This window comes from Geotrypetes seraphini, chromosome 11 (genome assembly GCF_902459505.1).
Source record: "Geotrypetes seraphini chromosome 11, aGeoSer1.1, whole genome shotgun sequence".
Taxonomy (NCBI): domain Eukaryota; kingdom Metazoa; phylum Chordata; class Amphibia; order Gymnophiona; family Dermophiidae; genus Geotrypetes; species Geotrypetes seraphini.
In genome coordinates, this window is record NC_047094.1 from 101,217,146 (window position 1) to 101,289,234 (window position 72,089).

The 72,089-nt window shown below is 43.8% G+C and overlaps 1 long non-coding RNA gene across 2 annotated transcripts; it reads right to left on the bottom strand.

Annotated features, from left to right (window-relative positions):
- Positions 1 to 24,783: 24,783 nt before the first annotated feature.
- On the bottom strand, positions 24,784 to 54,890 carry LOC117345850. Of its 2 annotated transcripts, XR_004536520.1 has the most exons (4): positions 54,829 to 54,888; positions 44,965 to 45,078; positions 38,180 to 38,389; positions 24,784 to 25,077 (listed from the first exon to the last, which is right to left on the bottom strand). It is a non-coding gene; the product is annotated as an uncharacterized LOC117345850 (long non-coding RNA). The 2 variants fall into 2 exon arrangements; XR_004536521.1 differs by lacking the exon at positions 44,965 to 45,078 and having other exon boundaries at positions 54,829 to 54,890.
- Between the last annotated feature and the right edge of the window lie 17,199 nt (positions 54,891 to 72,089).

A 72,089-nucleotide genomic window follows, 5' to 3' on the forward strand; every position in this document is an offset into this window, starting at 1 on the left:
CTCATGGCAGAGTTTCCCCTCATTTGAAAAAGATTCACTTCCTGTCCATTAATGCCACAGAGATATCTAAATGTCTCTATCATAATCGCAAAGATTTCCTTGTTGGATTTTGCACCTGATTTGAAGCAAGCAGAACTGTCATAAAAGTGCTTATTTCATTTGGGGCTTGACTCAAAGTATTGGCGATGTTAATACCCTTAATCTACTATTTTATTCTTTGGATTTCAAGAGGGCAAAATATTTTTGGCTCTACTTCTGTGAGATTGGAATTGAGATGTCCAAGTCGGGATTTACTCAGTTCTAGCAGTATTTTACATAGAGTGTTTTGTAAAATGCATGTAAAGAGTATGGGCCTGATTATTGAAAATGCGGTTGTAGATGTCCTACTGCCATCTGGCAGCCAATCGGGACATGCGTCAAAAAAACCCCAAAACCTCTCAGACAGGATGCCCACATTGTAGGCCTATGGAGACGTATAGGACTCTTAAGCATACCTAAGGTGGGGCATGGGCATGGCTTTGCTTGGAAGTGGCCTTGGGCGGGCTTAAGCATTACTATGCACCTATGTAGAGGTGAGACAGACGCCTTAAAAGTAAGCCTGCAAAATGCTGGCCTACATTTTGAGCCATCCTCACAAATACTAAATAGTGTCCAAAAATCAAAATCAACAAATCAAAAAAACCTATCCCAGTGATGTAACAAAAGCAGAGTACTTCCGCTATGGGATGTCAGATTGACCATATAAAGTGGTATAATTCATAGGTCTGTCAAGTCTTCACTCATCCCTATATTTTTTCTTATTTTTCATATTTAAATACGAGTAGAATAAGTTATGTATTTAAAATAATATAGCTCTTTTTGAATGTATATATCTGCTGTATATATGAATGCTTTTCTTCAGCGTTCAAAAAACAATCCCTTCTGCCAACGCGTTTCGCCACTCTTTATCAAGGCTGGGGACACTAGAGAAGAACACACAAAATATCTCAAATTAGAGTTTGTGATATTACTATTGTAAACAGCAATGTTAAAAAGCAACATACTTGCATCACATGATTACTGTTTAAAGTGCCAATCGGCATCCAAAAGATGGCCGCGGCGTCCTTGCACTCACTGAAATATCCCCCACCCCTGACGTCATATCCGGAGAATTTTTAATTAAGATCAACCTGAGCTAACCAATCAGATGTTTCATTAAGCTCCTCCGGAGCCATGGAGTTCAGCATGAACATACATCGAAGTTCTTTTAAATTGAGATTTCTTTCAACATTACCTCCCTCCCACCCTACTGTAATTACATCTAGTACTCTCCATTTAAGGTCATCCATTTTGGGCATCTGACCATGACTGTAGATGTGATTCTCTTTTGGACGCCAACGTGTGATTGACACGCAATCGGCGGCTGCCAATGTCGGCATCCACAAGAGAATCAGGCCTCTTTGTGTATTTATCTGAAGATGCAGGTGAAATAGCTATTTTATAAATATACTTGTGTATAGGTGGTTCTGCCATCACATGTAACTAGGGTTACCAGAAGTCCGGATTTCCCCGGACATGTCCTCCTTTTGAAGACAAGATGGCTTTTCAAAATCCGGCACTTTGGATTTTGAAGAGCTTCACTACCTAATCGTGTCGGGGAGGGTCAACCGCGCATGCGCCAACGTAATGCAGTGACATAAGAACATAAGAACATAAGCAGTGCCTCTGCTGGGTCAGACCAGAGGTCCATCGTGCCCAGCAGTCCGCTCTCGCGGCGGCCCAACAGGTCCAGTACCTGTGCAGTAATCCTCTATCTATACCCCTCTATCCCCTTTTCCAGTAGGTAATTGTCTAATCCTTTCTTAAACCCCATTACTGTACTCTGCCCTATCACGTCCTCTGGAAGCGCATTCCAGGTGTCCACCACACGTTGGGTAAAGAAGAACTTCCTAGCATTCGTTTTGAATCTGTCCCCTTCTATCTTTTCCGAGTGCCCTCTTGTTCTTTTATTTTTTGAAAGTTTGAAGAATCTGTCTCTCTCTATCAAAAAATAAAAGAACAAGAGGGCACTCGGAAAAGATAGAAGGGGACAGATTCAAAACGAATGCTAGGAAGTTCTTGTGCATGTGCGTGTGATGTCATTGCGTTGTATCCGCACATGTGCGAATGCTGTCTGGGGTAGGGCTGGGGGACGGGACAGAGGTGGAAGTGGGTGTACCTGGGGGGAAGTGGCCATGGGTTCGGATTTTCCCGAAGGAAAATCTGGTAACCCTACATGTAACACTACCATTTTACAAACCTAGATAAGTAGGTGCTGTCAATTAAGTAGTGAGACCATAATTTTAATGTGGTCTGATGGAAAGCCCCAGCTGAAATGAGCACTTTTTTTAAAGGTTTGTGCATATTCAGTGTCATAGTAAGGGGGTGGCACAGGAGAGGTCCACCCCTGGCGCCGGCACCCGTCCTCCTCTCTGCTCCCCCACTCTTCCCAACCCCCCAGCTATGTGAGCACCCCTAATCTTCCCCCGTACCTCTTTAATTTTCCCTGCGCGAGCAGCATCTTCAACTTTGCTACCTGCGTTGGTTCCGGTTCTCCCTCTGATGTCACTTCCGGGTCTAGCGCCTAGAAAATGACGTCGAAGAGAGAGCCGGCGCCAACATGGGCATTAAGTTTGTGATGCTACTCAAGCCAAGAAAATTAGAGGTATAGGGGAAGGGAAGGGGCGTGTGCTTATGGCAGGGGGGTCGGGAAGGGGGGCAGAGAAGAGGGCGGGGAGGGACGCACACCACCCTGGGCACTACTCACCCACGCTATACCACTGTACTTATCTTTGAGCTGCTATAAAGCTCAGTGGGTATATTCTCTTTGTAATGATGTGCAGATTTTTGTCCCAATCAAGGCATAGCTCAACCAAGTCCCTTTGACACCTCTGCATGGTATGGATCTCCACATTCAAGTAGTGGCTTTCAGAAAGCACTGTTTACAATGTATATGCAATCTACAAATGTAAATGGCATAATTTGCATGTGGAGATGCTTCAAACCTTCATATGTTATGAAATGAAGCCACTAAGGGACTCTTTTCCAATAGAGAAAAATGTCCCCCAAATGGCATAAACCGGCACATGGATATTTTAATCGCCAAAATGTCCAAGTGCCAATTTTTGAAACGACTTTTTTTTTTTTTTTTAGACGTCTTGCAGGGCATTCAACCTCCAGGACCATCTAAATGTTAAGGGTGTGTGTAAGAGGCGTGTTTTGGGGCAGGATTTGGGTGGGCTTAGTACTTGGGCATCTTGCAGGGACAGTGAGACCTTTTTCAAGACGTCCAGGGCATCATTTAGTTGTTCAGAGTTAGACCTGTTTTAAAAGTGAATAAGGGCCAAAAAGGTACCCAAATTGATCAGATGACCACTGGAGAGAAAGTATGCCCCCCCACAATACTTCCCCAGTAGTCACGGACCCCACCCCCACCCACCCCAAAGATGTAAATGTCTCTAGAACAGCAGCACCTGGTATGGGAAAGTCTAGTGGAACAGCACACAGGTGTCTTAAGTAGCCTGATGGGTGGGCTAGTGAACCATAGAGAGGTGGACACAGGCCAATAAGTCACTCTAACCACTAGTGTGAGCCCACCAAAACCCTTCTATACTGCCATATAGGTGTCACCTGTAGCCATAAGGGTTATTAGGGTGGTAGACAGTTGGGGGAATTTAGGAGGGATCATCATACACTAAAAGGGGATTATGGTGAAATATTCACCTGACACCTAAGTGAAGTTCACAGCAGTGCCTCACTGCCCTGGTGGGATGTCTGTGTGGCTAGTTCATTAAGATGCTGGCCTCTTCCACCTCCAAATGGGTTTGATTTGGACATTTTGAATATGGATATTTTTATATTCAAAAATGGCCAAAAATGTTAGATGTCCTTAGGGGCCCAGATGTCTAGATCATTTAAAAATAAAAAATGGACGTCTAGCGGTTTCAAAAATGGATATTTCCCTGCCCTAACTTTTGATAGTGAGTGCACATAGCCCGTGTCGGGCAGAGCAAATCAAGGCAGTAGAAGGCCGCAAAGCAGCGTGTTTAGAGTGCTGCGGCCACTGCTGGAATCAGGACGGTTGTCATGACCGCGGGAAGGGAAGAGGGGCGGCGGCAAGGGAATAAGGGAGCCAGCCAGACCGCGGGAAGGGAGGGTCGGATGGGAGGCTGAATGGGGGTTCAGGTGTGCCGGGGAGGGGGGGAAGACGATGAAGACGAACTATCTTACGGGGGGGAACACTAAGCGCGCATGCACACTCCTGCGGCCACAGACATACGAATCATGGAAGCACGCAGATAAGAGTGCGCATGCGCGGCTAGGGTTTTATTATATAGGATATAGATGCTCTTGTGATCTGATTTACGTCGGACATACTTCTTGTCTGATGCGTATCGGATTAAATGAATACAAACCTAGATTTAAAACTCAAAATATTCAGGCTCCCATAGTACAACACTACATAGAGCATAACCATACTATAAATCGGTTACGATGACAAATTATTGATACCATATATGAAGGGAGGAAGGGTGGAAACTTAGAAGAGTTATAAATTTCAAAGAGCAACGGTGGATCTACTGGTTGCATGCTGAATTAGAGTGGGCTTCGTTGATCTAGGGTGCCTGTTTGAGTAGAGACTCTGAATAGATAGCGATATTGCTACAGTAATTTAATGGGGAATCCTGATGCTGCAGCCAGCTAACTCTGGAGGATGATATAGGAGTCTACTGAGCAGTAGCATCGGGGTTTAAAATGGGTGAATTAAGATGCCACTTCCACCTTGATTGAGGAAGTGGTCAAGAAAGATGGTGGTGTAAAGGTTAGTTGAATGGATGATAATAAATTTTGATATTTTGCACCTTGATATCTTGAAATGTATAAAGAGTAGAACTAATTTGATATCTGTTTGAATATAGGAGAATAGCTTTGCAAAGCAGGAGGGAAAATATGTTGGTTTTCTCCCCAGCTTTTAAGACCACAAAACTAAGTGCTATTTCTATATAAATCAAGTTAAAACCTTTTTCATGAATAAGTATTGAATACAACCAGTGAGGAGATGACACATAAAGCTTAGGGCTATGAGTTTAATGAGCCTGGAGTTGTGTCTCTGATGTTCTAAAGAGGTTATGGTTTAAATGCATATTAATGACATATAAACCTTGGGGATTTGATTAATGTTAGTTCTGATAAACCCATGATGTTATAATTCATGCTGTCTTATTTTGGTTCTGTTTATTAACAAGGCCTTCATCTCTCCTAGCATCCAGCAGAGCTTGGGATAGGTAAATGGGATCACTCAGAGAGAGAGATAATGGTTACTGTGGATGGGCCGACTAGATGGGCCATTTGGCCTTTATCTGCCATCATGTTTCTATATTTCTAAACCCACCCCTTCCATTTCTTCATGAAGAAAAGTAGTCTGCAAGGCAACCCTCTCTTCCTCATCTCTAAACTCAAATCCTCAGGTCATCTGCATCCTGCTGTCTAATCTCTCCCCTTCGAGCGAGCAAAGCCCAGGGTATCTCCACCTTCCTCCTATCCAACAGAGAGCCCCATTGAGGACATCCTCAGTCTTCCCTCAACCCTCCCCCTCCCTTTATAAAAATAGTGACTTACCTTACACAGTTCTGGCTCCCTTACCACAAGAAGAGTCTAGCTTGCCTGTCCAGGCCATCCTAATCTTCCTTAGCTCAATCCTTGCAAAAGCTCCTAACAACTTCTTCCCCTATGCAGCCCATCTCTCTGGAACTGGTGTTCACCATTCTGGAGGTTCCCTTGTATTGCTAGCAGGAGGAATTGTGGTACTCTCCTGCTGACATGATTATCCAACTGTGAACGAAGCCACCCAATTAACCAGGGCCCCAAGTGTATATTTGAAAATGAAATGGTAAATATACCCTGTTCCCTCCTTCCAAGCTAAACATACTCTAGAAATGCTTCTTATTACCCAAGCTAAAGATACATATGTTATGAGCAGCTGCAAATACTTTTTTATTAACACCGAGGTGGTGGTGGTGGTGGTGGGGAGGGGGGTGGGTGCTTGTGAGAGTGGAGGCGCAACCTAAGTAACAGTTACAGAAGGGGGTTAAGACCCAGGGGGGCCCAGTTGAAATCCCACTGTAGCTCCTTGAGATCTTAATAAAGTCACCTAACCCTCCAGGGCAAGACAAACTAATATACCTTAACATAGATTGCTTTGATAGCTTGCAGGCAGTATACTAGAAATAATAATAATTTAAAAAAATTAAATGTTTAGTATGCACATTGTTGATTGAAGAAAAACACCAAATGACCCATCCATTGTGCTCAGTAACCTTTTAGTTAACCACCAAGATCCCTTTGAAATGTAGGCTCCTCGTGCCTGCTCATCAAACCAGCTCACATAAATATATTGGTCTTATGAGTGATAAAAGGCGAGCTGCCGCCATCTATTTTTCCTTCTATAAACTAATGACTTTATCTTTTTATTTCCCCTGAATAAATCTCCTTTTGAAGATGAAAGATCAAAGATCTAGAAGCAGCTTAGTGCTGTGTTTTTCTGTCATGTGACAGGCACACCATATAGGCAGAGTACAATTCCACTTTTCTTATCTCAATCCTTCCACGGCTGTCTCTTGACCTGAACACGCCTCTGCTTAGGGATGAAAGAACCATCACTTCTCTCTATAGTATAAAACTGATTTTGTGAAATAAATAGCAGTAATCATTTGAACTCATAAAGTAACTACCTACTTGGATAGAGGGAGGGAGCCTAGGGAAACAGGTGAGGGGTAAGAGAAATGAGAGACTTCTCTTAGAGAAGAGACGGAGAGGGAATGGGAGGTACACAGGGAAATTGGATGAAAGAAGGGGGAGAGGAGGGAGATAAGGGCTGGCACTGAATAGCCAGGTCTAATTCAACCACTGATGACCAGTATTTAAAAAAAACCCAAATGCTGACTGCCACCAGCTAAATATTGACCACTTAAATAAATACAATTCAAATTGAAATGAACTCAAAAGTCTATTTATGCAGTCTTGACTTTTATTCATGTAAAGTGTATTTATTTTAGACAAATAACCACACCCCTGAGGCAGGCCTCCACCTGGAGGCTGAAACACAGACCCATCAACTGGATCCTTCCACAATAAGGATGAAGTATTCTATCCCACTCCCCACTTGCTCTCTTTTCATAAACTTTCTAGTGACAAATTACAGCAACACTGGATGTAGTTGTCAATAATAGTTCCAACCAACTCTTCTTTTACTTAGCTCATAAAGCTGACACCCTTCTTTCTTGGATCCAAAGGTTGGCCACACCATGCTGCCCTCCGGACATACAATTGTAATCCAATTTGTGGTAGAAGAGCGATCAAATTCACCCTCTCTCAACAAGAGCCTTGTTTCACCAAAAGTCCGCTACCTCAGGAGAAAAGGGTTCTCTATTTTCACAGAAATTCCACTGCTGCAAAAAGAAAAGGGTTTCTCAAACTATGACCCAATAAAGGTCACATAACCATATTTCTGGGTATGACATAACAGCTTAATCGTTATTTTTTGGATACATAGTAACTGATTGGGGGGGAGAAGTTATCAGCCTGGGCTACTGTTATTTTACTGCAAGTCATGCTATTTTAGCATAGGTCCTATTGCAATGAGACTTACCCCCCTCTTTTACAAAGGAACACTAAGCTTTTTAGCACGTGCTAATCGCTAATGCGTACATTTTATCCTATGGATACATTAGCGGTTAGCGCACGCGTTGATTTAGCGTGCACTAAAACTCTTAGCGTGCCTTTGTAAAAGAGGGCCCTAGTTACTGCATAATAAACCTGATTAACATAAGAACATAAGCAATGCCTCCGCTGGGTCAGACCTGAGGTCCATCGCGCCCAGCAGCCCGCTCACGTGGCGGCCCAACAGGTCTAGGACCTGTGTAGTAATCCTCTATCTATATCCTTCTATCCCCTTCTCCAGCAGGAAATTGTCCAATCCTTTCTTAAACCCCAGTACTGTAGCCCACATTAATAACTTTCCTCCTTATTTAAGGAAAATAAGAGAAATGTCTCTAGAAATCGAAATCACTTCTTTATGCAATAAAAGTGAGTTTTTAGTATAGCGCAATCAAGCCATTGTGACACAATTGATGAGGTTGGCTCTTAGGCATTGGTGGAATGAGGCATAATGACATCACAATATCAGCTCTGCTTACCAGAGACTGAAACTCTTACTTATTTTATTCACAATTTGATATACTGCAACAACTGACTAGAAGAACTAAGTGGTTCACAGACTAATAAAATAAAATCAATACTCAGAAAGGAACTCCATTTCCGTTATAGGAAAGAGCAAGTTTACAAGAATATTCAGTCAGTCCGAACTCGCAGGAGGATGGGGAACCCCAATAAAAAGTTCAGTGGTAAAACTAAACTGAAAGAGCTAGGTTATTAGAAGGAATTTAAATTTCTGGAGGGATCCATCAGCACATAATGTGAGGGGCATTCTATTCCAGAGTTGGGGAACTACAAAATGTTGGCTTGCTGGGGAATGCACAATTTTAAGTCAGTAGCATGGAATGTTGTTACTACTATTTTTTTGCCAGGTGCTAATGATCTGGGTTGACTACCATGAGGATGGGCTACTGGGGTCGGTAGCATGGAATGTTGCTACTTTGGGGGGGGGGGGGGGGAGTTGCCAGGTACTGGTGATCTGGATTGGGCACCAGGAGGATGGGCTACTGGGCTGGATGGACCATTGATCTGACTCAGTGAGGCCATTCTTATGTTCTTATGAGCATGGTCCAGAGAGGACCATGCGATGATCAGTTAGAGATCTGAGAGTATGGAATAATCAAGCATAAAAGATATTTTGGAGAGCTGTTACAGAAAGTCTTGAATGCTAGGAACAGAGTTTTGAATTCAATACGGTATATAATCAGGAGCCAGTGGTATTGTTTTAATAATACAAGTCGCACGATCGGTAATACAGGAGTGTAAGTGGACAGCAGTATTTTGTAATGTCTGAAGTTTCATAGTGGTAGACTGTCACACCTAGGAGTTCTATATTGCAGTAGTCAATATGTGTATCAGAGACTGAAAGGAAGATGTGGCCAACAAAGGGCAGGTCACTTAATCCTCCACTGTTCCACATGGACAGATAGGGAAAATGGTTAAGTACCTGATTTGTAACCTGTTCTGAGCTCCTTGAGGAGGATGGGTTAAAAATAAACAAAAAATTGTAAACCGGTTTTGCAGAGAGCAGCAATGTGAGCCGCAAATGACAATTTGGAATCAAGTATGACACCAAAGTACCGAAAAGTAGATACATAGATGATTGTGGCTCCTAATATACGTAGGTCACTTTATAAATAATGCACAGGTTGGGAACATTGGGGAATGGATGATGCAATTGCAGTAAACCTTGTTTCACTTCACTTCAGTGCTTGAAGTAGTAGGATGTGTGCTTAGGAGCTCTGTAGCATACATGGTGTGGCTTTGACAAGTGTGGGAAATGGAGGCTGCAGGTGTCTCGGGTACTGTCTGTGGACGATCAGATTGAAACTCTACGTGGCAAAATCCTGACAGAAATCCACAGTGCATTACGTGAAGTTTGTGGTGAGTTGACAGTGAACCGTAGTGCAGTTTCTCGGTGGGCAACTCGTTTTCGGAGTGGTTGTGTGAGCATGTAGGGTCATGAAATGGTTAACTGTTGTTTAAAATATTGCTTTGGCCTACATAGCTGAAAACAGTATACAATCTATTGACCTCATCTGCCTAAAATGTATGTCCCTACCTTACCACATTGTAAGCTAAATATATAAGAGTTTGAGCCATGATGTACCCTGCCGTTCTGTACATTTAATTGTAAGAGTTAGATAAGTGTCCTGCTAGTGACCTGCTAGTGTGAGCTTAGAACCAATGAGTGTTAAGAAAAGTAACACGTGAAAAGCTTTTTCTAGAATTCAGTTGTATAGCTCAAAAAATAAATAAATATCTCTGTAACTTCCTGGTTTCGGCACTTCTGAGCCAGCTTGGAGCTCAGGGGTCCAGCATGCATTCTGTAATAAATCTCTTGTACTTTCTTCACGCCTCTGACTTTGTGTGTCCAAGTGACCTTTCAAGCATAGATGATGATGATGATGATGCAAGACCAGGAAGGCCAAAATCAACAACCGATGAATGATGTGTGAAACTCATGGCTGATGCTCTTGAACAAGATCGTCGTGCGACAGGCAAGGAACTTTCTGAAACCACAGGAATTCTACTGACATCAGTATAGCAAATTCTGACAAATGATTTAAAAAGGAGAAAAATGTCTGTGCGATGGTCCTCCACTTCTTGACGGCTGAACAGCAGCAGAGACCCTGGACAATGCAACCGTGCTGAAACAAAGATTCGACGTTGAAGGTCCAGTCTTGATCGCATTGTTGCTACTGATGAAATGTGGGTCAGAGACTTTGAGCCGGAGCTGAAATCACAGTCCAATGAGTGGAGAGCTCCATCTTCTCCACAACCAAAAAAATTTTGATGAGCTCAATCAAATATCAAAACAAATGATTTTTGCTTATGATCATGAAGGCATCATCATCACAGACAAAGTTCCATGTGGAAGAAGTATCACAGCAGTGTATTATCGTGATTTTTTTTTTTTTTTGCAAAAAATGTGCAGAAAAATGCACAAAACCTGACCTCAGATGCTCTTGGCTGGACCACTCATTCTTCACGACAACGTTCACCCGCACATAGGAAATGTCGTCATCATTGAAAAACTACATGAATACAGCTGGGAGGTGTTACCTCATGCTCCCTACAGTCCAGACATGAGTCCACCAGACTTTGACATTTTTTCCAAAGTTGAAACAGTCTATGCATTGACATCATTTTGCATCTCTGGAAGAGCTTTCTTCTGCCGTTACCCGAGCCATTCGGCAACTGAACAAAATAGGTATCTTGGATAGAATAATGAAGTGTCCCAGACATTGGGACTCGGTCGCTGCAAAGCAGGGAGACTATATTGAAGGACTGTAAAGAAATACTTTGAAAAAAAAAATAAAACATGTAAATTAAAAAAAATAGTGTGTATCATTTATGAAATGACCCTCGTAGAAAGAGGAATATCAGGAGAGGAAAGATGTCCAGTGAGCCAGCAGGTGACAATTTTATCAGGGTTGAGTACCAGGTGTTGAGCAGATAACCACTGAGCAGCTGAATCTAGGCAGGTCTGCAAATAGGAAATATCTGGGGATAAACTGTCAGTATGATGAAGAATGAGGATATTGTCTGCATATATATGAAATGACATATTATAGTTCTGGAGAATGATGGTAAGGGGGCTAAGGGAAATATTAAAGAGTAATGGCGAAAGGATTGAGCCCTGGGGAACCCCACAGAAAAAAAAGATTTAGCTTTCGAAGTGGAATGATTAAAACAAACCCGATAAGTATGGTATGAATGTAAAGATCTAAATGCCAATACCATATGTGACAGGCCTAGATCCTGCAAACAGGCAATAAGCATCTTGTGGTTGATTAAATTGAACATCACTGACAAATCAGATGAGATAGTTAGGGTTATTTGATGTCTATAGAGAAAAGAGTAGGTTTCACTGAGGCGGAGAGTTTCTGTGCTATGTGCAGACCGAAATCCTGACTGTCTAGGATCCAAAATAAATTTATTCTCCACAGATTAAGTTGAACTATGTGTGTGTGTGTGGTGGTGGTGGTGGGGGGGGGGGGGGGGGGGGTGAGATGGAGGGGAGTTATCAACATGGGCTACTATTAACACTAACATTTGCTATTTTACCACAGGTTCCATCTTATACAATGAGACCTAGTTACTAAGGTGACAGGTCAAAAGCGCGTAAGACAATCGCTCTTACGCTAGGTTGTCTTCGCGCTCACTTGTCTTCACGCTCATTTGTCTTGCGCTCAGTTGTCTCACACTCAGTTGTCCGCGCCACTTTGTCTGCGCGCAATTGTCTTGTGCGCAATTGTCTATGAACCAGTTACTAATAATTGGGATTAACAGTAAAATAACATGACTTAACAGCAGTCTACAGTATGTTAACTTCCCTTCTTAGTGAGAGTACAGACTGACAGTTGAATAGAGTGGTGTTGTAGTCTAGGTAATTCAATTGCAAATAATAGTATATGAATATATCTGCACTCCAGATGGGATGGCAAAACTGATATTTTTGATATTTTGAATAACATCCATACCTGATGTAAATTTTTGACCTTTACAGCTGCTCCTCTAAGTTTTTCTTTACTTTTTTTTAACCATTCTTCTCAAGTTATCATAGTCTTCGACACCTCTTCAGGACTGCTTTCAACTCCTTACTGCTCTCACCTTGGGTTCTGCAATCCTCAACCGTTAGACTGTAAGCTCTTCCGAGCAGGGACCGTCTATCAAATGCCAAAACGTACAGCACTGTGTACACCTTTCAGCGCTTTAGAAGTGATAAAAGTAGTAGTAGAAGTAGAAAATTATTTATTAATTATACTCAAAATGTTAATACTGCATTGAAACAAAGGCAACAGCCCACGGTGAAGTCTCAAGTGGCTGCCTGTTCTTTGAGGAAGACCGTGTACCCTGAAAAGAAGCAGCTGTAGCTTGTCTCCAAACCTTCTGAATTCACATATAACTCATGCATAAACAGCCAGGTTGCAACCCCCCTACACCACCCCTCCGGCAGGAGTTTCTAGAGGTTCTGTTTTGGTAAAGGCAGGAAGTTATACAGAGTTGGTGTTAAACACAGAGGAAACAAGGGCAGAAATTTAGCAGAGGGCTGCAAAGTCCACCAGCAGGCTGAGTCTTCAACTTCAGGTAAACTTAGGACCTCCTATAACCTGGCAGCTGTTTTGTTTGGACTAGAGTTGTGCGAGGACAGAAATCCCACCCGTCCCCGCCAGTATCCTCTCCATCCCCACCCGTCCCCGCCAGGATCCTCTCCATCCCCACCCATCCCTGCAAGGAATTACCTCCATCCCCGCCTGTCCCCATAAAAAGCAGCAATCACTTCTGACAGGATCATCAGTTCCACAATTTCTTTTGTGTTTGCGCTGCTGTTTTCCTTGTGGAATCTCTTTGGTGGAACCCTTTTTTTGTTTTTTGTTCAGGTAATTAACTTATAAACCCCCTCTTTTACTAAGGCTGACGTGTCCATTATATTATATGGATGAACCCTGCTTACAAAGCCTTCCATCCCCTTGGGCCAGAGGGGGGTCCCTGTGGGAGTCCCGTGGGCCAGAGGGGGGTCCCCGTGGGCTAGGGGGGGATTCCCGTGATCCCCGTTCCTGTGCAGACCTCTTGTTTGGACCCCCTCCCCAATGGCAACCCTGAAAATATAGATTGTTGGCATAGAAGTACTTACTTTATTCAAACTCTTGAATAAGAGTAGCTAAAGGAGAAAGGAACAGATTGGAAAAATTGTGCGCTAGGATATAAAGAAAGGATGTGAAAAGGTAGAATTCCTTTCATGACAGAAACTGCAATCCAACAGAAATGACTTGGACCATTTAAGGCAAGACCCATAAGTCCCAGGTCATGAAGACAAGGCAATAAATCAAAATTTTCAAGCAAGTCCAGTGAAGCACTTGTGTTCAAAGAGGGTGTAAGATTCACAAGAGTTGTATTCAATGGAGGCACTGGGGACCCAACTGTTAAATGAATACTTCTGTTCAGTCTTCACCTGCGAGGCGCCGGGAATTGGCCCTCAACCACAGACAAGGATTCAATCAGTAGACCCGTTTAGTAATTTCAAATTTACACCCAGCAGCGTCTACTGCAAGCTGTCAAAAATCAAGGTCAACAAGGCAATGGGGCCTGACAACCTACACCCTAGGGTACTCAGGGAGTTGGGTGATGTCTTGGCGGAACCGCTATCCGCGCTCTTCAATCTCTCCCTTAGTACAGGTAACGTCCCAATGGACTGGAAGATGGCTAACGTCATTCGACTACACAAGAAAGGCTCCAGGATAGAGATGGCAAACTACAGACCAGTGAGTCTCACTTCAATAGTGAGCAAACTAATGGAAACCCTAATCAAACGCCAATTGGATAGGATCATGGACGAGGAGAATCTACAGGATCCCCGCCAACATGGATTCACTAAGGGGAGATCCTGCCAATCCAATCTGATCAGCTTCTTTGACTGGGTGACGAGGAAGCTGGATGTTGGTGAGTCCCTGGACATCGTCTACCTGGATTTCAGCAAAGCATTTGATAGCGTTCCACACCGCAGGTTGCTGAGCAAGATGAGTTCTTTAGGTTTGGGCGACACATTAACCAAATGGGTTGGGAACTGGCTTTGGGGTAGGCTTCAGAGGGTGGTGGTGAATGGCACCCCCTCCGAAATGTCGGAGGTGATAAGTGGCGTGCCACAAGGCTCCGTCCTGGGCCCGATCTTGTTCAACATCTATATAAGAGACTTGACAGAAGGGCTCCGAGGTAGAATAACATTATTCGCCGATGATACCAAACTGAGCAATGTGGTGAGCAAAAGCACAACAGACAAAAAAGCAATGGCAGACGACATGGTGCATGACTTACTTCTGCTGGAGCACTGGTCTAGGTCCTGGCAACTCAGCTTCAATGCCAAAAAATGCAAAGTCATGCACCTGGGAAGCCAAAATCCATGCAAGATTTACACCCTAAATGGCGAGATTCTGACAAGAACTGAAGCAGAAAGAGACTTAGGAGTGATTGTCAGGGAAGACATGAAGTCTGCAAACCAAGTGGAGCAAGCTTCATCCAAAGCAAGGCAAATCATAGGTTGCATACGAAGGAGTTTCGTCAGCCGTAAAACTGAAGTCATTATGCCACTGTATAGATCCATGGTGAGACCGCACCTAGAGTACTGTGTGCAATTCTGGAGGCCGCATTACCGCAAGGATGTGCTGAGACTGGAATCGGTCCAGAGAATGGCCACCAGGATGATCTCGGGACTCAAAGAGCTCCCGTACGAGGAGCGGTTAGGGAAATTGCAGCTCTACTCACTCGAGGAACGTAGAGAGAGGGGAGATATGATCGAGACATTCAAGTATCTCACGGGCCGCATCGAGGTGGAAGAAGACATCTTCTTCTTCAAGGGTCCCGCGGCAACAAGGGGGCATTCATGGAAAATCAGGGGCGGGAAACTGCATAGTGACACTAGGAAGTTCTTCTTCACTGAAAGGGTGGTTGATCGCTGGAATAGTCTTCCACTTCAGGTTATTGAGGCCAGCAGTGTGCCAGATTTTAAGGCCAGATGGGATAGACATGTGGGATCTATCCGCAAAGATAGATAGGGAGGGTCACTGGGGTGGGCAGACTTGATGGGCCGTGGCCCTTATCTGCCGTCTATTTCTATGTTTCTATGTAAATTTCTCTCATGCATATTCATTGTGGAAGTCCTGAAAACCTGACTGGATAGATGAGTCCTGAGGACTGGGTTGAACCTGGCCTAGACTTGTTGATAGTTAATAACACAGTAAATGACAGCAGACAAAGACCTGAACAGTCCATCCAGTCTGTCCAATATTCAGATGCATTATATTAAATTTCCTTTTTTTTTTTTTCTTTGACATTTCTGGGCCATAGACCATTGAAGTCCCCCTGGTACTGTCTCTAAGGTTCCAAATACTGGAGATGCCATCAAAGCTCACAGCAGCCTATCAATCTTATCATTTGTTGGATATTGTAAAAGTCTGCCCAGCACTGTTCTCGTGCTTTAAATTACTGGAGTTTCTACCAAAGGCCTCCCCAGCCCCCCTAAACTGAATTGCCATATACAGGACACAGACCATTCAAGTCTGCCCAAGTCTTAGTTCATTTTAATACCATTCATGTTCTGCTACTACTAATATTTCTCATTTCTATAATGCTGAAAGATGTATGCAGCACTTTAACATGTAACAGATGGTTCCTACTAAGAAGAGCTTACAATCTAATATGGACAGTCAGACAGGACAGATAGGGGTTGGGGAGAATGAAAGGACGGATATGGGAATGTTCTAATTAGAGATCCTCCATGTTCATCCCACTCACCTTTGAATTCCATCACTGCCTTCCTCTCCACTACCTCCCTCGGGAGAACACTCCAGGCATCAACCACCCTCTCCATGAAAAGTAATTTTCTAACATTTTCTTCCAAGTCTACCATCCCCGCAATTCCATCCCCACCATTTTCCCTTCGCTATTTCTTCACCACTAGTCTTTAAGCCCGTTAAATTAACGGGTGCTAGAATAGATGTTTATCCGTCTTTCTTTCTTTCTGTCTCTCTCTCTCTCTCCTTGGCCGCTTTCTCTCTGTCTCTCTCTTTCCTTGGCTGTCCACCACCACCCTGCTCCCCCTCTCCAGCAGCAGCCCTTCTCCCTTCCTTTTTACCTCCCCCTCTGTCCAGAAACACCCCTTCTCCTTTCCTTGCTCCTCCTCGGAGCTTTTGCTAGGCCGGCCCACCTCGCATTATCGAAGTGGGCCGGTCTAGCAAATGCCCCGCGGCTGCTGTGTTTGGTCCGGGGGTGAAAAGAGGCATCCCGGCAGCGCAGGAATCGAACCGCCACCGCTGATGAAATCGCTACACGTGCCGCAAATAGAATACGGCCACAGAAGCAGACACCACACTGTCGGGGATCACTGCCTCCTAAGTGCGCATGCGCACTTAAGGTTTTATTATAGAGGATAAGCAAGACAAAACCCAGACTATTGGGATAAATAGCACTGATGTTATCCACAATGTCATGTAATTGGAGGAAGACAGCTTCATCACATCTGTTTGATACTAAAACATCATTGTGTATCAAACTTAGCTATCCTATTTAATCTACTATTAAGATTCTAGGCATAATACTAGATCAGGGTTTGACTATGAAAGACCAGGTGGACTCTTTAGTTAGAAAGGGTTTTTTACTCTTTGGAAGTTTCGCTCCATTAGAGCAGTGGTCCTCAACCCTGTCCTAGAGGACCATCAGGCCAATTGGGTTTTCAGGCTAGCCCTAATGAATATGCATGAGAGAGATTTGCATGTAATGGAAGTGACAGGCATGCAAATCTCCTCCATGCATAGTCATTAGGGCTAGCCTGAAAACCCGATTGGCCTGGTGGTCCTCCAGGGCAGGGTTGGGAACCTTTGCATTAGAGCAGTGGTTCCCAAACCTGTCCTGGGGGACCCCCAGCCAGTCAGGTTTTCAAGATATCCCTAATGAATATGCATGAGAGAGATTTGCATACCTGTCACTTCCATTATATGCAAATCTCTCTCATGCATATTCATTAGGGATATCTTGAAAACCTGACTGGCTGGGGGTCCCCCAGGACAGGTTTGGGAACCACTGCATTAGAGCATATTTTGATGTTTCATTTAGAATTTTGGTGCAATCCCTTATACTAAGTCAACTAGATTACTGTAATATCGCCTATTTGGCAATTTCTCCGAAAAATATGCAGCGATTGCGATTGGTGCAAAATGCGGCAATCGGGTTGATCTTTGGGCTGAAGAAATTCGAACACTTCGCACCTTCTTATCAACTTCTGCATTGGCTGCCAATGGAGGCGCGTATGAAATTTTAAGTTTGGCTGTTTCTGTTTTAAGGTTTTATTTGGGTTAGCTCCTAAATCTACTGTATAACTGACATTTTTTTTTTTTTTTTTTTTCAACCAATAGACATAAGAAGTTCACACTTGAACTTTGTTAGAGGATGCAAACTTAAAAAATATCATCAACATCTTTTTTCGTATCAGGCAGCATTATGGGGTAAAGATTTGGAAGAACTGCTTTTGCTTACTAATACTTATGAGGAATTTAGGAAACACCTAAAAACATATTTGAAATCGGCTACCTAGGTGCTTCAGGAACAAAGTTTTATACGATTAATCTTTAAGATTTTAATTATGAGCTTTTAGCTTTGTAAGTTTTATTCAATCTGTAGCATTTTTAATTATTGTAAACCGCATAGAACTTTACGGTCCTGCGGTATATAAACCTTTTTTTTTAAATTATTATTATTACTTTCTCAATTACCTTTGAAATGAATAGAAGATTCAAGACTAGTGGCTTGTAAGGGGAGGGGGGCGGTCCACCTTGGGCACCCTGTTGGTGGGGGCACAGACACCCCTCCTCCTCTCCACCCCCGCCTCTTCCCATTCCTCCCCTCCACGTGCGTGCCCCCTTTCTCTGCCCCCTAATTGAAGAAGTTGTTCGCGGCGGTCAACGTGTTTATTGCAACCCCATCGACTCTCCCACTGATGTCGACTTCCGAGCGCTGCGCATAGTACGTGAATTCGGAGGGGGAGTCGAAGGGGTCACGAGGAGCATGTTGTTGACCACCGCGAGCAACTTCAAGTAGGGTGTCAGGTCAAAAGCGTGCCGGGACAAAGGCGCACGCAGACAATTGAGCGCAGTGCGGAGGCGCGCCCCGCAGAAAATTACTGTTTTTACGGCTCCAACGGGGGAGGCATGGGGGGAACCCCCCCACTTTACTTAATAGAGATCGCGCCACATTGTGGGGGCATTGAGGGGTGTGTGGGGGGTTGTAACCCCCACATTTTACTGAAAACTTCACCTTTTCCCTGTTTTTAGGGAAAAAGTTAAGTTTACAGTAAAATGTGGAGGGTTACAACTCCCCAAACCCCCCACAACGCCGGCGCGATCTCTATTAAGTAAACTGGAGGGGCCCCCCAACAAAACCCCCCATCAGAGCCCCTAAAAACTGTAATTTTCTTCGGCGCACGCCTCCGTCTTGCGCTCAGTTGTCGGCGCACGCCTTTGTCTTTCGCCGAGTTGTCTATGAACCTCAAGTAGAGGTACGAGGGAAAGGAAGGAGCAGGGGGGGTGGAGGGGTCACTGCCCCGGGCACCTCTTACCCTCACTACAACACTGCTCAAGGCAGAACAAAAGCTCCATTGGGCTCCATTGGGCTGGACTGAAGTTTTGACTTTATTACAGACTGCACTTTATTTTGTTTTAATTTTTATTACTTTTTGATATTGTTTCATGCTCGTATTTATATAATTTTTCTCAAGCACTTTAGTTTGGATTGTGAGCCCATTTGGGACAGAGAGGGAAGTTTAATGCGCCTTTATTATATTACTTGTGTTTTAGCCCATTACATTAACGGGTGCTAGGTGCCCTTGGGGACAGGGTGGAAGAGCCCAGCACTTTGAAGTTGATGAGGCTTTAGCTCTAAGCCTAGCAGGAGAAACTGGGCATTTCTCTTGCCTGAATTCCCGCTGGACCACAAGGGACTTCTCCAGGTAGGCCTGGAAGGGGTGGGGGGGTCTCGGAGAGCCTTCTATTTCTTTCAGGGAGTGGAAGGGTGAATTGCAAGGGGTGGGGGTCTGCCAGACACCCTAGGTGAGTTTAACCAGACACTCACCAATAATCAGACAGGTGCCTGGTTAAACTCGGTGCATAAAGTTAGGGCGGCTGCTTTTTTTTTTTTTTTCCTATCCTAATTTTCTGTGTTTACCTAGCTGGTTACTTTCCTAGCTGTTTCTACTAACTGGCTAAGTCCATATTTCACCCGGTGTATGCCCCCTCCCCATCTCTAACCTTGCTGGTTACATGTTAGCTGTTCAGCAGCAATATCCATGATATCCTGCTTGTCTGTTTAGATTGTAAGCTCTTTTGAGCAGGGACTGTCTTCTTTGTGATTCTGTATAGCGTTGCGTGTATCTGGTAGTGCCATAGAAATATAATTAGTAGCAGTGTGAAGAGTTTCAATCTTTGGGAAGCAGAGCTGAGATTGTGATGTCATAATGCCTCATTCCACCAATAAGAGCCAACCTCATCAGTGATGTCACAATGGCTTGATTGTTCTGTACTTCCCTCTGCCCTCCAACCCAGCCAGCAGATTAACCGTTCCCCTTAACCGTATCCATGACATCCTGTTTGTCTGTCTTGGCTATTTAGATTGTAAGCTCTATCGAGTAGGGACTGTTTTCTTCTTTGTGACTCCGTACAGCACTGCGTACATTTGGTAGCGCTATAGAAATAATTAATAGTGGTAGTAGTAACCAGTACGCCACATGCCACACTGTCTCCTCTCCATTGTACTAACATTTATCATATCTCTGTAATATGGTTGTTCCATAGTGCTGTTAAATGTTTTATATTTCTGATATTGTATCATGTTACTTGTATCACTAGGTTTCAATTTGTTGTTTCCAAGTTTACCTCACTCATTGCATTTATGCTTTTTTGCTCATTTAATTATTGTTTTGCTGTTAGTAAAATAGTATGCTTTAGTAGCACCAGAAGAATATTAAACTCCATAAAGGGTGCACGTCTCAAGCAATTGGTATTGGAGCCCACCAGGGACCAGGCGTTACTAGACCTGATTCTCACCAACGGAGATAGCGTCACGGAAGTCTCAGTAGGAGACACACTGGCCTCCAGCGACCATAATATGGTTTGGCTCAACCTCAAGAAAGGTTTCCCAAAAACAAACACAGAACAAGGGTTCTCAACTTTAGAGGCACAGACTTCAACCGCATGGGAGATTTCGTCCATCAAGAGCTACATAAACAAGCAAAAACTGACAATGTAGAGGATATGTGGTCGTCTCTGAAGTTCATACTACACGTAGCAACAGACCGATACATAAAGACAGTAAGTAAAGAGAAACAAAAGACCCCAATGGTTCAGTAAAGAAATTTCAGACCTAGTTAAACAGAAAAGAGACGCTTTTATCGCCTGCAAACATTTAGGCAGAGAGGGGGCGAAAGAGGACTATCTATACATATCCAAAGCTGTCAAAACAGCAGTCAGAGAGGCCAAACTCCGAATGGAGGAAGAGCTAGCACGGAAAATTAAGAAAGGGGATAAATCTTTCTTCAGCTATATTAGTGACAGGAAAAGAAACAAAGATGGGATAGTACGCCTGAAGCAATCGGACGGTAACTTTGCAGAATCAGACTCTGTGAAGGCAGAATTATTAAACCAATACTTCTGTTCAGTGTTCACCCGCGAAGCGCCGGGAGCTGGTCCACAGCTGCAGACGGGAGATAACCGAATAGACCCGTTTCAAGATTTTGAATTTACGCCCAGTAGTGTCTACGGCGAACTTTCAAGACTCAAAGTAAACAAAGCCATGGGGCCGGATAACCTACACCCCAGAATGCTCAGGGAGTTAAGGAAAGTCCTGGCAGAACCATTATCTGTTCTTTTCAATCTTTCCCTAAGCACAGGAAGGGTCCCCTTGGACTGGAAAACCGCCAACGTAATCCCACTCCACAAAAAGGGCTGCAGGACAGAGACAGTAAACTACAGACCAGTTAGTCTCACGTCTATAGTGTGTAAACTCATGGAAACACTGATCAAACAGAATATTGACACAATCCTAGACAAAGAAAAACTGCGTGATCCACACCAACACGGGTTCACCCGGGGTAGATCCTGCCAATCTAATCTGATTAGCTTTTTTGACTGGGTTACCAGACAACTGGACGCCGGAGAGTCACTGGACGTGGTATAATTGGACTTCAGTAAAGCATTTGATAGCGTCCCTCATCGAAGATTACTGAACAAGCTGAAATCGATGGGATTAGGAGACATTCTAACTACATGGGTTGGGGATTGGCTGAGCGGTAGACTTCAGAAGGTGGTGGTAAACGGTACCCCATCCAAAGCATCGGACGTGATCAGTGGAGTGCCGCAGGGATCGGTCCTGGGTCCGATTCTATTCAATTTATTCATAAGAGATATGACGAAAGGACTTAGAGGAAGGGTATCACTGTTCGCCGATGATGCCAAATTTTGTAACATAGTAGGCAGTGGCTTATCACCTGATAATATGACACACGACCTACTGCTGCTGGAACAATGGTCAAAAACTTGGCAGCTAGGCTTCAATGCTAAAAAATGCAAGATAATGCACTTGGGCAGGAGAAACCCACGGAGAACTTATGTACTAAATGGTGAGACCTTGGTTAGAACTACGGCAGAACGCGATCTAGGAGTAATCATTAGCGAGGATATGAAGGTTGCCAATCAAGTGGAGAAGGCTTCCTCCAAGGCAAGACAAATGATGGGGTGTATCCGTAGAGGTTTCGTCAGCAGGAGACCTGAGGTTATGATGCCGTTGTACAGAGCCATGGTGAGGCCTCACTTGGAGTACTGTGTTCAGTTTTGGAGCCCACGCTACCGAAAGGACATGCTGAGGATCGAGTCGGTTCAGCGAACGGCCACCAGGATGGTCATGGGGCTCAAGGATCTCACGTATGAAGAAAGACTAAAGAAGTTGCGGCTGTACTCACTTGAGGAAAGAAGAGAACGGGGAGATATGATTGAAATGTATAAGTACATCACGGGACGCATCGAGTCAGAAGATGATATCTTCTGGCTCATGGGACCCTCAACCACCAGAGGGCATCCGCTGAAAATCAGGGGAGGGAAGTTTCATTGCGATCCCAGGAAGTACTTCTTCACCGAAAGAGTGGTGGATCATTGGAACAGACTCCCACCCCAGGTGATAAAAGCCAGCAGCGTAACGGATTTTAAGAAAAAATGGGATACTCACGTGGGATCTTTAAGGGAGTAAATTCAGGGGGGCAGACTTGGTGGGCTATAGCCCTTTTCTGCCGCTTTTTCTATGTTTCTATGTTTTCTATGTTTCTATGTTTATGTTAAAATGTACCCGTTGTATACCGCCTTGGGCGAATCTCTTCCTAAAAGTGGTTAAGAACTCGCAATAAACAAATATATATCCATGCCCAAGCTGATAAGAGCAAATGAAAAGTATGTGTTGAATTGGAAGGCATTTGACGCTGCAGGGGAAGAAATTCATTGGGCAAGGAGAAGATTATGCCAGTGTATTTAAACCAGATGTGTCTAATTGCATTGCAAAGGGCACAGCAGGGTATGAATTTCTTATGGTTTTGAAACATTGGCTCCGTTAATCAAAAGTGGCAGCTGTAAAGTCCCACACAAAAATTAGGACACGATGCAGAGTTTTCCTATGCAAATTCAAAATATAAGACAACAAGCATCTTGTATGCAATGATGGTGACAATGAGCTGCTGATGGAACTGAACAGGTGAAGATAGGGATCCCAGTGCATACTACAGTATACTATATTTTACAATCTTCAAATGTTCTGTAAATGTGTGCCGTAAAAACCCCCCAAACATATATCAAAACAACTGCGCCTTTGTAGTAAATGTTATAAGGTACAAATCCTTCAGTTATAGCAGGGGTAGGGAACTCCGGTCCTCGAGAGCTGTATTCCAGTTGGGTTTTCAGGATTTCTCCAATGAGTATGCATTGAAAGCAGTGCATGCAAATAGATTTCTCATGCATATTCATTGGGGAAATCCTGAAAACCCGACTGGAATACGGCTCTCGGACTGGAGTTCCCCACCCCCGAGTTATAGCATCGAGAGGACATAAAGTTCCAATATCTCCCGACAGTATCATCGTTTCAGAATGTTTAGAACCTCAGAAACACCACTCTGTGTTCAATAGATTTTCAGTACACAGAGCTTTATGTGTTCTGTCGTCATAGAATCCTTATCTATTTATTTTTATTCAATATTTCATTAGGTTAAATGTAACTTTTGTATATATTTAGCAATACAGTACTACTAAATTTTATAAATATTAATAAGTTATTGCTAGTACTTAATTTCTCCCCGATTCTGACCACAATAAAAAGCTATCACCAACATGTTTCGCATAACCATGCTTTTTCAAGGTAAAGTCCCTAACAATATTGCCGCCATCCTCTTAGACCACCTTATCATACTGCTAAAATCTATTGAACACAGAGTGGTGTTTCTGAGGTTCTAAACATTCTGAAATGGTGATACTGTCGGGGGATATTGGAACTTTATGTCCTCTCGATACTATAAGCCAGTGGTCTCAAACTCAAACATTTTGGATTTGTAGGTACTTGGAGGGCCGCAGAAAAAAATAGTTAATATCTTATTAAAGAAATGACAATTTTGCATGAGGTAAAGCTCTTTATAGTTTATAAATCTTCTCCCCCCCCCCCCTCCCCGAAGGCCTGCATGTTCTCCTCTCTTTGCAGCATCCTCCAGCTTCCCCCTGGCCTTCCAGTCTTAGTTTCAGCTAATTACCGCAGCCTGCAGAGACGATCACCGGTGCTGTAGCGTTCTTTGCAGGCTGCCATCGGCCTCCGCAGCATGTTCCCTCTGCCACGATCCTGACCCTCCTCTGACGTCAGGGGCAGGATCGCAGCAGAAGGAAAGTGCTGCTGAGGACGACGGCAGCCTGCAACGATCACTACAGCACCGGCAATCCTCTCTGCAGGCTGCGGTAATTATCTGAAGGTAAGAGTGGGAATCCAGGGGGGAAGCCGGAGGACGCTGCAAAGAGTGGGCAGCACTAGTACAGACTGCGGGCCGCAAAATAGTACCTGGCGGGCTGCATGTGGCCCCCGGGCCGCGAGTTTGAGACCGCTGCTATAAGCGATAAACAAACAAACCCCAAAACATATTTCCATTCGTTTGAGGAAAAAAATGTGGTTTCAGAAAGAAGGGCAAGGCTGTGCCATGATAATTCTTACTATTGCAAGACAAGCACCATGTCAAATCTATTGAAAAAAAAAAATAAATTCAGTCCACTGTGCACAGCTGTGTCGTGTTCAGGTAGGATAAAACCAGCTTATTTCAGACCCAACAATAAGCTTATTTAATAGCAGTTTGTCCCCATTTCTTAGAGCAGGACAGTATGTAATATTATCTTGTCATTCTTTGATTATTTTTGTTAGCTGGTGGTGTTTCAGTCTCTAGGCTTGTTTTCATGGAGGCACCAAGAGCATCAAGGTGACCTACTTGCCATAACATGGGGGTAATGTAGATTTTTATTAAGATGTGGGGCTAGGGAGCCACAGAAACAAAATCATTAAGCAACAGCTACAATAAACACTTTTTTTTTTTTTTCCTTGCTCTGCTCCAAGGCCAGATTTCTTGAGCAAGATAGGGCCGTCTTTATGAAGCGTTTTCAACTTTTTATAGTCCATTTCCTCCCTTGATTGTTTGATTGCATTGTCAGGGTAACCACTGCATTTCTGATGGCTTTCGGGGAGCGTTCAGTCACGCAGCACACTGGGCTTCATGAATTATACATAGCTCAGATGCTGAAAAACAGAGACGTTAAATACCTTTCTGCTCTGAACTTTCTACCTGTTAAAACTTTTTTTTAATGCTTAAATCTTTTATTAATTTTCAATTTAAATTCCAAGTATACACTTGTACAGAAAGCAATAATAGAATAGATATCAAATACAATACAAATATAGCTCATAGATTAACAAATATACTATTTATGCTCAAGTCCTCAAATAAGATCCAAGAATTAAAGAAAAATGGCGAAATGATAAAGAAAAATAATAATAATACATAAGAAACTGAGAGCTATAGCAGTGAAGTGAGGTCATCAATAACCAAATTATAGGGCTCAAAGATTATTTGCATTCAGACGAGACATTGCCACGAAATTTGTCAATTGGGATGGTTCAGAGAACACATATTTGAAAGTACGGTAACACACAATACATTTACACGGATGTCTCAGATAAAAAGTTGCCTCAAAGATAAAACCTCAGGTTTCAAAAGAAGAAATTCACAGCGGCGCCTTTGAGTCTCCCGTGCCAAATCTGGAAACATTTGTATTTTGTGACCAAGAAAACTTTTTTGTCTATTTTTAAAATAAAGTTTTAACAACCATGTTTTATCAATTGGCAAAGCTAGGGTAATCATAGTGGCTGATGATGCTAAATCATTCTCAGATGTCTCTAAAACTTGTGAGATATTTAAGGGTTCTTGATCTGAAGATTTTACTTTTTGTTGTTGATTTTGTTCTTTATCAGGCAAATAATAAACCCGTGAAAATGCTGGTAATGATTCTTCAGGTATCTCCAAATTTTCCACTAAATATCTCTTAAGCATATCTCTAGGTGTTACCAAATCAAGTCTTGGAAAATTGATTAACCTTAAATTGTTGCTACGTGAATTATTCTCAAGCATTTCAATCTTCTTCCTTAGGTTAATATTGTCTTTAACTAAAGTCTCTTGCAATTGTTTCGATGTTATAATTTCTTTTTCTATTTTCTGAATGGATGAGTTAGAAGTATTCATTTCTTTTCTTAAATCTTTCCGTTCTTTATTATGTTCCTTAATTTTTCCTTCGATTTGTTGAAGAGTAGGAGTAATATTTTTACCAAAACCAGCCATTAAGTCCCAAATGGAATCTAGAGTCACTTCTGCAGGTTTAATCAATACAATTGAAGTTTGTGTGAATGTAAAGTGCTCACCGTTCTGAAGTCCTTCGGGGCTTGACTTCTGTCCTTCCCCCTCATTCTGAGATGGTATTCCCCCAGATATCTCCATGGGGGCCCTTGAAATGTGAGCCCCAACCTCCAAGCTCTCCTGTAGATCTTTCCTTGCCTCTGGAGAGGAGAAAACCTCTGAATCCGGGGTTTCCCCACCCCTGGGAGAGCTGGTTATCTGAGGCTGAGGGGGCGGTGCCCTAACATCGGGGCTTAGAGTAGTATCGGGCCCAGGAGTATCCACCACGGGTTCACCTCCCTGTGTCCTCAGCAGGCCGCCATCCGACGTTGCAGTGACCTCCTGCATGCGCCGCAGAAGATCTTGTATATTTCCGAGACCTGGAGCTCCAGGGCGCCGTGAGGCAGAAGCAGCACTCCGGCCCCTTCTCTTAGGCATCGCGGTAAGTAATACCGCTAGAAATTATCCAAGCAAACGCAATTCTGGGACAAGCAGCTCAGCGCGTACTGCTCTCAGTTGCCCACCTGTTAAAACTTATTTGGAGGGCAGGTATAAAATCTTTAAATCTTGGTTTATCACCACACTGAGATAGAGCCAAAAGCAAGAGAGCTAATTTTGTCTTCCTTCATTTTCTCTGTGTGACAAGGATGTAATTGAAGATCTTAATAATATAATCACTCTTTAGTTTGGTCAAGGTTCAGAATTATGATTATTAGTTTATTACAATCACCGTATCCTGCCTTATTATATGAGTCTTGAATGCCATCTAGTAATCTGAATAACTAAACTAAACCTTAAGTTTATATACCGCATCTTCTAGGAGGGCCAGCAAAGGAGGTGGCGGTATTACCCCCGCTAGGTAACAGCGATCACAACACGATCTAGTGCAGGCTTGAAATTGGATCATCAAAGGGGAAAAGAACCACAACGACGGCACTCAATTTCAAAAAAGGAAATTATGATGCCATGAGGAAAATAGTGGGAAAGAAACTCAAAGGCAACATAGGGAAGACGGAATCCGTAGAACAAGCCTGGACCTTACTCAAGGAGACTATGCACGAAGCGCAAAACCTATGCATCCCCAAGTTCAGAAAAGGGTGCAAAAAAAATAGAACGAAAAATCCAGTGTGGATAACAAATGCAGTGAAGAAGGCGATAAGCGACAAGAAGTCATCGTTCAGGAAATGGAAAAAAGACCAAACAGAGGAGAACCAAAGAGTGCACAAACAACACCAGAAGGAGTGTCACCGAGTGGTTAGAAAAGCAAAAAGAGAATACGAAGAGAGACTTGCAGAGGAAGCAACAAACTTCAAGTCGTTCTTCAGATACGTCAAGGGGAAGCAACCAACGAGAGAAGAAGTGGGACCATTGGACGATGGTGACAGAAAGGGAGTAGTAAAAGAAGAGAAAGAGATAGCTGACAGGTTAAATGAGTTCTTCACGTCAGTCTTCACAATGGAAAATATAACCAACATTCCGGAACCCGAGGAGATCGTAATAAGAGACCAAGATGATAAGCTGGTCGATTTAGAAGTAAGCCAAGAGGATGTACTTAAGCAGATTGACAGACTAAAGAGCGACAAATCGCCAGGTCCGGACGGCATTCACCCAAGGGTACTCAAGGAGCTAAAAAACGAAATAGCGGAGCCATTTCGACAGATATGCAACCTATCCTTAAAAACCGGTGAGATCCCGGAGGATTGGAAAATAGCAAATGTCACGCCCATCTTCAAGAAGGGCGCAAGAGGGGACCCGGGAAACTACAGGCCGGTAAGCCTGACCTCAGTCCCGGGAAAGATGATGGAGGCACTGATCAAAGACAGCATCTGTGAGCACATCGAAAAAAATGGGCAGCTAAAACCGAGTCAACACGGCTTCTGCAAGGGTAGGTCATGCCTCACTAACTTATTGTACTTCTTTGAGGGGGTGAGCAGTCAGGTGGATAAAGGGGAATCTATAGACATCATTTACCTTGACTTCCAAAAAGCCTTCGACAAGGTGCCACACGAGAGACTGCTTAAAAAGATATGGAACCACGGGGTACAAGGGGAGGTCCACCGATGGATCAAGGTCTGGCTGGCAAACAGGAAGCAGAGGGTTGGCGTAAAGGGCCACTACTCAGACTGGAAAGGGGTCACGAGCGGAGTTCCGCAGGGGTCGGTGCTGGGACCGCTCCTGTTCAATATCTACATAAACGACCTAGAGGCGGGAATCAAGTGTGAGGTCATTAAATTTGCAGATGACACCAAACTATGCAGCAGGGCTCAAACCAGGGAAGACTGCGAAGATCTTCAAAAGGATCTAACACAGCTGGAAAAGTGGGCCGAAAAATGGCAGATGAGCTTCAACGTGGGGAAATGCAAGGTCATGCACGTGGGGAAAAAGAACCCGATGTTCACATACAAAATGGGGGGAACATCACTAGGGGTCAGCAACCTGGAGAGAGACCTGGGAGTGATGGTAGATGCAACACTGAAGGCATCAGCACAATGCGCCACGGCCTCAAGGAAAGCAAACAGAATGTTGGGTATCATTAAGAAGGGTATTACAACCAGGACGAAAGAAGTCATCATGCCGCTATATCGTGCAATGGTGCGGCCGCACCTGGAGTACTGCGTCCAGTACTGGTCGCCGTACCTCAAGAAAGACATGGCGGTACTTGAGGGAGTACAAAGAAGAGCAACTAGACTGATAAAGGGAATGGAAAAACTTCCATATACCGAAAGATTGAAGCAGTTGGGACTTTTCTCCCTGGAGAAGCGAAGACTTAGAGGAGACATGATAGAAACCTTCAAGATCCTGAAGGGCATAGAAAAAGTAGACAGGGACAGATTTTTCAAATTAAGGGGCGCCACAAGTACAAGGGGGCACTCGGAGAAATTGAAAGGGGACAGGTTTAGAACAAACGCTAGGAAGTTCTTTTTCACTCAGAGGGTGGTGGATACGTGGAACGCGCTTCCAGAGGCTGTTGTAGACAAGAAAACATTAAATGGTTTCAAAGAAGGTTTGGATAGATTCCTAGAAGAAAAAGGGATTGAGGGGTATAGATAGGTATAGACCATTGCTCAGGAAATGGGCCTGATGGGCCGCCGCGGGAGCGGACCGCTGAGCAGGATGGACCTAGGGTCTGCCTCAGCGGAGGCAACTTCTTATGTTCTTATGTTCTCCACAGATGTAGAGCTTGGCACGGTTTACAAGAACTTAAATGTAGGAAGAGCAGGAAGAGCAGAAAGAGGGTTGGGGTAGCATAAAGGGGGGGGGGAAAGAGAAAATTACATTTTTGTGAAAAGCCAAGTTTTCAGGTGCTTACGGAATAGTTGGAGGGAGTTCAGGTTCTGTAGTGGGACAGTGAGATTGTTCCAAAGCCCTGTGATTTTGAAAAGGAGGGATTTTCCTAGTTTACCCACATAGATAATACCATGTAGAGAGGGGAAGGCTAGTTTATGTTTTTGGGTGGCCCTGGTGGAGTCAGGACTCGAGGAGTTATAAGATAGTGGGATTAGTGGGGGGGGGGGAGGATGACTGATCTGAAAAAAAATTAATTTCTTTTTAAAAATGTTTTATTTATTGAGATTTCAGTGTTGTATGGACAAGCTATAATTGGGCCTGGAACCATCAACATAATTGAAATGGGTGAAAAAGGGACTAATTCAAAAAGTCAATTTCCCATAAGTCCACAAAAGGTAGAGATCTGTAACTAAAATAGGCAACAAATTCCAGATGCAATTTAAAATGTATATAGCAAGCAGACCACCTCCGACTTGAATTCTGAATTCTTATGATAGCATATACCCCCTTGAACTATATAAGCCTATGGGCTCCTTTTACAAAGCTGCGCTGGACGCTAATGCCAGCATTGAGCTGGCTTTAGTTCTAGATGTGTAGCACGGGTTTAGTGCACGCTAAAACTCTGCATGCGCTAAAAACGCTATTGCAGCTTAATAAAAGGAGCCCTATAAATCGCCAACAAATGGATGTTGAGGTCTGCATATATAAGAACATAAGAACCGCCATCTCCGGATCAGACCTTCGGTCCATCAAGTCCGGTGATCCGCACACACGGAGGCCCAGCCAGGTGTACACCGGAATTTCAGTCATCTTCCGCCACGGCCTGCAGCCACCGACAGCCGCAGCGGCCTTCAGCCGCCGACAGCCGCCGTGGCCGACATCCGCCTCAGGGGATTCTCACACATGCGCACTCCTACCTGCGGTGCCCTACAGTGCACGGAAAATGGGAGCACGCAGGTGGGAGTGCGCATACGCGCTTAGGGCTTTATTATATTAGATGCGAGCACCTACATGCATATATTTTTATTTTTTAAAAATGTATAACTGGCACTCAAGGCTCTTCAGCTTAGAAAAGAGCTGGAAGGAGAATGGCTGGAAATGGCTGGAAGGAGACATAGTTGAAGTCTACAAAATCCTGAGTGGTATAGAATGGGTACAAGTGAATCGATCCTTTACTCTATCAAAAATTATAAAGACTAGGTTGGTCAATATTCCTAAGTTCACCAAAATAGGGGACACTCAAAGTTACAAGGAAACCAATGGAAGGAAATATTTTTTCACTTAGAGAATAGCTAAGCTCTGGAATACATTGGCAGAGCATAGAGTAGGAACAGTTAACATACCTGGTTTTGAAAAAGGGGTTGGACAAATTCCTGGAGAAAAAACTCCATAGTTTGCTATTGAGACAGGCATGGGGAAGCCACTGCTTGCCCTGGATCGGTAGCATGGAATGTTGCTTCTATCTGGGGTTTTGCCAAGTACTTGTGACCTGGATTGGCTACTGTGGAAATAGGATACTGGGCTAGATGAACCATTAGTCTGGCCCAGTATAGCTATTCTTATGTTATCACAATCATGATGACTAAATGTTGGTACAATCCTTATAGAATGCTCCCTCTCCCCAAGAGCTTAAAATCATTATTACATGGCTAAAAACAGGCATTTTCAATATGATGTTAAAAAATCCAGTAGAGAAAATTATCATTTTCAAACCAGAAAAACATTATCTTTAAAAAATAAAAAGTGACCATATCCTAGATGTGTTTGTCCTCAGTGTGTATCTTTTTGAACCATTTTCGAAAAAAGAAATCCAGATAATACACAAAAACCAGCCATTGGAGGAGCCAGCGGACTGGCCACAAAGACATCCCAGCAGTGGGGCATCTTAGAAGTGACTGCAGTGAACTTCTCATAAAAGGTCCCAGGTACACATCTCACCATAATACCTTACATTGTATGGTAAGCCCTCCAAAGTCATCCAATATCTACTGTACCCAACTATATACCACACTAATCGCCCTTATTCCTGCAAGTGTTATTATAGATAAGTACAGTAGGTTTGGGTGGGGAGAGGTTGGAGGGCTCTCACTTTCCTCCACAAGTGTACTAGCTAGAGGTGGATAGGGACCTGGGTCCCCTTCTTGGCACCAACCTCTAGCCTACTCCAGAAACCTGCTTGCTGCTCTACTAGGCTGCCCTATGAAGTCTGAGCAGCCATTTTGAACATTTTCGAACTGGTAGCATTTTAGCAATATCAGGGACAGGAAAGATATTTGTTCTGGCACCAGATAAGGACTGAATATTGGGACTGTACTTTATGGATGGGAAGGTGTGGATGTTTCCTGAAGTTTGCATTGCTATTCCAGTAAAAAGGGAGACCATTTTGACTACATCTGTTGCTGCATTAGGTGCTACTTTCCTTTTATAATTTTCTTACAGATTGCTCGATTCAGCTTGAGATAATCAATACATTTTCTATGGCCTTAATCAGATGAAAGTATTCCTGGAGAGCCATTGACCAGCTGTAATGCCCTGTGCTGGGAAGGGGGTATATGCTATAACCAACAGCGCCAAGACCTCAAAGTAGTCCTAAACTAATGCAGTAAAATGGAGAGGAAAGAGATCTCAGAAACCCAAACGCGCCGTACAGGATAATTTTAGTCTGCATACAATGGGGTTCCAGTCTTTCATCGATCTGAAAACCTCTCCGTTTTACCACATCTTATCTTTTTCACTTTTTTTCATTTTTTTTTTCTTTTTAGATATTAGTGGTCTTCAATAAATAAACCAAAGTTAATTGTCAAAATATTCAAAATGGTGCAATCAGATTTATCTTAAAGCTCGCCAGTTCAACATCTCCTGCAATTCAGTGAAATTGTTCACTGTGCCCCCGACGGGACCCGTTTAGCTGAACAAAGGCTTTATCAAGGGTCTGATATCGTCGCAAGGAGTGTCTGAAAGAACAATTCAAATAAACATTCGTTATGACCCGACGGCAAAATTCAAACAAGCACCAATAAACACACTTAAGTAAGGATAAGATCTGGTACAAGCTACTGGATGAATGTCTTTATGTGCTTACAGAAGTTGGCTCCTAAACACCTGGTCCAGAGCATCTTGCCGCGTGAGCCGGCTCGACTGCTCCACTCAATTGAGCATTGTGATCTTTCTGTACCATCTGTGCGGGAGTTAAGGTTTTCCTCTTCCCGAAACAGTGTCTTTCATGGCATCAGACCCTGGGAGTGGAACAATCTTCCAGGATATATTCGCCAGCAGCAAAATATTCAGAACTTTTGGAAACTGTTGAAAAGACATCTGTTCTGTAAAATGAAATATAGGGTCCGAGTTTGGTTGAGGGTGAAGGAAAGACGACTCTTTGAGTGCTGGTCACAGAGGTGTTAGATGGTCTGGTTTATTTTATTTGGTTTATTGATGACTGTTATTGAGGCATCTTGTGTGACTTATGGAATTTTATATTTTGATGTATAATAATAATAATCTATTTTTTTTGTATACCGCTATACCAAAAGTTCAAAGTGGTTCACAACAGAAAAAAATGCATACAATCAATATATGTAAGATACATAATAAAACAATCAATAAGAGAATACATCTGTATGTGTGGGTTTGACCAGTTTTGACCTTAAATGAAATTTGTCATTGATGCGACGTGTATGTTAAATGTAATTTGATATGCAAGTATGTAATTTGTTATAGTGTGTCGCTGAAGTGTTTTGTACGATAAATGTAAATCTTTTATTTTGTATGTTTAATATGTAACTCACCCTGGATAAGGGTGGGTGAGAAATAAACTTATTGTGCCCTAGTCAAGAACTTACTAACTGTGGATATCAGCTGCAGAATGCTGGCGTGCACTCTCTCAATAGAGAGCTCAGAGTTTAAAAAGATGCCGGCGCATGCGTGACATATGCTTCTGAGCCAGCACGAGAATTTCCCAGGTAACCGCTGACTCACTAGTATGCGCAAAACCGCTCAACAAATTAGCTGTGAAAACCAGGGCAGGATTAATTCGTTGAGGGCCCTTAGGCACCCCAAGTACACTGGGCCTCCTGCCCCACCCCACCATGCACCCAGGCGGAAACAGGAAGCTGCGTCAGAGGGCACCGCTTGCCCAATTACAGTTCCCGTTGCCTTTCTTACTCGCGTTGTTTGCTTGTCTTACTTTCCGTCGATGGGGTCCGCGTTGCTGATCCGGGGGGGAGGGGGCCGCGTTGCCAATCGATGCTGGAGGGGCCCATCGCCGTTTGGAAAAAAAAATGTTGATGCCCTCCTTCATCGGGCCCCCCACCTGACCATTTCGGGCCCTAGGCACGTGCCTACTTGGCCTATTGGTTAATCCTACCCTGGTGAAAACAGTTGTCAAAGAAGCAGACTCTCATAAATAAACAGACTCCCTTACATAGACAAATGCGTATGCTAACTGCTCGTAATGTCAGCTGTTGGAGCGGAAAACACTTACACAGCTGATGCAGACACACATAGGTTGTTGGATAGCTCCATGCACCATGGAGGACATGGACTGAAGCTAAGGGGGGACAAGTCCAGGACAAATATCAGGAAGTTCTGCTTCACGCAACGAGTGGTGGACACCTGGAATGCTCTTCCGGAGGAGGTTATTGCGGAATCCACCATTCTAGGATTTAAAAGCAAACTAGATGCACATCTCCTTACGAGAGGCATAGAGGGATATGGGTGACTAAAATTACGCCAGGTGTACACCTGGCTGGGCCTCCGTGTGTGTGGATCCTGGACTTGATGGACCGAAGGTCTGATCCAGAGATGGCGGTTCTTATGTTCTTATGATGCCTCATTCCACAGTACCTTAGAGCCAACCTCATCAGTGGTGTTACAATGGAGTAGCAACATTCCAGAATCCCAAAGAGTAACAAAAGATTCCAGAACCCCAAAGAGTAGCAACATTCCAGAGCTGAGATTGTGACACGGACAAGAGGACATGGACTGAAGCTAAGGGGGTCAAGTCTAGGACAAATATCAGGCAGTTCTGCTTCACGCAATGAGTGGTGGACACCTGGAATGCTCTCCCGGAGGAGGTTATTGCGGAATCCACCATTCTAGGATTTAAAAGCAAACTAGATGCACATCTCCTTACGAGAGGCATAGAGGGATATGGGTGACTAAAATTATGCCAGGTGTACATGGTTGGTGGGTCATGAAGGCTGCAATATCAAGTTGGTGGCCTTTTTCATGAGTTGTTTGTGGATTTAGCATTTGGAAGGATAAAGCTTTGAGAAATGAGAGAAAGTTGTCTACTTGTTTGGATGATTGATCATCTAGATGTAGATTTAGGTCTCCTAGGAGTAGGTTGTAGGTTGCTATTAGTGAGTTTTGGTATATGAAGTCTTCCACTTCGGTTCTTGCTAAAGACCAGTTTCCCGGCGCTATGTAGCAGAGCATGCAGTTTAGTGTGTCTTTTAGTGTGGTGCTGAGAGTTGGCAAGCTAAAAGGTCCATGTACAGGTTAGATGTTTTCTCAATTATATTAAGGGTTAGATCTTGTTTGATTAAGATTGCTAGGCCTCCGCCTCTTTTTTTTTCTCTGCAGACCACTGTAATTTTGTATCCTTGTGGGCAGACTTTAGTTATTCTGGGGTCTGAGTTGGAGGTTAGCCAGGTTTCTGTGAGGAAAAGACAGTCCAGGTTTTCTTGTGTTATCCAGGTTTTTATAAGCTGGAGGAGGACGAGGAGGAGCTGCGAGAGCTCCGCAGAGGCAGAAGGTGAGGAGAGAGAGACAGAGACAGATGGATGAGAAGGACAGAGGGGCTACTAGGGAGACCAGGAGAGATGGTAGGGGATAGGGAGAGATAGACTTCAGGGAGTGTGGAGGGGGCAGGAGAGAGAGATGGTCTTGGGGAAGGACAGAGGGGGACAGGAAACGGAAAGATGGCAAAAGAGGTGAAACAGGGTCAGAGAGAGATGGTAGAGGGTGTGAAAGGGGGAAAGGGAGAGATGGAAATGGTAGGACCACTGCTGCTTTGGGGCACTGGGGAGGAAAGGTTGGTACGTCAGGACTGCTGCTGCCGCCTTGGGTAAGTAAAGACCCTGTCAGGAGGATCAAAAGGGTACAAAGGAAATGGTGAAAGGTGAGGTGGTGGGACTGAAATCAGTGGGAGGCAGGGTCTGGGCATAATAGAGGTGGGGCATGGGTGGGGTCAGGGTATATGTGGGGCTATTCTAGCACCCATTACTGTAACGAATGTAATGAGCTAAAACACTAGTATGCATATAAATGCCAATATTCTGACTATGCTCTATTACATAGAAATATGATGACAGATAAAGGCCAAATGGCCCATCCAGTTTGCCCATCTGCAGTAACCATTCAGACACAGTCTCTGTCTAAACCACTTCTTCCGAGAGACTGTTCCACGCATCTACCACCCTTTCTGTAAAAAAAGTATTTCCTACTGAGCCTATCGCCTCTTAATTTCATCCTAAGCCCTCTCATTGCAGTTTCCTTTCAAATTAAAGACACTCGACTCATGCGCATTTACATTACATAGGTATTTAAACGTCTCTATTATATCTCCCCTCTCCCCCCCTTTCTTCCAAAATATACAGATTGAGATCTTTAAGCCTGTTCCCACATGCCTTATGATGAAGACCACATAACCATTTCAGTAGCCTTCCTCTGGACCGACTCCATTCTTTTTATATATTTTTGAAAGTGCAGCCTCTAGAATTGTATACAACATTCTAAATGAGGTCTTACCAAAGTGCCTAAATATGAAGGCTCATAGTTTGAAGGTGGGCGTACACCTTGGTAGATTGTGGGTGGGGCACATTTGCATTCAGTGTATGGCTGATGCAAGTGGTCGCATCTAAAATATGTCTATATTTGCCCTGCTATGCTATGTTAATATTTTATAAAGAAAATTAGACACCTATTTTCCTTTCTATTCTTTTGCCTTCAAGCTCAAAATCTTAATCATTTTCCACGTTCATGATCTTCGTCTTGTTTCTGTTCAGTTCTAATCTCATGTTATGACTTTCGGCTTTGACTTTTCTCAGTAGGTCTTCTTTGCTGCTGGTGATGAGCGTTGTATCATCTGCATAGTGCAGGTTTTTATATTTCGGCCACCAACTTTGAAACCAAAACTCTCTTCTTCCAAATTTGCTTTTCTGAAGATGGTTTCATCGTACAGGTTGAACAGGTAAGGTGACAAGATGCATCCTTGCCTGACGCCACGTTTTATTGGAAACCAATCTGTGTTTCCATATTCAGTTCTCGAAGGCCAAATGATGAAGTTATGACTGTCTTATTATGGTCACACCATCAGAAGAGCGAGATCACTAGAGAAGGGCATCGTGTTTGGGAAGATCGAAGGAACCAGTTGAAGAGGGCGACCTGCAATCATATGGCTGGACATGTTGAAAACAACCACGGGGATGACGCTGAAGGACCTTTCCAGACTAGCACAAAATCGATTTTCTTTTTAGATCCGCAATTCATTAAGTCGCAAGGACTCAAACACCTAAAACTAGACTAGATAGAATTTATCCTCCACATGGCTAAATATAGCTCCTAATTCCAGGCAGCCACATGGCAGTCCTGTATTTCTTTGTCTATATTTAGCTTGAAATCTGTAATGTCTTTAGAAAACTCATACTACTGTGCTTAACAGAAAAATCCCAAAACTCACAGCCCTACAGTCAGTAGTTCTTGGCAGCCAAACCCACATCCATCAATTCCGGTTCCTGGAACAGCTCCTGTGGAATCAGCATTTCCTCTTGTGCTGGAGCTGCAACTTAAATAGAAGAAGATGCCGCCTCTACTTCCATCGGGTCTGACAGATTATCCTGGCTTAGACTGGGAAGCTGTTCCTTGGGGAGAGGCTTAGTTCTCCTCCCTATCCTCCAACAGCCCAGTCAAATCTACAGGCTTTTCATGTGGGGGAGCCACGCCCTACCCTGGATGAGCTGGGTCTCACCTGGGTCTCTCTCTGGCTCCCCCTGTGGACACAAAGGAAATAGCATTGCTCCCTATTCCCAGGAATAGGTTTAAAATCTATGTTTCTAGTTCTGATGTGTGGAGGGTAGACTGGGTAGGGTTTCCCTGACTCCCCCCCCCCCTCCCCATTCTGGGTCTGTGACATCATCAAGCTGGTCAGACTAGTACTGGGAGCTGGCCTTGGAAATCCCCTTTTTGGGCTTCTTACCACCCTTTCTACCAGATTTAACAGGAACCATGGCAGGCCCGGAGCCTGACTGGTCACACAGCATAAAATGTGTTTTACTTCTTGGGATCTTGTTAGGTATTTGTGATCTGGTTTGGTCACTGTTGGAAACAGGATGCTGGGCATGAAGGATCTTCAGTTTCTTCCAGCATGGCAACTCGTATGCTCTTATGTCTCTCACCCACTGTCATATATAGCTGTTTTGAATTTTTTCACCCCAAATGCATTACTCTACATTTATTCACATTAAAATTTAACTTAGCCCAAGCTTCTAATTTTTGTAGATCACCTTTCATGTATTCCACTCCCTCTGAGGTGTCCATTTTGTTGTCTGTCTTGTGTCATCCACAAGAAGCACACATTTCCTTCTAATCTTTTGGCAAATTCACTCACAAATATATTGAACATTTTTGGCCATAGGACAGATTCTCAAGCACTCCACTACTTACCTTTTTTTCTTTTGAGTGGATTCCATTAACCATCACTCTCGGGTCTCATCCTCAAGCCACTCAATTTATTTATGAGCCTTCTATGAAACAGCAACAAAGGTTTTTATGAAATCTCAATGCATGCCATCCATTGATCCAGTTCTTTTGTGACCTCGCCACAAAAATCAACAAGATTCATATGATACCGTTTTTCAGGTTGCTTCTTTGAACCTGAAACAAAAACAGCAAAGCAGAGCATTTCAAGTTATCATGTGAAAGGGACTCTGGAATGGGAAAAGGACCTTCTTGAGTTGCCTGTCTGGTGGAAAGGCATCCAGAGACAGTCAGGATAAATAAATTATATAGATATTCAGACTGATGGTCCCATCTGAAGACTACTAGGGTTTTGCCAAATTTTTAGACTTAAGAAAAGCAAAAACAAAGTTTCAAGTTTATTTAAATTTGATAAGTCGCTTATTACATACTAAGCGAGTAACAGTAAAATATAAAATAGATCTAGAGTTCATTATACAGCTTTAAAAGGGGTTTAAAAACAGACTGACAAAATAGACAGACTCGGATACATAAGGAAAGGAAAAAAGGAAGGGAGACAGTTACAAAATTAATATTTTTCAATTGAAAAGAGAGGAAAAAGCCAAATAAGGAAAGAACATGAGGAGTGGGATTAAGATTATTAAAAATAGATTATTTAAAGATTAAATGCGTCTCTAAAGAGAAAAGTTTTTAAATTATTTTTGAATCTGCTGAGATCTTTAACTTCTCTTATATATAATGGCAGTTAAAGAGGCCATTACTGAATATATATCGTGACGTCTGGTTCCAATAATTTTCAAAGAAGGAACCATTAGCAGCCCCTGAGTTGTGGATCGGAGAGAACGTGTCGTGTTGTATGGGATTAGTAACCGATCTATAAATTGAGGTTCGTTGGTAGATAGTGTTTTAAATACTAAAAGCAATATTTTATAGGTTATATGTTGATTAATGGGAAGCCAGTGTGAGTCAATCAAAAAGGGAGTTACATGATCAAATTTTTTTCCATTATGTATAATTTTAACTGCAGTATTTTGAATTATTTGTAAACGTTTCTTTTCCTTTTGAGTGATGTTTAACAATAGCGAGTTACAATAATCAAGCTAGGCAAAACAAAACAAAGTCCATATGTACTATGAAACTCATAAAAAGAAACAGCTTAGGGCGGTGGTCTCCACTAAATTTTAAGTCGGGGCCACTTTGGATATAAAAGCTGAAGGTGAGTCAGAAAATATCTCTCCATATGATGCCTTGACATTGCTGAGCAATGTTTGTCCATGGCATTTGCCCCACCAGTCAGCCTTCAAACTTTTTATTGTGTGTATCCTCAAGGAGGTGGGCATTTCCAAATATAGTCTCCTCATCTATTGAGAAATGTCTCGTCTTTCAAACTTGCGACTCTTCCTCTTATCCAGTTTCCCCTTTCTGTCACGAGTAGGCTTACCAGATGCCCAAGAAAACACGGACATGTCCTCTTTTTAAAGGATTGTCTGGGCTCCCGGACAGACTTTCCAAAACCCGGCATTTGTCGGGTTTTGGAAAACCCTGATGAACTCCAGCTGCATTTGGAGGGCCTCTGAGCATGTGCAGCTGGAGTTCATTTGGAAGAAGCGAGGAGGCTGTGAGGGTGGGGCTTGAGGAGGAACTGAACAGGCTAGAGGTGGAATGAGACGGGGTCATGTGTCCAGGGCTTCCCGGAGAAAAATATGGTAACCCTAGTCATGAGCTTGGGTAAAGAGGCAAAGAGTAGCGGAAATAACCAAGGCAAGCAAGAGAAATTCACCAAATCATTCCACAGTAGAGAGGAAGCAAAACCGATGATCTTGATGAGAGGTTTATTGTGAAAAGTCTTCACGGGTAAAAGCGATGCATATAATATACTTCCCTCTCCCCATTCGCGGTTTCGACACTCGCGGTTTCACATATTTGTGATTTTTTTTTTTTTTAGGGGGGGAACACCATAGTTTCGGATGTTCCCACCTCCCTCCAGCCTTCCTCCTGGCATCCCGGCCTTACCTGGTGACCTAGCGGGCTTTCGGGGCAGGAGCAATCTTCCTATGCTCCTTCCCCGTGTAGATCGCCAATAGGAAACGGCTGTCGTTAGCTCCTGTCGTAGTCTCGAGAGACTATGGGAACTCACGGCATTTACCGTATTTGCCGGCGTATAGGACGACTGGGCGTATAAGACGACCCCCCCAACTTTTAGTTAAAAAATAGAGTTTTGTGTTATACTCGCCGTATAAGACGACCCCTTCTTCCTTCTCCACCCCTTTGTATTCCCCCATGTGCTTTCAGCGTTCTTCTCCCTCCTCTGTCTTCAAGTGCTTTCAGAGTCCTTCCCCCCCCCTTCTCTACCGCCCCGGGTGCAGCACAGCCAGCCAGGTCCCCTTACTTTTGTGGCACTTCCCCGACCGACCGACAACAGCCCGGGTCCGACAAACTTCCCTGCCCTTAACCGCGAATCTAAATTACCTTCTTACAGCTGCTGTAAGAAGGTAATTTAGATTCGCGGCTACAGGGCAGGGAGGATTGTCGGACCCGGGCTGTTATCGGTCGGTCGGGGAAGTGCCACAAAAGTAAGGGGACCTGGCCGGCTGTGCTGCAACCGGGGCGGGGCGGCCGCCCCTCTCTCTTGGTACTCTCTCTCTCCTTACCTGCCATGCCTGCAGCAGAGCCGAACGGAAGTCTTCCCGACGTCAGCGCTGACGTCGGAGGGAGGGAGGGCTTTGTTTAAGCTTTGTTTAAGCCCTCCCTCCCCTCCGACGTCAGCGCTGACGTCGGGAAGACTTCCGTTCGGCTCTGTGCTGCAAGCAGAGAAGGTAGGGAGAAGAAGAGCCGCGCGACTGAGTACATCCAGCCCCGCAAGTAAGGGCATGTAAACTGTACCCGGCGTATAAGACGACCCCCGACTTTGGGGAGGATTTTAAGGTACTAAAAAGTCGTCTTATACGCCGGCAAATACGGTACTTATTCTAAATATATGACTATACATCTAACATATACATTTGGGTCATATGCTTCAGCTTATAACTGGCTTTGGCACACAGTTATTCTATACTTGCACCTACATGTCTAGATTAGATACATATAGAGTAGGTCAAAAGTTAACAGCTGGTCGGCGGTTCGCGGTCCCAATCATTCGTGGTATTTTCCGACTGCGAATGACCAGGCAGGAGAGGACAGCTGGAGAGGCAGAAGAGGGCAGCCGGAGGGCCAGCGAGTGAAGGAAATCACTCGCTATATGCTCCAACCGCATCTTCCTATACTAAAGTCGGGCCTTACCAATCAGGAGCTGCGTGTCAAAGCAGCTCCTGATTGGTGATGCCCGATTTTAGTACAGAAAGAGGCGGTTGGAGCATACAGCAAATGATTTCCTTCTCTCGCCGGTGCTCTGGCTGCCCTATCATGCCTCTCCGGCTGCCCTCTCCTGTCTCCCCTGCCTAAAAACCGTATTTGCGGTTTTTCAAAATTCACAGGGGTTTCTGGAACGGAACCCCCGGGAATTTCTGGGGAGTACTGTATATGTAATTGTCATTATGGAATGCTTTCATAAGTGTGCTGTTAGGCATTGTAACAGACACAGCCCGGTTACCCAAACAAGAGTCACACAAGCGCAAACAAGCAGTCTGGAGAGGTAGGAGAATAAGCTTTTATTTACACAGAGTTAGCGGTCTGTTTTCTTCACAGATCTCCCCTCACAGAAACCCGCTACTTTTCCAACATACACCGCCCCTCTCAGTTTAGTGTAGTCAGTCCAGAGTTCTGGATGACAATCCTTCGCGTCCAGCCAGGAGCACGGTTCATGCAACCCCCCGCCTCTGAGAGTTTTAAGATGCAGCCTTTTTACTTATTCCTGTGTAAGCAAAAACTTCAGTTCAGCGGGTTCCTACCTCAGTTGGGAATAAGTTGCAGTTCTCTCCTGATACTCCACGTCCTTCCTTCGCCTGGGACTAGAGAATGACGTGGGGAAAATTTGTCCCCCGTCCCCGCGAGCTCGGTTCTCATTTCTGCCCCATCCCCACGAGCCCAGTCCCGTCCCCGCAAACCATCTGGTCCCCTCCACACAAGCCCTTCAATACATTTATACTGAACTTATTTTATTAAAGTATAAAAAGAAACAATATTCTATACAATTATTTTATAAATCAGAGTTCTGGCTGCCGAACTAGAGGAAGAGATCTTCAGCTGGCAGGGCCATGGTTATAAACATTTATCAACACAGCTACAATACTACTTTATCCTAAAGCAAAAAAAAAAAAAAATATTCACGTCAGTGGAAGGGCAGCATCCAGTGGAGCGGCTGGTGGCAGGAGGGAGTGGGCATCCCTCGCCATTTTTTGGGGTGGGGGGGGGGCAGTTTGTGGGGTTTTTTAAATTTTTTTTATTATTGGCATGATATTTTGTGAGTGTAATATATGCAAAATATATTGATCTCGTTGTGTTTACGCCACTATATTTACTGAATCTGGGCCTAAGTGTCTTCGGTAAAACCGTTTTGAATACCGAGCCGTCAGAATGTTCCTATTAGTGCTCTTCTGAGTCAAGAGTACAAAAGAGTTTTGATTTTTATAGCTAGAGCCATTTCATTCTTGTCCAAACAAATCTGATGAATTCACATCTGTAAAACGTAACTTACAAAACTGAGATGGAAGCAATTACTGGCCAGATCAGACACTGAAGTTTAGACGAGACCTTGCAAAGGTTTGCATGGAGTACTCCTAGCAGCATAAACAGAACCCATGCCAAACTAACCTCCAGAATGCTATGGTAATAAAATACAGCTGTCTCTTTTGGCAGACACCCATGAATGTTTGTCATTTTTCCAATTATAAATGCTGACAAAAAGAAAAGCCACAAAAAAATTAAAGCTTTTTTTTTTCTGCTTTCCAAAGAAGGGAGATTTTGATATTCCCCAAAAAGTAATTCGCAGCATTTTTCTTTGGAAATGCATTTAGAGCTGGAATTTGGGAGCTAAGGAAGGGAGGGGGGAAAGGTTTTCTCCCCAAAAGACATTGGCACTGGTATCAGCCTGATTTCTCAACTTTTTCTCCCTAACTGCTCAACACTATTGTAAACCTTTTCTCTTGGCTTTTTTCAAACTTTTGCTCAAAAAGGAACTTTAAAAAAAAATAAAAAAATTTGCGCTCCCCTGTTTTACTTAGAGAAACCACAGTCCCTCCTAAGGATCCAGCTAGAAAAGAGAGTCCCTGAGCTAAGAAAGTCACTTATATGCACAATGCATGTTGCTAAGAGACGGAGGCCCACGTCATGGAACTTTACAGCCAGAGTTAGAAACAAGATGCCAGTGAAAGGAATAGCAGATGCCAGCTGGCTTGTAAGGACCTGCTCACTGGTTACACACAGACTAGTTGGCATCGCCTTCCCTGTATATTGTACTAAAGTTTACTTGCAAACACAGACTTAAACTGCTTAATTCCATCTTTTTCTGGCAAATGAGGTTCAACGTGGATAAGTGTAAAGTGATGCATGTCGGTAACAAAAATCTCATGCACGAATACAGGATGTCTGGGGCGGTACTTGGAGAGACCTCCCAAGAAAAAGGCTTGGGAGTTCTGATCGACAAGTCGATGAAAGCTGTCTGTGCAATGCACGGCGGTAAAAAGGGCGAACAGAATGCTAGGAATGATTAAGAAGGGGATCACGAACAGATCGGAGAAGGTTATCATGCTGCTATACCGGGCCATGGTGCGCCTTCACCTGGAGTACTGCGTCCAGCACTGGTCGCCATACATGAAGAAGGACACGGTACGACTCAAAAGGGTCCAGAGAAGAGCGACTAAAATGGTTAAGGGGTTGGAGGAGTTGCCATGCAGTGAGAGATTGGAGAAACTGGGCCTCTTCTCCCTTGAAAAGAGGAGACATGAAGGGAATAGACTTAGTAGATAAAGACAGGTTGTTCACCCTCTCCAAGGTAGGGAGAACGAGAGGGCACTCTCTAAAGTTGAAAGGGGATAGATTCTGTACAAAGGTAAGGAAGTTCTTCTTCACCCAGAGAGTGGTACAAAACTGGAACGCTCTTCCGGAGGCTGTTATAGGGGAAAACACCCTCCAGGGATTCAAGACAAAGTTAGACAAGTTCCTGCTGAACCAGAACGTACGCAGGTAGGGCTAGTCTGAGTTAGGGCCCTGGTCTTTGACCAGAGGGCCGCTGCGTGAGCGGACTGCTGGGCACGATGGACCACTGGTCTGACCCAGCAGGGGCAATTCTTATGTACCTTTCAATAATAAATCACTACAAAGTGCACTTTAATACAACCTGCTACTGCCAATTTGATTCCTTAGCTTACATTTAACAACTTCTCAGCTTCTAGTGCTGGCACAGAGGACCTCTGGTGAGACTCTGGATTGGTACGAGTGTTTTTGGTTTCTGTTTAATGCCTGGGTCCAAATAAAATGTTTACAATTGAGGAAATGAATTAACAGTGTACTGCCACAGAATGAAGGCTCTCCCTGCCAGCCGGCCGGCCTCCTTCTACTGGGATCCCTCCCCTGGGCTCTGCATCTACAACCAGCCCTCTCCCGATGCTGGCAACCTGCATCTTCATGTCCCTGTGATGGGGGGGGGCGGAAGGTAACTACCGTATTCACATTACCTTTGGTAAAACCATGATGCCTTGGATCCTGTAACCCATTAGATTCTAAGAATTTCACTATCCTTTCTTTCAGCAAGTGCGGCTTATCGGCCTGCAGTTTCCCGCTTCAGTGCAGCAGTTTCACATCAGTCACAAGCTCACCTGGGCCCCTGCTTTTCCCAGTTTCTCTTGCTTTGAATCCTAGCTCATCCCTGGTGAATGGTTCTTCCCCTTGTTCAATGTGGCACATGATATCAAGGATGGCAGACAGAAAGCCTGTTCCAGGATTAAAAACACTGCGTTAGGTTCAGCATATTCAGGGATTTATTAATCCTTTGGGGAGCTCTCCCTAGGCAAACAAATACATTATGTGAATTGCAACATTCTACGCTAACGATCCCCCATGTCTGTCTCAATAACAGACTATGGGCTTTTCCTCCAGGAAATTGTCCAAACCTTTCTTAAAATTAGCTACATTAACTGCTCTTACCACAACCTCTGGCAATGCGATCCAGAGCTTAACTATTCTCTGAGTGAAAAATATTTTCTCCTATTGGTTTTTAAAGTATTTCCCTATAACTTCACTGAGTGTCCCCTAGTCTTTGTAATTTTTGATGGAGTGAAAAATCAATCCACTTGTACCCGTTCTACACCACTCCAGAATTTTGTAGATTTGAATCATATCTCCTCTCAGCCATCTCTTTTCCATACTGAAGAGCCCTAACCTCTTTAGTCTTTCCTCAGACAAGATAAGTTCCATCCTCTTTATTATCACGGTCACTCTTCTTTAAACCTTTTCTAGTGCCGCTGTATCTTTTTTGAGATATGGCAATCAGAATTGAATGCAATATTCAAGGTGAGGCGATATAGAGGCATTATAGTATTCTTAGTCTTATTTACCATACCTTTTTCTAGTGATTCCTAACATCTTATTTGCTTAATTGACTGCTGACACACATTGAGCAGAAGGTTTCAGTGTATTGTCTACAATGACACCCGGATCTTTATCTTGGGCGCTGACCCCCCAAGGTGGACCATAGCATCCTATAACTGTGATTCAGATTATTCTTTCCAATGTGCATCATTTTGCATTTGTCCACATTAAATTTCATCTGCCATTTGGATGCCCAGTCTTCCAATTTCCTATGGTCTGCCTGCAATTTTTCACAATCTGCATTCGTTTTAACAGCTTTGAACAGTTTAGTGTCATCTGCAAATTTAATCACCTCACTCATCATTCAAATTTCCAGATCATTTATAGATAAGTTAAATAGCACTGGTCCGAGTACAGATCCCTGAGGAACTCCACTATTTACCCTCCTCCATTGACAAAAATCACCATTTAACCCTACTGTCTTTCTGATAACCAATTCCTAATCCACAACTAAACATTGCCTCACATCCAATGACTCTAATTTTCTCAGGAGCCTCTCATGAGGAAATTTGTCAAAAAGCATTCTGAAAATCTAGATACACTATATCAACCAGCTCACCTTTATCCACATGTTTATTCATATCTTCAGAGAAATCAAGCAATTGGTGAGGCACAATTTCTCTTAGCTGAACCCATATTAACTCTGTCCCAAGGGATGATCCATGCTAAACTTATCTGAATCCATGCTAACTCATGTGATGATCCATGCTAAACTAGTATTCTGTAAAGGGCATTCTGCATGGAAAGGCTTTTACAGACTACTAGCATAGCATGCATTTTGCCCATATTCTATAAATGACTCCTAATCTAATCTAATCCTTAGGTTTGTATACCGCATCATCTCCACGTTTGTAGAGCTCGACGCGGTTTACAGTAGGAGAAATATGAAGGAACTACAACAGAGGGTTAGAGGTAGAAGTGTGAAGAAAATTTAGAGGATTTGGGATGCCAAGATATAAGAGTTTCTTTGATTCCTAAATTGGAGGGAGACTTACATTTTTTTGAGAAAAGCCAGGTTTTCAGATGTTTGCGGAAAACTTGGAGAGAGCTCAAGTTCCGAAGAGGGGAGGTAAGATTGTTCCAGAGCTCAGTGATTTTGAAGTGAAGGGAGGTCCCTAGCTTTCCTGTGTGGGAAATGCCTTTTAGCGAGGGGAAGGATAGTTTTAATTTGTGGGAGGATCTGGTGGTATTAGGGTTTGAGGAATTCCAAGAAAGAGGGATAAAGGGAGGGAGGATACCATGTAGGATTTTGAAAGTTAAACAGGCGCATTTATAGTGGACCCTGGTGATTATCGGAAGCCAGTGGAGCTTGGCCAGGAGCGGGGAGACATGGTCAAATTTACTTTTAACGAAGATGAGCTTGGCCGCGGCATTCTGAATCCGTTGGAGTCTGTGGAGGTTTTTCTTAGTTAGGCTTAAGTAGATAGAGTTGCAATAGTCCAATCTGGAGAGGATGATGGATTGGACAAGGAGGGTAAAATGTTTTTGATGGAAGCAGGATCTAACTTTCCTCAGCATGTGAAGGCTGAAAAAGCATTTTTTTTTTACCAAGGATTGGAGGTGGTCATTGAAGGACAATGTGGAATCAATGATGATGCCCAAGACCTTGCTCGAGAACTCAAGCTGCAGAGAGGAGCCAGAGGGTAGTGGGATGGAGGTGGATAGGTGATCTAGTTTTGGACCGAGCCAAAGAAGTCTTGTTTTGGACTCATTCAATTTCATTTGCACAGTGTGGGCCCAGGATTGTAGGTTCATTATACAAGAGGATATGTTCTTAGACAGGTCGGTGAGGTTTGAATCGGTCTCGAGGAGGACGAGGATGTCGTCTGCATAAGTGTAAATTGTTTCAAGGGGGGATAGGTGGAGGAGTTTTAGAGAGGACATATAGATGTTGAAAAGGATAGGGGATAGTGGAGAGCCTTGCGGGACTCCACAATTCGGTTTCCAGGGGGAGGATGAGGTGCCATTCATGTTAACAATGTAAGAATGAGAGCGGAGGAATTTAGAGGACCAACCTAGGACTGTGGAGTTGATACCTATCTCAGAGAGTTGGTAAACAAGAATATCATGGTCGAAAGCAGCGGAAAGGTCAAATGGTAGGAGGACGGCGAACTTGTTTCAAGAGTGAAGTTGTTGAACCCTTGAAATCAGGGAAGACAGTAGGGATTCGGTGCTGAAGTTAGGACGAAAGCCATATTGATAGGGTAAAAGAATAGAGAATCTCTCTAAGTATGATGAGAGTTATGAAGAAATGATGGACTTTAGCATCTTGGTTAGGAGAGGGATATTTGCAATTGGGCGATAGCTGGATGGTATGGAAGGGTCAAGGATAGATTTTTTCAGTAGTGGGGTCAAGGCGATATGACCCATTTCTGGGGAGAAATGGCCCGACTGAAGGGCGGAGTTTATTAGAATGGTGATAGAAGAAATAGCCTGAACGGGAATGTTCTCGTATAGGTAGGAGGGGAATGGGTCCAAGGAGCAATTACAGGATTTCAGTTTGAGGCAGAGATTGAGGACCAGGGATTCAGATACGCGCTCAAAGGTGGTCCAGGATCTGTCAGCTGGGATAGGGTTGGAGACCATTAGGGTAGGAGTGGAATCGGTGGGCACTAGGGAGTTGTAAGAGACTGAAGGAGGGAAAGAGCATCTCAAGGAAGAAACCTTATCGTTGAAGAATTTTGCTAGAACATCGGCTAAGGGAGAGGAGGGGAGCATAGTGGGGTCTCTTTTGGAGGTTAGGGAGCGCCAGATGTTGAATAGAGTACTACTTTGATTGTTGGACCTGGAGATTTTGTCACCATAGAAGTTCTTTCTTGCTTTTTTTAGTGCTGTATTGTACAGCTTGATATTGACTCTCCAGGACTGTCTGTCTATAGGACATTTTGATTTTTTCCATATGCGCTCCAGAGCTCGACATTTTTGTTTTAGCTCTCTGTGATATGGGAGGAACCAAGGGGCCTTGCGGGGATAGGAGATGGATTTAGTGGAAAGGGGGGCGAGGGAAAGATAGGTGGATTTGGAGAGAGCAACCCAGTTATGCCAATTAGTACCTGAATCTGCAGGCTTAGGGGCAGAGGAGAATAGATTGAGAAATTAGACCAGAACAGGTCGCTTGTGATTTTTTTGCGGAAGGTAATGGGGTTGGAAGTGTGGGGTGGAGCCCCAAGGTGCGACATAAAGATGGGGAGACAGAAAGCCCCTAGGAAGTGGTCAGACCAGGGGACATGTTCCCAGCGAGTGTCGTCAATTGACGTCTTGTAAGCGGTAAGGTCGAGGAAGCTAATGAGGTCTAGTGTGTGCCCCTTTTCATGGGTTGGGGATGGTGCAGGGGAGGTGAGGAAGCTAATAAGTTCAATCGTATCCTTGCTGGTGATGTCGTCTAGGTAGAGATTGATGTCTCCGATGATCAATAATCTTTGGAACTTGAGGAAGGCGTTTGTTATAGTCTCAAGGACGAGTTCAGAGGAGTTATTCCAAGGGGTAGGTGGGCGGTATAGGAGCAGGATGCCCAGTGGGTGAGGGTGAAGTTCATCGTTGATGGAAGCAAGCATGTATTCTAGTGAGGTGTGGCAACCCCTTTCGAGGAGCTGAACATCGAAAAAGGATTTGTAGAGAATTGCCAGGCCACCTCCTTTACAGTTAGATCTAGGTGAAAAGAGACCTTGGTAGCCATTGGAGCAGAGTTAATTTTGTGTAAATAGGTCATCTTTTTTAATCCATGATTCCGTGATGCATAGGAAACCAGGGTCAGAATCTTCAAGTAGGTCCTTCAGAATTTGAATCTTGTTGCAAGCGGATCTTGCGTTGCAATAAAGCATTGGGACTGGGGTGAGCGAGTAAGAGGCAAGGTTGGGGAGATTGGCAGGGGAAACAGACTTTAAAGAAGCATGGTTGATTCTTCGGGGGTTTTGGGGGGGAGGATGTGGTCTGGTGTGAATCAGCGTGGGGATTTTGAGGCCAGGGCAGATATTATTGGTATTTGCGGAATTGAGAAGATCGGGAGAAGGAGGTATAATGCAGAAGGTGGAGTTGAGGGAAAAGCAAAGTAGGAGGAGAAAGGGCCATGAGGGTGGCTTCATGGTGAGAGGTTGGTGAGCCTTTGGTGAGCTTTTGGGTTGTGAAAAAAAAATAAAAAAATATATATATATATATATATATATATAATTTTTTTGGGGGGGGAAAAGCTAGGCAACTTGGTATCTAAGCAAGAAGAGAATTTAGACAACTAGGTAGAGAGAGGACTAGACAGACTTAGCATACCTTGATGGAACTAATATGGAGGTAAAGGAGAGGGCTTAAATATTGCGCTCGTCCCTTAACATTGAAAGCACTTAGCAACTGAATAGTGTCAAATAAGAAACTTTGAACAAGGTCAGGCACTTAGCAACTGAATAGTGTCCTATAGGAGAACTTAGAACAGGGTCAGGGTCAGGCGTATATTGTTAGGTATGTAGATCGACGCCTAATTTAATTATTCATTTAGGCTTAATTGGTGCTTTTATGTAAGCCCTGGAACATAGAAATGCCTACTGTACCTGAATTTATACCTTGTGACAGGGAGAGTCCTGTCATGCTGGAAGAAACCCTGCAGTGCTCTAAAACTATCCCTAAACCTACCCCGAGAAGCAGGCAGGTTAGGGAAACTGCCCTGCAGAATTTATCCCCAGTGAAAGGAAACCCAAAAGTGGCCCAATTATACTTGCTTAGTTCTAATGTAGGGAATGCTAAAAGCAAAGAACTACAAGGACCAGCATGCACCAGGCAGGTGATAGCAAAACCCACAAAGGGATTAGCTCCTACAATCAGCTCTGCTGGGAGCAGGGAAGCTATACAGGCTCATTAGCAAAACGCCAGAGAACCACAGGTGTTTTGAGGGGCAATCAGCCTATGCTAGGGAAAAGGGTGTGTTCTCTAGGCCAAAGGAAGCAGAGGGGGAGGCAGCCACAAGCTTACAGGATACCTGAATCCTTGGAGAGAAGCAGACCTGTGCCAGCCAGGATTCAGGAGACAGAAGCCAGCATTCCCCACAGAAAGCAAGGAGTAAATCTCAGGACTGAAACTTCTAATCATTCTTCTGAAGATAATAATGAATTTGATACTTAAAACTGACAAATCCCCGGGTCCGGACGGAATCCATCCCAGGGTTCTGAAGGAATTAAAGGAGGAGATAGCGGAACTACTGCAGCAAATTTGAAACCTATCCTTGAAAACAGGCATGATCCCGGAGGATTGGAAGATAGCCAATGTCACGCCCATCTTTAAAAAGGGATCAAGAGGTGACCCGGGAAACTACAGACCAGTGAGTTTGACCTCGGTTCCGGGGAAACTGGCGGAAGCACTGATTAAAGAACACATCGATGAACATCTGGAAAGAAACGAACTTTTGAAAACAACCCAACATGGTTTCTGCAGGGGGAGATCGTGCCTAACGAACTTATTGCACTTCTTCGAAGGAATTAACAAATGGATGGACAGAGGAGACCCCATAGACATCATATACCTTGATTTCCAAAAAGCCTTTGACAAGGTGCCTCACGAAAGTCTACTCCGGAAACTGAAGAACCATGGAGTGGACGGAGACGTACATAGATGGATCAGAAACTGGTTGGCGGGTAGGAAACAGAGGGTAGAGGTGAAGGGCCACTACTCGGACCGGATGGGGGTCACGAGTGGTGTTCCGCAGGGCTCAGTGCTCGGGCCGCTGCTATTTAATATATTCATAAATGATCTAGAAACAGGCACGAAGTGTGAGATAATAAAATTTGCGGACGATACAAAACTATTTAGTGGAGCTGGGACTAAAGAGGAATGCGAAGAATTGCAAAGGGACTTGAACAAATTGGGGGAATGGGCGGCGAGATGGCAGATGAAGTTCAACGTTGAGAAATGTAAAGTATTGCATGTTGGAAACAGAAACCCGAGGTACAACTGTACGATGGGAGGGATATTATTGAATGAGAGCAACCAAGAAAGGGACTTGGGGGTAATGGTGGACATGACAATGAAGCCGACGGCACAGTGCGCAACAGCCGCTAAGAAAGCAAATAGAATGCTAGGCATAATCAAGAAGGGTATTACAACAAGGACAAAAGAAGTTATCCTGCCATTGTATCGGGCGATGGTGCGCCCGCATCTGGAATACTGCGTCCAATATTGGTCTCCGTACCTTAGGAAGGATATGGCGTTACTCGAGAGGGTTCAGAGGAGAGCGACACGCTTGATAAAAGGGATGGAAAACCTCTCATACGCTGAGAGATTGGAGAAACTGGGTCTCTTTTCCCTGGAGAAGAGGAGACTTAGAGGGGATATGATAGAGACTTACAAGATCATGAAGGGCATAGAGAGAGTAGAGAAGGACAGATTCTTCAAACTTTCGAAAAATAAAAGAACAAGAGGACACTTGGAAAAGTTGAAAGGGGTCATATTTAAAACGAATGCTAGGAAGTTCTTCTTTACCCAACGAGTGGTGGACAACTGGAATGCGCTTCCAGAGGGCGTAATAGGGCAGAGTACAGTACAGGGGTTCAAGAAAGGATTGGACAATTTCCTGCTGGAAAAGGGGATAGAGGGGTATAAATAGAGGATTACTGCACAGGTCCTGGACCTGTTGGGCTGCCGCGTGAGCGGACTGCTGGGCATGATGGACCTCAGGTCTGACCCAGCAGAGGCATTGCTTATGTTCTTATGTTCTTGAAATGGAACTTGAGGACTCATGCTTGTTTGAGAGCATGTTTACAGAGTAAAGTCTGGGGAAAGTGAAAATGCTGTTTCTGATAAGGTGGTGTTGCCTCACAAAACTAAGAATTCCAGAAGAGTTAAGAATTACTGCCTCTGATGTAATTAAAGGTAACAGAAGAGTTAAGAATCACTGCTTCTGAATTTTCATACTTGCAGGAGAACTGTGGGGAACCTGTCCAAGTAGTACAAGCAGGTTGCAGGTTCCAGGACTTGAGAGTGAAAAGTTATTTTTGTGTTTTCCTTGAACTTTAGTAATGAATAAAGCGTGGTGGGCTAACAGGCTGTTTAGCCACCAATGAGAGTTTTTTTATTTGTATGTTGTATTTTTTTGGAATTACACTACAATATAAGACCAGAAAATAAAGTCATCTTAAAATTCACACTAAACACCTGTACTGGACCTTTTTATTTTGATGCAGACACCCCTCTACCCCTCCATGCTCCATTCAACTGCTCGGCTGAGGCTTGGATGACCCAGGTCAGGGCTCGGGCTACTCCAGTCCAGGTCTTACCCAGTCACGACCTGTAAACATGATGGCTATTGCAATGGTGAAGGCTTCCTCCAGGGCAAGACAAATGATGGAGTGTATCCGCAGAGGTTTCTTCAGCAGGAGACCTGAAGTTATGATGTCGTTGTATAGAGCCATGGTGAGGCCTCACTTGGAGTACTGTGTTCAGTTTAGGAGACCACACTACCGAAAGGACGTGCTGAGGATCGAGTCGATTCAGCGAACGGCCACCAGGATGGTCTTGGGGCTCAAGGATCTCGCGTATGAAGAAAGATTTAAAAAATTGCGGCTGTACTCACTTGAGGAAAGAAGAGAACGGGGAGATATGATTGAAACATATAAGTACATCACGGGACGAATCGAGTCAGAAGATGATATCTTCTGGCTCATGGGACCCTCGACCACCAGAGGGCATCCGCTGAAAATCAGGGGAGGGAAGTTTCATGGCGACTCCAGGAAGTACTTCTTCACCGAAAGAGTAGTGGATTATTGGAACAGACTCCCACTCCAGGTGATAAAGGCCAGCAGCGTGACGGATTTTAAGAGAAAATGGGATACTCACGTGGGATCTTTAAGGGAGTAAATTCAGGGGAGGGGATACTTGGAATGGGCAGACTTGGTGGGCAATAGCCCTTTTCTGCTGCTTTTTTCTATGTTTTATGTTTCTAAGATGCAGTAGGTTTTTATCTATTTCTGAAGGGCTCACAATAACACAAACGAATTAAGGTGGGATTTGTACCAGGAACCCATTGTTTTAAAGTTCACTGCATTGATCACTAGGCTACTTTAAAGGGACATCTATCTGGCCATTTGTGTACAAATAATGCCAGTCAGATGTTTTTGAGCCTGGTTTTATTTTCTGTCATTCACATTTTGGACATTTTATTTTGGAAAATGGCTGCTCATTTTATACATTTTCAGCACAAGAACATGTCTCACATTTTTGAACAAGAAATCCCAATATTTTTTTCTTTTTCAAAAATGGCTGTGAGATGGATGGGTTTAAAAATAAAAAATAATTTAAAAAAATGTTTAAACCAGGATGTTCCAGGTCTGTTTTGAACACTCTTCTGAGAATGCTCCTCTATGGGGGTAATTCTATTAAGTGGGCAAAGACATTTATGAACCAATTGCACATGTAAAGGATTAGAACAATATGCTTATGCTGTATATTCACATTTGTTTGTGAATGTCAAATTTGTGCCTATGCACTCTTCTATAAAACAGGTGCCATAGTTGGAATGTGGGTGCACACAGCCATGATCTTTGGGTGGAATATTGGCAGGGCACATAGTTCTGCATGCAAATTATAGAATGTTATAATTAACAGAGTTTCAGCAATTTAGGTGCAAACATGGCTACGGAACTCGCACCTAAATTATAGGCATGTATTCTACCTGTTATGCTAATATTCTATAAAGCAAAGCAGGCATAACGTGTGCACCTACTTGTAACTCACCTTGAGCTCAAAATTGGGAAAGGCAGGTACTAAGGGGTCCTTTTACTAAGGCGCTCTAGTGCGTCTTAGCGCACGCTAAATGCTAATGCATGGCAACGCGTCCTTAGGATATAATGGACACGTTAGCATGCACTAATTTTTAGCGCACGTTAAGATGCACTAGTGTGCCTTAGTAAAAGGACCCCTAAATCTAAAATTCATGATCTGAGGAAGAAGGTGTTACCTTCGAAAGCTAATCATAAACTACCGGTGGCGTAGTGAGGGAGAGAGGTGTCCAGGGTGGTTGCGCCCTCCACCTCCCTCTTCTCTGACCCCTCCCACCTCCACATGCTTATTCCCCGCCCCCCTCCTGCCGTGCCCGTGTGGCTTCCCTTCCCCCGTACCTCTGTTGCATTCCTGGCGCGAGCAGCAACCCCCAAGCTGCTGTCGCACCAGCGTCGGCTCTTCCTCTGGCGTCACCTCCTAGGCGTGAGTCCAGGAAGTGACGTCTGAGGAAGAGCCATGCTGGCACGACAGCAGGTTGGGGGTTGCTGCTCGCACCAAGAACGTTACAGAGGTATGGGGGAAGGGAAGCAGTGCGTATGTGCGGAAAGAGTGGGGAGTGGAGAGGAGGATGGGTGCCTGCGCCCTCACCAAGATAGTGCCCGGGGTGGACCGCCCCCTCCCCTTTACTGCACCACTGTAAACTACATTAAATTTTTTCCTTTGTTTTTGTTTTATTTCTACATATACCTTGACCTCCTTAAACGTGTAAATGGATACGTCTTGCACTGAAGCCACAGTCCTAGAACTAGTGCTGGAAGCAAAGATGGAACACAGGTTGGCTTTTCCTGATGCAGCAACGAATGTGAAACGAGGATTCTCTTGTTGGGAAGTGTGTGCCTCAGGGCATCTACTAATTTTCAGTCCCGCCCCCAATTTCTTCCATTTCTTCCATTCATTTTTCATGTATACACTATCTTATTCATAATGACAATCAAAAAAATGTTTTAAAAATCACAAAGCACACTGTATGCAGAGAAAATGTTAATTATTTATATTCGGGGGGGGGGGGGGTTCAAAGAGGTCAAGACAGATGACTTTAAAATATGCAATGTAACCTCAGTAACAACTATAGAAAAATAAGACACATATAGTGCAAAATATCATTTTTCCTACCTTTCTTGTCTGGTGAGTCTCTGGTTGCACTTCCTTCTGACTGTGCATCCTTTCTGTCTTTCTTTCTCTCGCCCTGTCCTCCTTCCCTCTCTGTCTGTCTGTCTGAAAATATCGGCCTTTGCATGGACTAGAATCATTAGTGTTGTCTATCCCGCCAATACCTTTCAGTTCTAGGCGGGTTACAAAAAGAGTTGGCCTGGGCATTCCCAGGGAGCTTGCAGATTTGATAGATAGAGTGAGCTTGCACGAATTGAAGACTAGCATGAGCGATGGGTTTTGGGGGGGAGTTTTTATAAGGTTTTTGATTAGCTCATTTGACAAATTTTTTGGAAAAGTATAGTTTTCACTTCTTTCTTGAATGTTTTATAGTTGGCCATCTTGGTCAGTAGCTTGGAGAGGTGGGGGACTATTTTCGCTGCTCTGGTGGCTATTGGACAGCATTTCGACAGCATTCCCCTGCAGATCGTTTCTCTTTTCCTCACCACTAACATTCTTAGCAAGAAAACCTTGCTGTCCTTTTTAAGAAAGGACATATTCCGAGCAGTCTTTCATTGTTTAAAGAATAAGTGGAGTGAAGGAAAAAAAATAATCCCCTCTTCTCGTTAAAATTATGGTCATTGCAGCATTCTTCCAGTTACAGAAATGGCAAAAAGGCCTAGAAAAATCAGTCTGAAAATTACATTATCACTGCTTCCAGAGTATCTTATCCCCAACAGGCCTCTTCTGCAGAGTTCTCCAGTATAAGTACTGATTACATTTTGCGCAGGTGGTCAAAAGTGACATTTTTTTCTTTGAGGAGCTAAGTGCTTGTGGGGCTGTGAGGTGGAGGGTGATATATTCAATCTGGCAGTCAGAGGTTTCAACAGCATCGCAACTGAGAATGAAACGGAACATTTTCTGAAAAGAAAATGGATGTGCTATCACTGCTTTCCCTCATGTAAATTGGAAAAGCGTTCCATTTAAGCTCTGAATGGGGTTTTCAAATGTTTTTGGAATTCAAAAGGAACTGAGGACTTGGGCCTCTTTCCCTTTATTCCCTGTCTTGCTGAACCTATCACTGTATGTATCTTTACATTTTTTTAAAAAAACCTTTTCCTCTCATGGTGGACAATACAGAATGACATGGGGACAATTTTTTCCCCACCTCCCGCAAGTTCTTTTCCTGTCCCTGAGGGGGTGCCATAAGTCCTGCGAGAACTGACGGCAGCCATTCCGTGAGTGGCGTGGGACCAGGCAGGCGTGCCACTCTGCCACTGCCGGAAGACATTAGTATAGGAGGCAGCCACCGGGATTTTAAAAAAGGTACCTGGGGGGGGGGGGGAGGTTGTATTCTCTACGGTACTTGTTTCTTCAGGCCCCTGAAATCGGAACATTTCAGTGTCCTGAAGTTGTGCCTGGGGATAAGGGGACAGGCTACCAAAAAATGGGATGATCCCGTTCAAAACGTGACGTAGGGTCACATTAAGCATGGGTGAATCTTCCTGTTTTATGGATTCTGGGGCATTGAAGTCTGGTCCAATCTCCAATGCAGGAGGCTTAGGCCAATCCCAAGGCAGGAACCCAAAAGCCGTGTCCAATCTCTGAGGCTGGCGTTTTCTCCAATCTCGGAGCAGAGTTTCAATTCAAAACATTTTCTTGCTTCTAGTTGCATGATGTCATCTGATTGAATTTTGTCTTGATAGTGCTTTTTGTGTAGAAAGTTTCAGGTGAATCTGGCTCGAGTGGTTTCCTTTGTTCTGTTCCAGTTTGTTTGCCACTTATACACCTTCTATTATGGTGCAGTAAAGTGCCGTTCAGCACTGGAACCCGCGAAAGACAAAGGTGCGCGCCGACAACTGAGCGCAAGACGGAGGCGCGCGCCGAAGAAAATTAAAGTTTTTAGGGGCTCCGATGGGGGTTTTTGTTGGGGAGCCCCCCCAGTTTACTTAATAGAGATCGCGCCGGCGTTGTGGGGGGGTTTGGGGGGTTGTAACCCTCCACATTTTACTGTAAACTTAACTTTTTCCCTAAAAACAGGGAAAAAGTGAAGTTTTCAGTAAAATGTGGGGGGTTACAACCCCCCACAACGCCCCCACAACGCGGCGCGATCTTTATTAAGTAAAGTGTGGGGGGGGGGTTCCCGCCCACGCCCCCCCTGTCGAAGCCGTAAAAACAGTACTTTTCTGTGGCGCGCGCCTCCGCGCTGCGCTCAATTGTCTGGGCGCGCCTTTGTCCCGGCGCGCTTTTGACCTGACACCGGAACCAACTATGGCTGTCTTATCTTCCCTGAATAGAGGCACTTAACACCTTCTGGGTTCAGGCTGAAAGCAGTGTTGGCTCAGTCTTTCAGAAACGCATCTTATTTTAAGCCATATTTTATACTAGCTAAATCCCACAAAATTCAATCGTATCTTGGCTCAGGCAATGAATGTATACTTTAAATCCAACAAAATTAATTGTAGCATGCTACATAACAAACATCATTTGCACTATCATCTCAGCGTAAACTAATGCTCATTATTTACTACTTACCTGACTTTATGAAATCAGTTTTCTATAATGATAATCCACATTAGCACTAAATCTAGATTTGAGTTTTTGCTGTAAAAACTTTTTTTTTTTCTAACCTAAGAAGTGCACAGTCCTTCTGCAAAAAGTTGCCAATTTTTCGAGTTTATTTTGCATTTGGTAGACCACCCGTCGTCTGGAAATTCATTTAGCGCCCCAAGCCATGGTAGAAGCCTCTACCACAGCTTAGTAAAAGAGGGGGTCAATGCTGCAGCCATATCTAGAGACCGGCATTGAATTTCCGGGGTTTTAGTTGGCCAGTGGAGGTATAGCCTGCCAAGCTGATGTTCCGTGGCTGGCCAGTTGTCATAGCAGCCAAAGGTAGACCTGCTTCTTATGCAGATGTATTTGGCCACTGAACTTAGCTTGCGCTAGCCGAAAATCTACTGCCTGCTCAAAAGGAGGCAGTAGCGGCTAGCGCACACGGCAATTTAACACGCGTTAAGGCCCTAGCGCAGCTTTGTAAAAGGAGCCCAAAGTGTAGTGCTGTAGTTTTGATTCGCCATTATTGGTTTTTGAATCACGTGAAACTGCTATTCAAGTAGTGTGAAGATAGTATGTCAACTAGATGAAGTTATTAAGGGTGGAATTCATCAAGGGGCATTAACGGATTTAGTGCACGGTAACCTATTTTGAGCATGTTAATGATCAGTGCATGCCAAATGCTAAGATGCCTTTAGGAATATTAATGGGCATCTTAGTATTTACCGGGCGCTAATTGTTAGCATGCATTAAATAGGTTAACGCCCATTGATGAATTCTTCCCTTAGAGATGAAAAATTTTTATGGGAGTTTTTTTTGGCAATGATTAGAAGTGGTGGCCCTTGTTTTTTGCACTATTTATGATTATACAGGTTCTGTATTGGACTAAGCTGAGGTCTTTTGTCCCAATTGTATGTACACAAAAAATATTAATTACTGTATATACTCTAATATAAACCTAGATTTTTGGGGAAAAAATGGTCCAAAAATGGGGGTCTCGGTTTATAGTCGAGTCTTACTACTTAGCATTTCTATAGTGCTGCTAGAAAAACACAGCACTGTACATTAAACATGTAAGAGATGATCCCTACTTAATAGAGCTTATAATCTAATTAAAACGGACAAACAGAACAAATAGGGGTTAGGGAAATTCTCACAGAGGGAATGATAAAACAGACATGGATCCATCTCGGGTCTCTCCCCCAGGCCTACCTTAAACTTTGCTGGTCCAGTGGTGAGCCAGGTCCTATGCTCCTGCCCCGTGCAGTCTCACACAAAATGGCTGCCAAAAGTTCCCACACTAACCTTGTGAGACTACCATGAGTTCAGTTTATATTCGTCAACCTTTTTTCCCTCTTTTTTGGGGAAAAAGCTTACCTCAGTTTATATTTGGATAGGTTTAAATTTGAGTATATACGGTATACTGTATGATATGTGGAAATTTAATATACTTCCTATTTAGTTGGGTGATACAGCCACATTTCAGGAGTTTGCCTATGTTTTTTGGGGGGAGGGTGTTATTTGGTGGTGGTGGTTTTTTTTTATGTAGTCTTCATTTAAAGACTATCTCCTAAAAAGGCTATTGTAAAATCATTTCCTCTCCTTTCTAGCCCTGGTAGGACATAAGGAACCTGACTCGCAATGCTAATTTTCAGCTATCTAAGCATGCAAAAATTCTAGATGCTGCATTTGATCTTTCTTTGACCTGCTATGTGCAGTTATTACTAGGTAGCAAGGACCGCCTAGTATTAGCTTTTAGAAGGCTTCAAGATCATTGTGGTGTTTTACTAAGCTGCTGTAAACCTAACGTGCCCTTACCACATCATAAAAGGACTTACCATGAGACATACTCGGGCGTCTTGTGGTGGATCCTGAATCTCGACATGCTACCCACATGATAAAAATTATTATTTTTTGGTTTAGGGGGCGTGTCTTGGTGGGGGGAGCAGGTGTTTCTGTGCTGATTGGTTAGCACATCTGCATTAGTGTGAGCTAACTGATTAGCATAACATTACCGTGTAAGCACTTAGGGTCAGATTCTATAAGCAGCGCCTAATTCAGCAAACACTTAGGAAAGCAGCACTTACCGCATGTCAATCAGAGTTAGGCAATGTTTGTAGAATCGCGCCATGTGGCACTTAAAATGACTTTTGCGCCAGTATATTAGGCCTGGTTTTTATTGGCCTAAAATACCAGTACCTAACTCTATTCATGCCCAAACTCCACCCCAAATCTGCTCCTAGCCACACTTACTTGCCAGTTGGCACCCTGGTATAGACTAGAGGTCTGCATGGGGATTGCAGGAATCCCGCGGGGATCTACCCCCTCAGGCTCACGGGACTCCTGCGGGGATGAAACTGGGGTTCCCGAGGCCTGGAAAGAGAATTAGTAGAAGACAGACAAAAGCAGAAACTGGGATCAAGATGATGGAAGAACAAAATGTCCCTCCAGCTACAGCAAGGGAGATGTTCACTTTGAGGGGAACTAAGCTCAAAGTGGAAGGTCCAGCCCCCTCTCATGGCCACCAATTGTGTTTAGTACAAAATGAAGTACTTGCTGAATTTGTTTTGGGGTTTCCAGTTCAGTTTTTGCACATTTTTCTTATGCAACCATTGTCCTGAAAAGTGCCTCTCTCAATTCTGCTTTAAATGGTTTTGATTCTTTACTCATTGCTGCAGGGCCGCCATCAGGGCAGTACTACCAGTCCTGTATTCAGGGGCCCGGAGCTGACAGGAGGCCCGGGCTCCCCCAGGGTCCTAGTAGGCCATCATAGCACAAATTCCTGTATTATGCTTCTGCTGTGCACAACAATATACAATAAACACTGCTGTCATACTTTTTTTTGTCCCCTGCCGATTTCCTGATAGCACCCCCCCGAACAAAAGTGGGGGGGAAGGGGTACGTGGGGGGGACCAATAGGATTGCTTAGTAAGGGGCCCAGAAATTTCTGATGGCGGCCCTGCATTGCTGCATTAAAAACCATTTCTGGATCTTGAGGGGACCTCGCCCAAGTTATCTATGTCAGATGGTGGAACCAGATTTGTTTGCTCTACAGATATGAGTGTTATATTGCCAAAAAAATCCAACTCTAACAATAAATGGTTGACCCTACAGTCACATGATCTAATGACTCTTCTAATTCTTTCCGGTGATGTATGCATCTGTTCACTGTTGTTTTTTTATACTGTATTTTATTGTTGGTTTAAATAAACTAAAAATTTTTTAAAAATCAAAATTTTCAGAAGTAATGGGAGGGGGACGGAGGGGATTCCTTATGGGGACGGGCGGGGATGGGCAGGATACTGGTGGGGACGGGCGGGATTTCTGTCCCCGCGCAACTTTCTAGCACAGGCATCTACACTGAAGTGGTAGGTGCCTACCAGCAAATGAATTTTTTTTAGTCATTTTTAATTGGGGTTTTTTAATGGCGCTTTCAATTACCAGTGACAGTTAAGCTGATTAAAAAAATTAACCCCCACTTTTACAAGGCTGCGCTAGTGGTTGCCATGGGTTTTGGGGCAGTTAACACAGTGGCCCACGCCAGTAGTGTAGTAAGGAGGGCACCCCGGGTGCCATGTTGGTGGAGGCCGGCACCCCTCCTTCTCTCTACACCTTCCCATTCCTCCCCTCGCGTGCCTCGTCCCTTCCTCATACTCTAGTTGAAGTTGTTGTTCGCGGCAGTCAACAACGTGCTCTTTGTGAGCCCTGTCGGCTCTCCCGCTGATGTCATTTCCAGGTGCCACATGTAGGAAGTGACATCAGAGGGAGAGCCGATGGAGTTGAGAAGAGTACGTGGTTGACCGCCATGACCAACAACTTCAACTAGAGATACAAGGAAAAGGGGGCACACGCCGCAGGTGGGATCGGAGAAAGAGCGGGGGGGGGGGGGGTACAGAGATGAGGGCATGGGAGAGGCACCACTGTCCCAGGCGCATCTAACCATCGCTACGCCACTGGCCCACGCTATCGGGATTTGTAAAAGAGGAGGTCAGTTAGGCGCCCTTATCTAGGGGCCTAACTGTAGGTACGCTTTTTTTTTTTTTTGAATCGGGGCCTTACTGCCTACAAAATGGGTGGCGATAAGTGCTCAGGTGAAGATATTTCTTGATGGCTATGCACTCATGGTGACATTAGCGCAGGAACAAACACTGTGGGGCGGTCAACGCCACAAGGATGGTCCACACTCCCATAGCAATGGACCTTTGTACCACAACATTGTGTACTGTATTCTAATTTTGTATGAATAAACGTCATCGTTTTAACTTCTGGGGAGTCCAGGGATTGGTTCCACATTGTTTTGCTGGAGACATTAGCGCAGGGCCCTTAATAGAAAAACTAGAAAATTGGCCGTTTTTTTTACCGTTGTAGTAAAAATGGCTTTAATGTGTTGGAGAGACCCATGCAAGAGTGTGCTGAGACCACTTTTTACCCCAGCTCAGTACAAAGACCCCTTTATTCTCCGAAGGAGCATTTCAACAAGAAGGGTTCCTTTAAATGTAATTTCTTCATTTCAGAACACTTAGAAAATATGTACTGTACAGAGGTAAAGGACAAAAAAAATTCAAAAAATGTACAGGGAAACTTTTGTATTATAATTACTCCTACACTAATTGCACATTCATTTTAGCTTATATTTAAAGAGATTTCAAAAACTCAGATTTCAACATATAATTTGCTGATAATACCCCTACACAGTGTAGCTCCAGTGGGATAAATGCCATACTATTGGGAAATAAATGTTTTCTGGGGAGTTTTAAATTGAGTATCTGACATTTCGGTGTGGGAGTATACCCATGCATTCTGCATCGTATGGACGTGCCCTGACTCCTGAAATGGCAGGAAACGCTGTTGCCATCGAGGAAGGGAATCCCACTCCACTGCCGCTTCTGGCATCTGTCACCTCCTTGCATAAAGTTGGCTGAAACATTCTGAGAGCCCTTCAGTTTGGGAGTAATCTGTTGATCGCAACACATCTTTCTCTCTTAACTCTTCCGGCATTGGTATGAACTCTCTCTTTTCATATCCTAGAAAACTAATGGGCATAGTCTATAGTTTTACCTCACTGGATGCTATATAATGTAATGTAATGTAATTTATTTCTTATATACCGCTAAACTCCGTTAGGATTTAGATTTTTCAAATTACAGGGAACCACAAGCACAAGGGGGCATTCGGAGAAGTTGAAAGGGGAAAGGTTTAGAACAAACGCCAGGAAGTTCTTTTTCACTCAGAGGGTGGTGGATACATGGAACACGCTACCGTAGGATGTGATAAGCAGAAGCACACTACAGGGCTTCAAAGAGGGTCTTGACAGGTACCTGGAGGACAAAGGGATTGAGGAGTACAGATAGGAGTAGAGGTAGGCAATAGGGATAAGATTAGAGGATTAGAGGCAGTTACAAAATTAGTCATGGACACTGTTCAGGCAATTAGGCCTGATGGGCCGCCGCGGGTGCGGACCGCTGGGCAGGATGGACCTCTGGTCTGACTCAGCGGAGGCGACTTCTTATGTTCTTAAGCGGTTTACAGAAAAATAGACAATAGGGTACATTAAAATTATAAGTAAAATAGGTACTTAGATATTCCCTTACTGTCCCGAAGGCTCACATTCTAACTAAAGTACCTAGAAAAATGACAATTAGTAGAGTAATGAAAAAATAAAATAGAGATAGAAGAGAAAAAAAATAAAAAATAAAATAAACATTCTAATAAGACTACAATGGTCTAAAGGACTTTGAAAGATTGAAAAAAGAGGGGAGATAGGAAATAGAAGCAGAAGGGAGAACCGTTGAAACTATAGAATACTATATAAAAATGGCAGAATAGACAAATTTGGATGCCCACTTGCTAATTTCACTTGTTTTTAGGGCTACATAGGTTGGGCTAGTCTGGGTTCTACTCCATTCAACATCTGGTCTTGTAGATTGGCTAAAACCAAGACTCAGTCTGCTCCTACCGAGGCCTAGAACTTTTCAGTAATTAGGTTTAAGCAGAAAGGGGAGACAATTTTGTAAAGCACTTATGTGTTCAAAAGGGAAAGCTATTCCTCTAGCTGCGGTTTTGAAAGTTAGGAATTGCAAAACACAAATTCAAAAATTATTCAACTACTGTGTAATGCATGGAAACATGTAAACTACAGCAAAACCTCTTAATATCTTGCAGTAGCCTTATTCTATATGTTAACTGCACGTTAACCCCCTAATTCTATGTATAAACTTAAGAACATAATAATTGCCATACTGGAACAGTTTGAAGGTCCATCAAGCCCAGCATCCTGTTTCTAAAAGTAGCACCTAGCTAGATCCCAAGTAGCAAAACGGATTCTTTGCTGCTCATCCCAGGAATGAGCAGTGGATTTCTCCAAGCTATCTCTATAATGGCCTACGGACTTCTCTTTTAGGAAATTATCCAAACCTTTTTTTAAACCCCGCTAGGCTAACTGATTTCACGACGTTCTCCAGCAACGAATTCCAGAGTTTAATTACACATTGTGTGAAGAAATATTTTCTCTGGTTTGTTTTAAAGCTACTACCTAGTAGCTTCATCGTATTTCCCTAGTCCTAGTATTTTTGGAAAGAGTGAACAAGTGATTCACATCTACCCTTTCCACTCCATTCATTATTTTATAGACCTCTATCATATCACCCCTAAGCCGTCTCTTCTCTAAGCTGAAGAGCCCTAGCTGCTTTTGCCTCTCCTCATAGGGAAGTTGCCCCACCCCTTTGATCATTTTTGTCACCCTCCTTTTCTAATTCCGCTAGATCTTTTTTGAGATACGGCAACCAGGACTGCACACAGTATTCGAGGTGCGGCCGTACCATAGAGCGATAGACATCATAACATTTTCATCTTTGTTTTCCATTCTTCTCCTGATAATTCCAAACATTCTATTTGCTTTCTTAGCAGCTGCTTCACATTGAGCTGAGAGTTTCAACGTATCTTCCACAATAACACCTAGACCCTTTTTTCCTGGACACAGAACCCTGCATCACATAGCTATAGTTCAGGTTCCTCTTTCCCACACGAATCTCTTTGCACTTGCTCACATTAAACATCATCTGTCATTTTGATGCCCAGTCTTCCAGAACTTGTAGAACGGCACAGTGGTTAAAGCTTCAGCCTCAGCACCCTGAGGTTGTGGGTTCAAACCCACACTGTTCTTTGTTACCCTGGGCAAGTCACTTAATCCCCCCCCCCCATTGCCCCAGGTACATTAGATAGATTGTGAGCCCACCGGGACAAAGAGGAAAAAATACTTGAGTACCTGAATAAATTCATGTAAACTGTTCTGAGCTCCCCTGGGAGAACATTAAATAAATTGTTTAAGTGGGTACTAAAGGCCATATTCTATGAACAGCACCCTATGTAAACACTGCTAGATGTCCTAATCACGACCAGCTAGCGATGCCTAAGTTTGGGATCTTCTGTGCCAAATTTAATTTTTTTTTTAAATTTGCGTGGTAATTGACCATGCCAGTTTTAAACCAATTTGAAAAAAATAAAAAAAGCAATTTAAAAGTTCAGTGATGAACTTTTTGGGACATCTAGCGATGCCCGAGTGGAAGCGCCATCCAACACTTAGGGCTGCCTAATGATGCCTATGTTAAAAAGTAGATGTGGTTATAGGTGGAAGATTGTGTGGTTGACTTAGGCATCCGACATAGGCGCTATCAAATTAGACAAGTGAAAAGCTGGCCTAATGGAGTGGTGCCCAGGCGTCGCTGGACACGATTCTATAAATAGTCAGTGGCATAATAAAGGGGCGACCCGCCCCGGGCACTATGTTAGTTGGGGCACCAGCATCCCTCTTCCTCTCTGCTCCCTCACCTCGTCCCACTCCTCCCCTCGCCATGCATGCTCCCCCGCCCCCCCTTCCCTGGTACCTCTAGTTGTTCACCATTGTGAGCAAAAACTTCAACGTGCTCCTTGTGACCACATCAGCTCTCCCGCTGACGTCACTTCTGGGTGCCGCGCATAGAACATGACATCGAGAGGAGAGCCGACGGGGTTGCGAGAAGCACGTTGATGTTGCTTGCAGTGGTGAGCAACTAGAGGCGTGAGGAAAGGGAAGTGGGGGGGGGGAGGCTGCATGTGGCAGGGGGTGGAGATGAGGGTGGGGGAGGGGTGCCACCATTGTAAATGGTGCTGGTTTTTTTGATTGACAACCACATCAAGTACTGTGGACAAGGTTGGTACTGCTTGGCACTGTTTATAGAATCTGTCTCTGTCTATAATGACCCTTAAATGGCATTAATTGATACAGTTCTGCACATACACTTAAGGAGCTGCTATTCCAGATGGATGGATGGCTCATGTCACTGAGTTGGCCAGCAACTCATGGCAACATGTGTAGTGAGGAATCCACCTTGATGTTTCATGGCAGAGTACAGGAGCGGTTTGCCATTGACTTCTCCTGCACAGTGTGTAGCTCTACTATGTTGCTGCCCTTAACCTACAGCAACTGCTGGTGTTCCCAGACAGTCTCCTATCCAGGAAGTAGCCAGGCCTGACCCTGCTTTGCTTCTGATACTACGAGCAGGCCTACTCAGGGTGGCCAGGCCTTAGGCACTAGTCCATGTACTTACCCCCAAATTCTGCAATATGGCACCTAAAAAGTTGGTGCTGATCAGAACACTATAAAAGGCACACGCCATATAATCATGTTTAGCAGCTGTACATGTCACTAACATTCAGGCGCATTCATTTACGTCCAGAAAAACCAGGCCTAAATACCTGTGCCTAAGTTATGTGCAGGTCGGGCATATTCTATAATATTGCACCTAACGTTTAGGAATGGCCATGATTCATCCATGCTCCTCCCTTGGCCATGACCCCTTTTGAGATTTGTGCACTAGAACTGACGCACAGCACATGCCTATCCTTGGGCGAGCTTTGGCGGCCCTACGCGTCTCCCTAGGCTTACCAAAAGCCTACAATGTGGGCTGCCTACCTCGGGGTGTTTTTTTAAAATGTGCATCCTGATTGGCTGATTAGACAGCGGTAGGATGCCTACCGCTGCCTACAATCAGGACGCTGTTTTATAGAATTTGTCCCATTATGTCTGGAGGCAGGGTCTAGGATGGAGCAGGGGATGGGGTCTAGGTTGCATACCCCCAAACAGAAAGGTGTTCTATTGCGCCTGAACAAAGTGACCCCAGGCTATTAACACAGGACAAGATGAATTTATGCAGGTGAGAGTGGGGTGCTGAAGATATTTTGTTTATGAATTTATTGTTACCGTATTTTTACTCTAAGACACACTTTTTTTTTCCACCCAAAAGTGGGTAGAAATGTCGGTGTGTCTTATGCAGCGAAGATGGGCCGCCCCTTAAGCCTGGCGGTCAATCGGTGTATTAGCCGGCAGGAGCGTGCTTTCTGTGTTCCTGCCTGGGCCCGCCCTGCTCTCTGAATAGCTGCTGTCAGTCCTCGTGAGTCCCATCAGTGACCAAGGGGAGAGCTGGTCACATCTCATCGAATTCCAGAGCTTTAGTCATTAGACTCATTGTTCTCAAACTTGTTTTGTGCCCCTCAACAGATCATTTTTTCCTCTCCTCTGCCCCCATTCCACCCCACAACATCCATCATAAATATTCATAACTTTGAGACCTTATTTGGTGAGATCTCACTTAGAATATTGTGTATAATTCTGGGGGCCACACCTTCAAAAAGATATAAAAAGGTTGGAGTCGAACCAGAGGAAGGCTACTAAAATGGTGTGTGGTCTTCATCATAAGGCGTATGGGGACAGACTTAAAGACCTCAATCTGTATACTTTGGAGGAAAGGCAGGAGAGGGGAGATATGATCGAGACCTTTAAATACCTACGTAATGTAAATGCGCATTAGTCGAGTCTCTTTCATTTGAAAGGAAACTCTGCAATGAGAGGATATAGGATGAAGTTAAGAGTGATAGGCTCAGGAGTACTCTAAGGAAATACTTTTATACAGAAAGGGTGTTAAATGCATGGAACAGTTTCCCAGAAGAGGTGGTGGAGTCGGAGACTGTGTCTGAATTGAAGAGGGCCTGGGATAGGCACATGGGATCTCTCGGAGAAAGAAAGAGATAATGGTTACTACGGATGGGCAGACTGGATGGGCCATTTGACCTTTATCTGCCACCATGTTTCTTTGTTTCTAATATGCATGCATGCTTTTAAAATTTGCATATTTAGGCTGTCCTGGAAACCAACCAGAGCTCAGCTGAGAGCATTCCTCGAACAGGCCCAGTGAGGAGCGGCTTGCTTTTTCATTTTTGAAGTTAAAGATCATTTTACTTTCGAACTTGCTGAGTGCTCATACTAGGCTCCCTGTAGAATGGTTCCGTTTGTTTGTTTTTACAGTCTTGTCAGGGCTCTGATACTCTTACGTACGATTCTCTTTGTTTTGTTTTCAGTAAAAATGACACTGTGGGGATGCAGTTCTGCACTGAGCAGAGTGGAAGCAAGAATTTCTTCTAACTTAAATTCAGAGGGAACCTCAGAGGATAAATAACTGGTGTAAAAATGGCCTTATTCTGGTTCGGTAAAATCTAACTTTGGAACCAAAGGATTAAAAAGGAGGGGAAGAATCATCCGGCTGAGCAAGTGGAGTCCCAAAATTGAAGAGGTCCCTGAGAGTGGCCTGATAGGGCTGAGACTCAGAAAAATACCTCTCTGTTTCTGATGAATTGTATTTCTAAATTTTTGTTATGTCAACTAATTACAATGAGCCAAGTATCTCATAATATATTTTATCCTACTAGAATGAATGTATCTTGTTTGACCTTCCTGAAGGTTGTTCCGAGCCCCTGTGGATTCTATGATGGTCCCAAAGTTCTATGATGATCTTTCTTGTCCAGCTCATATGTAAAAGAGGGTCACATTTGTAAAATGTTTCTTCCATTGAAAGAACCACCCATAACCTCCTCAACACCCCATTTAAAGTATCTCAACACAGGACACTCGACAGAGAAAACAATCTTCTCTCACTCCTGCCTGGCAGCACTGTCTTACATAATAAGTGTTGCCATACTGGGACAGACTGTAAGGTCCGTCAAGCTCAATAATGGCCAACTCAGGTCACAAGTACCCTACATGATCCTAAAGAGTAAAACTGATTTGATGCTGCTCAGTGGATTTTCTCAAGTTCATCTTATTAATGGCTTATGGACTTTTAGGAAATTATCAAAACCTAATGTACCTCCTAAGCCAACTGCTTTCACCACCTTCTCTGGCAATGAATTCCAGAGTTTAATAACACTTTGAGTGAAGAAATATTTTCTTCAGTTTGTTTTAAATCTATCACTTAATAGCTTCATTACGTGCCCTCTACTCCTAGTAGTTTTGGAAACAGTAAAGAAGTGATTCACATCTCCACTCCACTCAGTATGTTATAGTCTTCAATGATATCTCCCTTGAGCCATCTATTCTGAAGAGCCCTAGCTGCTTTAATCTTTCCTGATAAGGAAATCATTCCATCCCCTTTATAATTTTCAGAGCTCTATTCTACTACGTTTACAGTTCAAACACTCTCAAGTTTGTTGGTGTGATACCTTTTAAATATTATTCATTATATGAATAAAAAGTAGAAAATAATGTTCAACAGCTTTTATGTTTGAAAAATCTTTTGTTTGTGACACCTGTGGTTTATTAAGATATAAGTTTTTTTGGTATCACCTCTATTTTGCTGTGATTTTCTTTTTGTTTTGTTGTAAGAGAAAATATTTCTGTAAAAAAAAAAAAAAAAAAGAGTGGTAGATGTATGGATTGTCCTTCCAGTGGAGGTGGGTAATAGAGAATGACACGGTGGCAAAATTCATCACCGTTCCCGTCCCCGCGGATAACCGCGGGAAACCGTCTTCATGTCATTCTTTAAGGAGAGAGGGAAGAATCAGAGCATGAATGGCCACAACCACTGACCCTCAAGCTTTGCTTTGAAGAATTCTGGTGTAGAAGGACTGAGGTTGAAATAGACACTAAAAAATGACATGGGATTATTTCCCGCGGTTATCCACAGGGACGGGAACGGTGATGAATTCTGTCACCGTGTCATTCTCTAGTGGGTAAGAACCTAACCTTTCATTGGGAGGAATGGTACGAGAGGGGAGATAAAATAGAGATGTTTGAATATGTGGCATAAATACACATGAGGCCCCGCAAATTTCAACATGGAATCATTGTGGCTTACAGCAAGTTGAGTTACATTTGCGATATAGCGCTATTGATAGCAAGTTCAGTACTGTCATGTCGTTTTGTAGATGACAGTCTGTGGGAAGAAGAGGGCTAGAAGGAGTTGTCTATTGGGGGAACAGATATGTCTTTAATGTTTTTCTGAACAGGCAATGCGTAGCTAGTCATTGCAGGTCATTGTGGTCCTAGGAACTCGAAGGTAGAGTTAAACAACTGATAGGCTCAAGAGTAATCTAATGAAATACTTTTTTACAGAAAAGGTGGTAGAGGCATGGATCAGTCTCCCAGTAAAAATGATGGAGACAAAGACTGTGTCTGAATTCAAGAAAGCATGGGGATAGGCACGTGGGATCTCTTAGGGAGGGGAGGAAATAGTGGATGCTGTGGAAGGATAGATTGGGTCGTTTGGCCTTTATCTGCCATCATGTTTCTATATTTCTGTACAGATGAGAACGGTATCTGAAATCACAAAAATGTGATAAAAGTACAGAGGCTCTCGGGGAGATGAAAAGGCAGTAGAGCTTTGTAGTTGGTGGAGATGGGCAGACTGGATAAGTTGTATGGTCTTTATCTGTTCAAAGGAAGGAGTCGTGTCACTTCCGGGTGTCGTGGATAGGAAGTGGCATCAGAGGGAGAGCTGATGGGGGTTGCAAGGAGCACATTAACCGCCGTGAGAAAAACTTCAACTAGAAGCATGGGGGAAGGGAAGGGGGGGTCGCAGCATTCGGGGGGGGGGGGAGGGTGACGTGGTGTGCCACCGCCCCGGGGCCTCTCACCCTTGCCATGCCATCGTCTTTGATACATGCAAATGGCTCGTACCTCTAGGTATATGCGAATTCAAAAGTAAGCGTACTGTATGTTCGTTTAATAGAGAAACCCAATCACACCAAATCAAAAACCAAATAACAGACAGAAAAACGTAGGGGTTTAATGCGCGTAATACCGCCTGCCGCACTAGCCGCCAACGCCTGCATTGAGCAGGCAGTTTTATAGCCGGCCATGGGGGTTAGCGCGTGATGAAATGTCAGACGCTCTAACCCCGCTAGTGTGGCTTGATAAAAGGACCCCCATAATAATAATAATAAATGGAGAAAAAAGGACCTCCATCCACAAGTGGCCGGGACTAAACAGGACCCGAAGCCACTCGTACCATCACTGGTCCGAAAAAAAAATTCCGTACATATATATTGATTGAAAAAATACATATATACTGATTGAAAAAAAACCAACAACAACAAAAAAAATATATATATTTATATATTTATTTTCAATCAGTTTTTCATTTCATAAATTACTTTTCAAAAAAATTCATTTACTGTCAAATGCATCACTCTAGTGTGAATAAAGGGTTAATTCTGTCTAAAACAGGTTTCAAGGGCTACAGCTGGGCGTGAGAAAATTATTTCAAATTCATGTCAAAGCATATAAAGCGTGTACAGAATTTTGTTTTGTTTTTTTCAGACCAGTGATGATACGAGTGGTTTCAGGTCCTGTTTAGTCCCAGCCACTCGTGGACAAGGTCCTTTTTTCTCTTTTGAATTCTCATACACAGACGGCTCTACCCCCCTTTTTCTCCTCACGTACCTCTAGGTGCCAGCTTATAGAATTTACCCATATACTTTTCTAGATCCTACTTTTTTTTCATGCACATACGTTTTGGGCAATTTAATAAGGGCTCCTTTTACTAAGGTGCACTAGCGGTTTTAGTGCGCGCTTACCGCGCGCTACAATATCGCATGCGCTAAACACCAACGCCTCCTTAGAGTTTGCATTAGTATTTTTCGTGTAGTG